Below are 72,089 nucleotides of genomic sequence, written 5' to 3'. Positions count from 1 at the left end.
AAGATTTTAGCCTGCTACAGAGAAGGCTAATCTTATTTAGTCAACAAAACTTCAGTGTCTTACTTCAAAAATGGCAGCTATCATGTACCACCACTTGAGGGAGCAGGAAGGAAGGAGAGCCTTGCTGCAGGAGCGGGTTTACCGGGACCGGAATAATCCACTGGAGATGTTTACGTACGCTGAGGTTCAACGGTGATACCGCTTCCATCCGCCTACAATCCTCTTCATCGGAGACATGACAGCTCCAGCCATCAACCATCAAATGAGAAGGAACAATGCCCTGCCAGCCCTTCTTCAGGTTTTGATTGTGCTGAGGTTTTACGCCTGTGGAACCTTTCAGCAGATTATCGGCAACACCATCCACGTCTCCAAGTCCAACGTGTGCCGATTGTGAGGGATGTCACTTTGGCACTTATCCTGCACATAGGGTGATCTGTCCAGCAACCTATTGAGGGACACTACGAGTTCCTACCAAGCCAGTCTTTTGTCAGCTAGGGCCGATGCTCCTTTGAAACACTCAAGAGCACCCCATGTCGCTTCTATGCCTCCAAAAGGAGAGCTTTCTCCGCTTTGGAGAAGGTAGGAATCTTTTTCCGGGAGCGCTTCTGCTCTGGTGTGGTACACTCAGCCATGGTTGTAGCAGACGACCAAACCAGAAGTAAACAAAACTCTCATTCATTGGAGGCGTTTTGTGGCAACAACACTCGCAGGGCCGCTTATGCCCATGGAAATTGTCGCCTAATGTTAGATGGCTAATCTACAAGTTTAGCCATCTATGTGAAGTTAGACAGCTAATGTTGGGCGAGTAACCTTTCGGCCCAGTCACACGACGATAGCTGAACAAGGGTAAAAAGTCACAAATCATTGACAAAAGGTGAACAAATGAAGACATTAAAGGAGGACATTAAAGAAGAAGAGAAGCTGTGGATACATCAGCAGGGAGAGCAGCTTCAGTAGCTGGAGGAGGCAGATCTCACCAAGTTTGGTTTCACTGCCGTCCCTGTGAAGAGTGAAAATGATGATGAAAAACCAGAGTCATCACAGCTTCATCAAAGCTGAAGTGATGAGAGCAAAGAGGCTGAGCCTGTAGCCAGCAGCTCATCTGTACACAGAACACTGACAGCAGAAGCTGATGGAGAGGACAATGGAGGACCACAACCAGCCAGCAACTCAGGTCCAAAGAGTCATCTACAACCACATACCAGTGGCAGGAGTTCAGACAGTTCTGGAACTGAGACTGATGATGGTTATGACTGGAAACAGACCAGAGAACGTCAGCCGCGTTTTACCTGTCAAAAAACCCCCCATCAATATTGAAATATTAAAACACAGAAATAGAAGACAATTCAGACAGGAAATAAACAATTTGACTGTTCTGAATGTGGTCAAAGATTTGGAGAAAAGAGCTCCCTGAAAAGACACATGATAATTCATAGAGTAAAAGACAGAAACAGAAGGGCACATTGAACAAACACATTAGAATTCAGGCAGGACAAAAAGCATTTGTCTGTTCTGAGTGTGGTCGAAGATATGTACGAAAGAGCCACCTGAAACAGACACATGATGATTCATACAGGATGGGGAAAGATCTCGAAATACCAAGACCTGAAAAATGACCTACGAACAACATGGTCATTGAAAGACATCGATATCATCCCAGTTGTGGCGGGAGCAACAGGCCTGATGAAGAAGTACCTGAAGAAATATCTTGAGGCAATCCCCGGCCACCCAAGTGCACATGAGGTGCAGTTGTCTGCAATTAAGGGAACGATCACCATCTTGAAGAGAGCCCTCGGATACAATGCCAGATCTGGTTAGGATAACTATAGAGCCTAGGGTGCCACTTTAGAGGTTTGGGGCCCATTGCATTCTACTAAAAAGACATCAAAGATAAATGAAAAACCAAAGACAAAAACTGGAACAGAAGGACACTCGGCTGGATAATCCACCAGATCAGCATAGTTCTGATCCTGGACTCCAGCAACAACAGCATCAATGGGCCAGAAGAAACAAACAAAACTACGCCACAGTAAATTGGACCATTGAAGAGAAGAAAAAGATCTTTCACTGCTTCACTTACTCAATGCATGAGAAGTGGGGCAGAAAGAAAAAGGCAGTATTTGAAGAGCACATAAAAGAAGCGGATCTACCACCACAAAAGAAAGAAGCCACCACAACTACAAAACTGGAATCGATCGCCTCACAAATTGCAAAATATCTGACAGCAGAGGAAATAAAAAAAATAAAGGAAGAAGCCCAAAAGGAAGCGATAAAAGATTATCAGTTGATGGATAAAGGGAAGCAACTCCAGTTTGAAAGGAGTCAGTGGAAGAGGGAGGAAGAGTGGATACTGCTGTGGGCAAAGGAATATGCCAAAATGAATACCCCAAAAACCAGACAAAGAGATCTAGAGAATGGCAAAAAAATATTCCACCACCACTGCCCAAGTAAGAAAGACATCCCATGTAAGACTCTCACACCCAAAAATCCAACTTTATCAAACAAAAACATTTCTTGGAGGATGAAATAAAAGCAATGCAACAGAAGGTTGGGCAAATGATCAGAGACGGCATCTGCCCTCTGACGCAATCCATTGCACCACCAAAAAATGATTGCCCTCAATAAAAGTACATCCCCGAAAAAACAAACCATCCACTGCCCCCAGAAAAAATGAACTATTCACTGCCTCCCGAAAAAACGAACCATTCACTGCCCTCCAAAAAAACATACAACTCACTGCCCCCCGAAAAAAACGAGCAACTCAGTGCCCCCCAAAAAAACGAGCAACTCACTGCCCCAGAAAAAACGAACCATTCACTGGCCCCCGAAAAAACTAACCATTCACTGCCCCCTGAAAAAACGAACAACTCAGTGCCCCCCGAAAAAACGAGCAACTCACTGCCCCCTGAAAAAACGAGCAACTCACTGCTCCCCGAAAAAATGAGCAGTTCACCAGCTCATCTACAAAACAATATACAGGTGCACACAGACCCAGAACAGCAGGAACTAGAAGAGGAATTGGCAAATAAGATTGAAGAAACAAGAAAAATGGACATGAAAGAGCGCCCAAAGCTGACTAAACTAAAGGAGAATACAAAATTCAAAAATATCCTGCAAAAAGTTAACATAGGACTGACCAAACTGCTCCCAAAAGGAACCACATTGACAGAGTTAAACTCCGTAAATTATGAAGCGGCATGGTACATACAAAGTAAATTAGCCCCACAAGATTTGGAGAGAAACGGAACCACAAATAAGAAAAAGAATACCATGCCACGATGGAAAAAGAAATTACAACAAAAAAATCAGCCACCTAAGAGCAGAGGATCTCCCAAATGGCCACATTTTTGGGAAACAAAAACCATAAAAAGAATCTTCTTAAAAAGTAAATCGCATTAAAAGAAAATACAATGTTGAAGACAAACAGCTAGGTGGAAGGCTGGCTGAACATCAAGCCTTAGTAAAAGCTTTGGCAGCACAAATTAGGAACAAAGACAAGAAAATACAAGCAAAACAGATAAACTATTTGCAAAAAACCCCAGATTAGTGTACAGGAAGCTGGCAAACGACACAATAGAAGTACAACAGCCACCTGAGAGAGAGGAAATTGAAAAATTCTGGAGACCACTCTTTGAAGATCCAAAACAACACCAAGAGGCTGAGTGGATTGAAAAATTAAAACAGAAAAACAAAGACAAACAACAAATGCCAGCAACTGTAATCACTGAAGAGGAAATCAGAAAGAAAATGAGTGAATACAGTAACTTCAAGGCACCTGGCATCGACAAAATCCCAAATTTTTGGCTGAAAAGATTGACAGCATTACACCAACATTATGCTGTGGTTTTCACAAAAATATTGAACGGAGAAGAGGACACACCAGACTGGATAATGACAGGGAACACAAGCCTAATTCCAAAGACCAAGGAAACACAGCTTCCCAACAAGTACAGACCCATCTGCTGCCTAACAACAACGTACAAATGGCTGACAGGAATCATAGTTGATGCCATTTATGAACATCTTGACACTGGTGGCTACCAGGAAAATGAACAGAAAGGATGTTCCAAAAGAAGATTAGGAGCTAAAGACCAGTTACTGACAGACAAAGTTATCCTGGAGGATTGCAAAAAAAGGAGCAGGAACCTCAGCATGGCTTGGATTGACTACAAAAAGGCATTTGACAGTGTGCCATACTCCTGGATCATGAGGTGTTTAGAACTCTACAACATCAATGAGGAAATAAGATCTTTCCTGAGAGCACAAATGAACAAGTGGAACACCACCATCACCCTCAATCACACAGAGGGACAAATAACAATCCCAGACATACGAGTTCAGAGAGGGATATTTCAGGGAGACAGCCTTTCACCTCTCTTATTCTGCTTAATCATGGACCCGCTCAGCAAAACCCTGAAGGAGCATGACATCGGATATAACTTAAGCAGAAACAGAAAAAAAAAACAAAAAAAAAACTTGTGAACCATCTGCTGTTCATGGACGATTTGAAAATCTATGCCAACACAAAAAAGGGACCCAGTCAGCTCGTGAGCTCGTGGAAACTGTCCATAAGTTCTCATAAGACATTGGTATGGAATTTGGACAGGATAAATGCTCAAAATGCACAATGACAAAAGGTAAAAAGACAAAAAACGAAAACATACAATTGGATGAAGGGAGCTACATTGAAGATCTGGCTGCAGACTCCACATACAAATACTTGGAAATTGAACAAAGTAATACAATTGAGCACAAGAAAATGAGAACAAAAACAACACAAGAATACCTAAACCGCTTAAAAAAGATCTGCAAAACACAGATGACACCAAAAAACAAGATCACAGCCATAAACCAGTTTGCAATACCAGTGGTGACCTATGGGTTTGGCATAGTGGACTGGCCACAATGTGAGCTTAATAAGTTGGACACAAAAACCAGGAAGATGCTCACCCTCCACAAAGTCACATACAGAAATCAGTGCATGGACAGAATATATCTCCCTCGCAGAGAAGGCGGTATGGGTCTCACTGAAATCAACCAGGCCTACAGAGCATTGATAATAAGTATTGGACAGTACTTAAAGAGCTCTGAAGAAGAAATCGTAAAAAGGTCGCACAACACCATGAGGCCTTAACCGAACGGACCTCAATCACTAAACTGGCAAAAAACTTTGACAGAGAACTTCTACAAGAGAGAAAAAGCAACAGTCTCATGCCTGCAACAAAACTTGCAAGACAGACCAGAGACCAATACAGCAAAGGAGAAGGAAAACATCGAGTGGAAAGATGGAAACAGCACAAAAGAGCCGGATGTTTCCAAGAAGAACTCGAAAAGGAATACATCGACAAAGTTGAATCAATGCAGTGGCTAAAAAATGGAAAACTTGGTTTTGATGGAGAAAGAATTCTGATTGGAGCACAAGATCAGGGACTTCTAACAAATGGCTTCAAAAAATGGCAGAGATCTCACAGAATGATAAATGCCAATTCTGTCATACAGCTGTTGAGAGTGTAACCCATCTAACTTCAGCATGCCAGATCCTCATGGCAGATGGGCATTATACATCCAGACACAACAAGATCTGTCAATATCTCCACTGGAAGGTCTGCAGGGAACTGGAGATGGAAGTCAAAGAACATGTCTGGGAGCACGAGCCAACACCGGTCTCATCCAACGGAAAAGTAACGGTCTTCTACGACAAAGAGATCCCAGCAGGAAGACACATTGAAGGAGGTGCAATCAAACCTGATATTGTCATCTGGAACAAGCAAGAGAAAACAGCCAAAATCATCGATGTGACAGTCCCCAATGACTACGGCCTGAATCGAGCGGAAAGGGGAAAGATCTCGAAATACCAAGACCTGAAAAATGACCTACGAACAATATGGTCATTGAAGGACATCGATATCATCCCAGTTGTGGTGGGAGCAACAGGCCTGATGAAGAAGAACCTGAAGAAATACCTGGAGGCAATCCCCAAGTGCACATGAGGTGCAGTTGTCTGCAATTAAGGGAACGATCACCATCTTTTAGAGAGCCCTCGGATACAATGCCAGATCTGGTTAGGATAACTATAGAGCAGAGGTGGGTAACGAGGGCCGAGACACTGCAGGTTTTCCTTGCAACCAGTCACCTCAGCAGGTGGGTTGCTGATGAGTGTCTCCCTTGAACATAAACACCTGGTTGTCAATGAAATCACCTGTTGAAACACCTGAACATTAATGAAATCACCTGCTGAGGTGATTGGTAGCAAGGAAAACCTGCAGTGCTTCGGCCCTTCATGGCACATGATTGCCCACCCCTGCTATAGAGCCTAGGGTGCAACTTTACACCCCAGGTTTGGGGCCCATTGCATTCTACTAAAAAGACATCAAAGATAAATGAAAAACCAAAGACAAAAACGATTTGTCTGTTCTGAATGTGGTCGAAGATTTAGACAAAAGAGCTCCCTGAAAAGACACATGATAATTCATACAGGACAAAAAGAGGAGAGATCTCCCAAATGGCAACATTTTTGGGAGGCCAAAACCATAAAAGCAATCTCCTAGTAAAAGTAATTCGCATTAAAAGAAAATGCAGCGTTGAAGATAAACAACTATGTGGGAGGCTGGCTGAACATCAAGCCTTAGTGAAAGCTTTGGTGGCACAGATTAGGAACAAAGACAAGAAAATACAAGCAAAGCAGATAAACAAGCAATTTCCAAAAAAAAAAAAAACCCCAGACTAGTGTACAGGCAGTTGGCAAACGACACAATGAAGGACAACAGCCACCTGAGAGAGAAGAAATTGAAGGGTGATTCTTTAACTACGGGAACTATTGGCCTTGTAAATGTAATTTCCACCACACCATTGCCTTATAATATAAAGCGCCTTGGGGCAACTGTTTGTTGTGATGTCACTGTTTATAACTACCCAAACAATCTTTCATACAAACTGTTTAAAGGGACATTACAGTGTTTTGGTGGAAATTACAGCAATAGTGTGGGACAACTACATTTTGTTTAAAAAAATCACAACAGTTGTATGACACTGAATACCCCAATTATGTTTTGATTATTTTACTGATATTTTATTCAGAGATATTTTAAAACACTTTCACAAAAATATTGAACGGCGAAAAGGACACACCAGACTGGCTAACGACTGGGAACACAAGCCTACTACCAAAGACCAAGGAAACACAGCTTCCCAACAAGTACAGACCCATCTGCTGCCTAACAACAACATACAAATGGCTGACAGGAATCATAGCTGATGTCATTTATGAACATCTTGACACTGGTGGCTACCTGGCAAATGAACAGAAAGTTTGTTCCAGGAAAAGTTTAGGAGCTAAAGACCACTTACCGATAGACAAAGCTATCATGGAGGACTGCAAAAAAAAGGAGGAGGAATCTCAGCATGGCTTGGATTGATAACAAAAAAAAATTTGACAGTGTACCACACTCCTGGATCACGAGGTGCTTAGAACTCAGCAACATCAATGAGGAAATAAGATCTTTCCTGAGGGCACAAATGAACAAGTGTAACACCACCATCACCCTAAACCACACAGAGGAACAAATAATAATCCCAGATGTACGAGTTCAGAGAGGGATATTCCAGGGAGACAGCCTCTCGCCACTTTTATTCTGCTTAATCATAGACCCACTCAGCAACATCCTGAAGGAGCAAGACATCGGGTATGACTTAAGTAGAGTCAGAGGAAGGAAAAATCCAAAACTTGTGAACCATCTGCTGTTCATGGATGATTTGAAAATCTATGCCAACACAAAAAAGGGACCCAGTCAGCTCGTAGAAACTGTACTTAAGTTCTCCAAAGACATTGGTATGGATTTTGGACTGGATAAATGCTCAAAATGCACAATCAAAAAAGATTAAAAGACAAAAACCCAAAACATACAGTTGGATGAAGGGAGCTACATTGAAGATCTGGCTGTAGACTCCACATACAAATATTTGGGAATTGAACAAAGCACTACAATCGAGCACAAGAAAATGAGAATGAAAGCAACACAAAAATACTTAAAACCGCTTAAAAAAGATCTGCAAAACAGAGTTGACACCAAACAACAAGATCACAGCCATAAACCAGTTTGCAATACCAGTGGTGACCTGTGGGTTTGGCATCGCAGACTGGCCACAGCGTGAGCTTAATAAGTTGGACACAAAAATGAGGAAGATGCTCACCCTTCACAAAGTCATGTACAGAAATCAGTGCATGGACAGAATATATCTCCCTCGCAGAGAAGGCGGTCTGGTTCCCACTGAAATCAACCAGGCCTACAGAGCATCGATAATAACTATTGGACAGTACTTAAAGAGCTCTGAAGAAGAAATCATGAAAAAGGTTGGACAACACCACGAGAATACCTTATCCGAACAGACCTCAGTCACCAAACTGGCAAAAACCTTGGCTGGAGACCTCTTAGAAGACAGAGGAAAGCAACAATCTGACACCTGCAACAAAATTTGCCAGACCAAGAAAATAATACAGCAAAAGAGAATGAAAACATCGAGTGGAAAGATGAAAACAGCACAAAAAGGTTGGACGATTCCAAGAAGAACTGGAAAAAGAATACATTGACAAAGTTGGATCAATGCAGTGGGTTAAAAATGGAGAATTGGTTTTGATGGAGAAAGAATTTTATTTGGAGCACAAGATCAGGGACTTCTAACAAATGGCTTCAAAAAAAATGGCAGGGATCTCACAAAATGACAAATGCCAATTCTGTCATACAGCTGTTAAGAGTGTAAACCATCTAACATCAGCATGCCAGATCCTTAGGGCAGACGGACATTATACATTCAGACACAACAAGATCTGTCAGTATCTCCACCAGTAAAGCATGCAAGGAAGTGGAGAATGAAGTAAAGGAAAACATCTGGGAGCATCAGCCAGCACCAGTCTCATCCAACGGAAAAGTAACCGTCTTCTACGACAAAGAGATCCCAGCAGGAAGACATATCGAAGGAGGTGCAATCAAAGCTGATATTGTTATCTGTAACAAGCAAGAGAAAACAGTCAAAATTATTGATGTGACAGTCCCCGATGACTATGGCCTGAATCAAGCTGCAAGGGGAAAGGTCACGAAATACCAAGACCTGAAAAATTACCTACGAATATCATGATCATTGAAAGACATCTATTTCATACCGGTTGCTATCGGGCAACAGGCCTTATGAAGAAGAACCTGAAGAAATACCTTGAGGCAATCCCCGGTCATCCAAGCGCACATGAGGTGCAGTTGTCTGCAATTAAGGGAACGATCACCATCTTGAAGCAAGCCCTCGTGTTGTGTGGGCCGCTGAAGAGGAGGTACTGCTGGCCCACCACCACCAGAGGGCGCCCTGCCTGGAGTGCGGGCTCCAGGCACCAGAGGGCGCCGCCGCCTTACGAGAGCAGTCAGGGTGACAGCTGTCACCCATTACTGGACACAGCTGACTCCACTCAGCACGGGGGTATATCATCAGGACGGCGTCTCCACCTCAGTGCCGAGATATCGCCTTAAGACTGAGGTAACGTTCTCTGCATTCATATTCTGAATAACCAGCTAAGACTTGTAAACCGTTTCAGGACTGCTGACTACACCTGTGTGTTGTTGCTCTCTCCCGCCAGCAGTACCGGATCCGACGAGCGGAGGCAGTGGCCACCTGGGAATTCGGGACTTGGCGGTTCCAGTATTTCCAGGGTTCGGTGGCAGAGGAGATCTGGGTGGTTCCGGTTCGACTGAGACGGACGTCTCCTACCTTCGAGCCTGCCCACACGACACCAGCGGATTCGACCCCAAATTGTTAATTGTTGTATTCGTTGTGCTCGTTTTACAACAGTAAAACTTGTTATTCACCTTCCTCCATTGTCCGTTCATTACGCCCCCTGTTGTGGGTCCGTGTACCTACACTTTCACAACACCTCGGATACAATGGAGGCAATGGTTAGGGTACAAGTATAGACCCCGGTTCTGGGGCCCACTGTATTCTATTAAAAACAAATCCAAGAGAAAAAAAAAGGTGGCTTTCAATGTGGCACAAGATTTGGACTAAAAGGTGGTGAAGTGTTAAATGGATTGCATTTATATAGCGCTTTTCGGTCTGCAACAGACGCTCAAAGCGCTTTAAAATTATGCCTAACATTCATCCATTCACACAAACACTGATGTCAGGGTACTGCAATGCAAGGTGCTCACTACACGCCAGGAGCAACTAGGGATTAAGGACTTCACCCAAGAGCCTTTAGTGATTTTCTGGTCAAGTTGGGAGTTGAACCAAGGATCCTCTGGTCTCAAGCCCAATGCTTATCCACGAGACCATCACCTTCCGTGTTTAGATATTCATGGTGTTTTACCTGTCAGCAAGGTGTTGCTGTCTTCGAGGTGTGAGATGGTGTCTGTGTCTGGAGTCCTGCTGCATGCTGGGATACTTTATGATTCTCTGAGTGTTGAAATTTTAAATTTGAGGGAAAATATGTCGTATTTTTTGGTAAAAACTGAAACTCATGCCAATTTTTTTCTTTCTTCACTTCTTGATGGATTTTGATGATCATGTTTTTGTTTCCTTCATCAAAGCACAGTTCACAGTTTTCAAAAATTTCATTTTTTTTTTCATTTTGAAAACAGTAAAATTCACCAAGACACTTTTTCTTTCAGTTTATGATTTTAATTCTGTTGGTTTTGTTTGATTATTCTAAAGGCTGTTCACAATTATTCCTTGTGGAAATATGAAATTATAAATTTTTTGGGATGAATTTATGCAAAATGTTTCTTTTGATTTTTATTTTGATTCAGATTGCTTAGATTCTTCTAAACACTGTTCTTCACAGAATTTAGAATTTGTGTTGTCATTAAATACTGTTTAGAAAACAGTAAAATTCACCTAAAATGCTTTTTGAATTCAGTGTATGATAAATTTAAATTCTTATGGTTTTGTTTGTTTCATTAAAGTTCTGTTCTTCATTGAAATTAGGCAAAATACCAACTTTTGGTACCATGAAAAACACCCAGAATTGGGCAGGTTTCCAAGTTGCATGAGAGAGATTTTTTTCTTTTTTTTTTACCAAAACAGAACAGCATTCAAGAAATTTTGTTTGGGGTATGTCATCATTTTTCTCACCTGCATAATGCAGGAAATAGTTGGGAGAATAATCAATCAATCAATTTTTTTTATATAGCGCCAAATCACAACAAACAGTTGCCCCAAGGCGCTTTATATTGTAAGGCAAGGCCATACAATAATTATGTAAAACCCCAACGGTCAAAACGACCCCCTGTGAGCAAGCACTTGGCTACAGTGGGAAGGAAAAACTCCTTTTTAACAGGAAGAAACCTCCAGCAGAACCAGGCTCAGGGAGGGGCAGTCTTCTGCTGGGACTGGTTGGGGCTGAGGGAGAGAACCAGGAAAAAGACATGCTGTGGAGGGGAGCAGAGATCGATCACTAATGATTAAATGCAGAGTGGTGCATACAGAGCAAAAAGAGAAAGAAACAGTGCATCATGGGAACCCCCCAGCAGTCTACGTCTATAGCAGCATAACTAAGGGATGGTTCAGGGTCACCTGATCCAGCCCTAACTATAAGCTTTAGCAAAAAGGAAAGTTTTAAGCCTAATCTTAAAAGTAGAGAGGGTGTCTGTCTCCCTGATCTGAATTGGGAGCTGGTTCCACAGGAGAGGAGCCTGAAAGCTGAAGGCTCTGCCTCCCATTCTACTCTTACAAACCCTAGGAACTACAAGTAAGCCTGCAGTCTGAGAGCGAAGCGCTCTATTGGGGTGATATGGTACTACGAGGTCCCTAAGATAAGATGGGACCTGATTATTCAAAACCTTATAAGTAAGAAGAAGAATTTTAAATTCTATTCTAGAATTAACAGGAAGCCAATGAAGAGAGGCCAATATGGGTGAGATATGCTCTGTCCTTCTAGTCCCCGTCAGTACTCTAGCTGCAGCATTTTGAATTAACTGAAGGCTTTTTAGGGAACTTTTAGGACAACCTGATAATAATGAATTACAATAGTCCAGCCTAGAGGAAATAAATGCATGAATTAGTTTTTCAGCATCACTGTGAGACAAGACCTTTCTGATTTTAGAGATATTGCGTAAATGCAAAAAAGCAGTCCTACATATTTGTTTAATATGCGCTTTGAATGACATATCCTGATCAAAAATGACTCCAAGATTTCTCACAGTATTACTAGAGGTCAGGGTAATGCCATCCAGAGTAAGGATCTGGTTAGACACCATGTTTCTAAGATTTGTGGGGCCAAGTACAATAACTTCAGTTTTATCTGAGTTTAAAAGCAGGAAATTAGAGGTCATCCATGTCTTTATGTCTGTAAGACAATCCTGCAGTTTAGCTAATTGGTGTGTGTCCTCTGGCTTCATGGATAGATAAAGCTGGGTATCATCTGCGTAACAATGAAAATTTAAGCAATACCGTCTAATAATACTGCCTAAGGGAAGCATGTATAAAGTGAATAAAATTGGTCCTAGCACAGAACCTTGTGGAACTCCATAATTAACTTTAGTCTGTGAAGAAGATTCCCCATTTACATGAACAAATTGTAATCTATTAGACAAATATGATTCAAACCACCGCAGCGCAGTGCCTTTAATACCTATGGCATGAATAAACCCGGGTGGGCTCTGGTTATTAACTAGAACCAGTTCATGATGTCAGCATGCTTTACCTGTAAGGTCAAACCATCAGTGGTAACAGAAGTTGATGGTGGAGGTGGAACGAGGAGTGTTTTAAAGGTGAACAACATTTTTCCTGAATCAGCGTTTCTGATTCTGTTATGAAGACAATTTGGCAGCAGAAATGCTGGAAGATCAACATGACAGAAGAGACGCACATGAACTGAGGACAACAGGGTGTCCAGATTTACAGCGCTGCAGTTCAGCTGCTCTGATCCAGGTTTCTGACAGCTTCAGTCAGCTGGATGTTGGCTCCTCCTCCTCTGCATGGACAGACACCCCAACCATAATGTGTCAGCTGTGTTCTGTGGTCATTCTGTAAAACACTCCTGCATTACGTTGATGGGGCTGTATGACATATTAAAATGTTATCAATCAAGCCGCTGTGGGGCTGCTCACCTTTGACCTTTGCATCATATTTGAAAAATCCAAAAAAGAAATTCATGGTGTTCAGGTTCGGCAGTGATCAGTTTCAACGGGAGAAAAGCAGCTGATCCTCTTTTTGATGATAAACTGTCCAGACAGGACTGGATGAGTGCTTCACATGGACTGAGAGCCACCTGGAAATACATATTTGGTTCACATTTAGATCCTAAGATTCACCCGTTTCTAATTTCATGCTAGAGAAATTTCACAGCACTCAAAGTCAGCCTGCCTCTATGACCTCACAAAGAGCATCATGTCAATCTCCAGGGTCAGTGTTTGGAGCCAGTAGTCAAAGTGGACACTTGCTCCAGCTTGTTGGTGACCCCATATTGACCTCTGAGGGTGTTGTACTTATCAGAAATGTGTTTCTCATGTCCAGAAACATGGAAATACATATTTGGTTCACATTTAGATCCTAAGATTCACCTGTTTCTAATTTCATGCTAGAGAAATTTCACATCCCAGAGGTCAACTAGCTGACCCCTGAGGTCAAACTGAGAACATCTCCACATCTTAAATTAAAGCTTATGTCATCAAGAACAAACCCTGAAAGCTTCATGTTTTACAAATGACATATTTAAAGTTTGTTACATTTTACAAATTCATTCATGAACATCAAGAAAATGATTTAAACTTGGATGATCTGTAAATTGTGTTGCCCGAGTCACGTTTCAGTTTGAAGTAAAAGAGAAGCAGTAAAATTATGAACCGTGCACCATTTTCTCTGAGACACAAACAGCAGTGGAACAACACAGACAGCTGGACTCAACATTGTTTGGGTTTTTAATTTGCGCCATAGATCTGTGACCCATTTACACGAATTAAATTGTACTGATTCAGATACAAATTATTTTAACACTTATTAAATATTGATAAAGATTGAAGTTAAATGGTTGAAAAAGGTTGTCAAATATTACCATGGACACCCTTTAGAGAGACAAATGTCCAGTTTTTGTTGTCCATGATATTTCAGTTCTCAGGTCAAAGTGGTTTTTACTACACAGCTGATGTACTTTTCTGATAAATATGAAGCTGTGTGTGTGAGGAAGAATTTAGTCCAGCAAACTGTCTGTCTCTGTCTCTGAGGCGTCCCTGTTTAACATTTGGTCCATAAATGTACTGGAACATAACTACATTTATATGAAAAATCCCTCAGATTAACAACAGCTTCTTCTCAACAGTAACAGTTGTTACTATGAAATAATTTTATTTGTCAGTGTGTTTGTTTCTTCAGGAAGTGTAACGTCAAAGTCGAATCTAACCAATCAGAACCTTTAACCCGTGGACCCGCCTTTTCACGCCACAATCTGTTCATTTGACATAATCGAGGGGAGGCTGTGAACACATGAAAACAAAACCTTTAAAATGGGTTAAAATAATTTCAGGAAACTTTTTTTCTTTAATTACATGATGTCTTTATTATTAAAATAAATAAAAAAACAGCACAAAGCAGAAAAAGTCAGCAAGACATTTAATACAACATTAAGGCAATGACCTAAAATCTGTAAAAATGATGAAGAAAATATCTTAAAAAGCATGAAAATGACTGAAATTAGAAAACAGTAAAACACTCAAAATATTTCAAAATGACTAAAATAATTTCAATGTTAAAAATCTAAAACTTAAAACTGATTAAAAAACTTTTTTTTTTAAAAAGTGATGGGCTCAAAATCAGAAATTTGTTTTCAAACATGGTGTTGTCTTTATTATTAAAATAAAAAAATAAACAGCACAAAGCAGAAAAAGAAAGATATTTAATACAACATTAAGGAAATGGCTCCCCCTCTAGCTGCCACCTTATCGTGGTGGGGGAGTTTGCGTACCCGGATGATCCTAGGAGCTATGTTGTCGGGGGCTTTGTGCTCCCTGTAGGTCTCCCAAGGCAAACAGGTCCTAGGTGACGGGTCAGACTAAGGGCAGTTGAGAACCTCATGACCAGTAAAAAAATCAAGGACCGAGACGTCGCCCGGTATGGCGGAGCCGGGGCCCCACCCTGGAGCCAGGCCTGGGGTTGGGGCTCACGCGCGAGAGCCTGGTGGTCGGGCCTTACCCCATGAGGCCCGGCCGGGCTCAGCCCGAAAGAGCGACGTGGGCCCGCCCTCCTGTGGGTTCACCACATGCAGAGGGGGTCATGTGGGTCGGGTGCAGAAAGGATTGGGTGGCGTTCGAGGGCGGGTGGCCTGGTGGCCCGGTCCATGCTCACAGCCCCTGGCTGTTGGGACGTGGAATGTCACCACGCCGGTGAACGAGGGGGTCGCGTCCCTACGCTTTTGGGTTGGGGACAGGTCTCTCACCGTTGTCTCGGCCTACGGGCCGAGCAGCAGTGCAGAGTACCCGACCTTCCTGGAGTCCCTGGGAGGGGTACTAGATAGCGCTGACTGGGGACTCCATTGTTCTCCTGGGGGATTTCAACGCCCATGTGGGCAGCGATAGTGAGACCTGGAGGGGGGTGATCGGGAAGCACGGCCTCCCCGATCTAAACCCGAGTGGTGTTCAGTTGTTGGACTTCTGTGCTAGTCACAGTTTGTCCATCACGAACACCATGGGTATCCATAAGTGCACGTGGCACCAGGACACCCTGAGCCGGAGGTCGATGATCGACTTTGTAGTCATCTGACCTGCGGCCACGTGTCTTGGACACTCGAGTGAAGAGAGGGGCAGAGCTGTCGACCGATCACCACCTGGTGGTGAGTTGGATCCACTGGGAGGGGAAGAAGCCGGTCAGACCTGGCAGGCCCAAACGTAACAATTGGGTCTGCTGGGAATGACTGGCGGAACCCTCTGTCAGCGAGGTCTTCAACCCCCATCTCCGGGAGAGCTTCTCCCAGATCCCGGGGGAGGTTGGAGACATGGAGTCCGAGTGGACCATGTTCTCCACCTCCATTGTCGATGCGGCCGCTCGTAGCTGTGGTCGCAAGGTCTCTGGTGCCTGTCGTGGCGGCAATCCCCGAACCCAGTGGTGGAAGTAAGGGATGCTGTCAAGCTGAAGAAGGAGTCCTACTTATCTTTGTTGGTAGGTTGGACCCCAGAGGCAGCTGACAGGTACCGGCAGGCCAAGCGTGCTGCAGCCCGTGCGGTCGCAGTGGCAAAAACTCGGGTCTGGGAGGAGTTCGGGGAGGCTATGGAGGAGGACTATCGGTCGGCCTCGAAGAGATTCTGGCAAACCATCCGACGCCTCAGGAGGCGGAAGCAGCTCTCCACCAGCACTGTTTACGCTCCGATTGTTCTGTCTGAGTTATTTTCATTAGTTACTTCATCCAAACCATCAACATGTCTATTAGACCCCATTCCTACCAGGCTGCTCAAGGAAGCCCTACCATTATTTAATGCTTCGATCTTAAATATGATCAATCTATCTTTATTAGTTGGCTATGTACCACAGGCTTTTAAGGTGGCAGTAATTAAACCATTACTTAAAAAGTCATCACCTGACCCAGCTATCTTAGCTAATTATAGGCCAATCTCCAACCTTCCTTTTCTCTCAAAAATTCTTGAAAGGGTGGTTGTAAAACAGCTAACTGATCATCTGCAGAGGAATGGTCTATTTGAAGAGTTTCAGTCAGGTTTTAGAATTCATCATAGTACAGAAACAGCATTAGTGAAGGTTACAAATGATCTTCTTATGGCCTCAGACAGTGGACTCATCTCTGTGCTTGTTCTGTTAGACCTCAGTGCTGCTTTTGATACTGTTGACCATAAAATTTTATTACAGAGATTAGAGCATGCCATAGGTATTAAAGGCACTGCGCTGCGGTGGTTTGAATCATATTTGTCTATAGATTACAATTTGTTCATGTAAATGGGGAATCTTCTTCACAGACTAAAGTTAATTATGGAGTTCCACAAGGTTCTGTGCTAGGACCAATTTTATTCACTTTATACATGCTTCCCTTAGGCAGTATTATTAGATGGTATTGCTTAAATTTTCATTGTTACGCAGATGATACCCAGCTTTATCTATCCATGAAGCCAGAGGACACACAACAATTAGCTAAACTGCAGGATTGTCTTACAGACATAAAGACATGGATGACCTCTAATTTCCTGCTTTTAAACTCAGATAAAACTGAAGTTATTGTACTTGGCCCCCACAAATCTTAGAAACATGGTGTCTAACCAGATCCTTACTCTGGATGGCATTACCCTGACCTCTAGTAATACTGTGAGAAATCTTGGAGTCATTTTTGATCAGGATATGTCATTCAATGCGCATATTAAACAAATATGTAGGACTGCTTTTTTGCATTTTTTGCGCAATATCTCTAAAATTAGAAAGGTCTTGTCTCAGAGTGATGCTGAAAAACTAATTCATGCATTTATTTCCTCTAGGCTGGACTATTGTAATTCATTATTATCAGGATGTCCTAAAAGTTCCCTGAAAAGCCTTCAGTTAATTCAAAATGCTGCAGCTAGAGTACTAACGGGGACTAGGAGAGAGCATATCTCACCTATATTGGCCTCTCTTCATTGGCTTCCTGTTAATTCTAGAATAGAATTTAATATTCTTCTTCTTACTTATAAGGTTTTGAATAATCAGGTCCCATCTTATCTTAGGGACCTCATAGTACCATATCACCCCAATAGAGCGCTTCGCTCTCAGACTGCAGGCTTACTTGTAGTTCCTAGGGTTTGTAAGAGTAGAAAGGGAGGCAGAGCCTTCAGCTTTCAGGCTCCTCTCCTGTGGAACCAGCTCCCAAATCAGATCAGGGAGACAGACACCCTCTCTACTTTTAAGATTAGGCTTAAAACTTTCCTTTTTGCTAAAGCTTATAGTTAGGGCTGGATCAGGTGACCCTGAACCATCCCTTAGTTATGCTGCTATAGACTGCTGGGGGGTTCCCATGATGCACTGAGTGTTTCTTTCTCTTTTTGCTCTGTATGCACCACTCTGTATTTAATCATTAGTGATTGATCTCTGCTCCCCTCCACAGCATGTCTTTTTCCTGGTTCTCTCCCTCAGCCCCAACAAGTCCCAGCAGAAGACTGCCCCTCCCTGAGCCTGGTTCTGCTGGAGGTTTTCCTTCCCACTGTCGCCAAGTGCTTGCTCACAGGGGGTTGTTTTGACCGTTGGGGGTGTTTACGTAATTATTGTATGGCCTTGCCTTGCAATGTAGAGTGCCTTGGGGCAACTGTTTGTTGTGATTTGGCGCTATATAAATAAAATTGATTGATTGATTTACGGTGCGGGTGGGGAGCTGTTGACCCTGACTGGGGATGTTGTCGGGCGGTGGAAGGAGTATTTCGAGGATCTACTCAATGCCATCGTCACGTCTTCCGAAGAGGAAGCAGAGACTGGGGACTCAGAGGCAGACTCATCCATTACCCAGGCCGAAGTCACCGAGGTGGTTAGAAAGCTCCTCTGTGGCAAGACTCCTGGGGTGGATGAAATCTGCAGGGTGGCTGGGCGCTCCCTTAGAGATAGGGTGAGGAGCTCGGTCACTCGGGAGGAGCTCAGAGTCGAGCCGCTGCTCCTCCACGTCGAAAGGAGTCAGTTGAGGTGGCTCGGGCATCTTTTCCGGATGCCCCCTGGATGCCTCGCTGGAGAGGAGTTCCGGGCACGTCTCATTGGGAGGAGGACCCGGGGAAGACCCAGGACACGCTGGAGGGACTACGTCTCTCAGCTGGCTTGGGAACGCCTTGGGGTTCCCCCGGAGGAGCTGGGGGAGGTGTGTGTGGATCGGGAGGTCTGGGTGGCTTTGCTTGAGCTGCTGCCCCCGCGACCCGACTCCGGATAAAGCGGAAAAAAATGGATGGATGGATGAAGGAAATGACCTAAAATCTGTAAAAATGATAAAGAAACTATATTTTAAAAAAAAAGCATGAAAATTATTTAAATTAGAAAATTTCAAAATTTTTCAAAATCACTAAAATAATTTCAATGTTAAAACTCTAAAACCTAATCAAAATTGATTTAAAAAAACAAATATTTTTTTTTTTAAAGTGATGGGATCAAAAACAGAAATTTGTTTAAAAACATTATTCAGTATCAATGTTCCAAACGTAAAACTTCTCACCCCCATTAAAGTGATGGAGAAATTATTAAATGCAACATTAGTTCATGAATCTTAATAAAATTGTGTCTTGTCAAAACCCAAAACTAAATGCACCTGATTCAACAAACACTGGACCAGAACAGAACCGGATGTTTAATGTCCAACTTGTTACATTGATTCTAACTCCTGTTAAAATATGTAGATTTTCAGAAATCCTGAATTCCAGCTTTCCATTGAATGCAGCATGAACTTTGAACGTTGTGCGTCCACCTTCATGTTTCCCAAGATCTCACAGAACAAACCCACTTTAATTTCCCTGCAATCCCACTTTCAGCCCAAAGTCAATTTAGTCACTTTTTTGTGTTAAAAGAAGTGTTGATCCCTTTAAGTATGAAGACAAGAAAAATGTTAATGACAAACCATCCAGTCATCACTCGCTTTTCCAAAAATGTGACCTGACTCACCTTTGCACGACCCGCTGTGCGCATGCTGCATGTGCACACCTTGTGACCAATCCTGTGAGGCCTGGTGTCCAAAACGCTCATCACATGCTGACCAGAATAACTGAAATGAGGACATTAACATGGATGAGCGGATGACCCGCGGAGACAGTGAGGACAAAACTCTGAAGAAAACAAGGTCCATCTGGTTTCCCCAAAGTTCTGTTCAGAGAACTTCCAGTATTCATCAATAACTGGTCCTTAGCTCCTAATCTTCTTCTGGAACAACCTATCTGTTCATTTTCCAGGTAGCCACCAGTGTCAAGATGTTCATAAATGGTATCAGCTATGATTCCTGTCATCCATTTGTATGTCGTTGTTAGGCAGCAGATGGGTCTGTACTTGTTGGGAAGCTGTGATTCCTTGGTCTTTGGAAGTAGGCTTGTGTTCCCAGTCATTAGCCAGTCTGGTGTGTCCTCTTCTCCGTTCAATATTTTTGTGAAAGCCACAGCATAATGGTGGTGTAATGCTGTCAGTCTTTTCAACCAAAAATTTGGGATTTTGTCGATGCCAGGTGCCTTGAAGTTACTGTATTCACTCATTTTCTTTCTGATCTCCTCTTCAGTTATTACAGCTGCTGGCATTTTCTGTTTGTCAGTTTTATTTTTTCAATCCACTCAGCCTCTTGGTGGTGTTTTGGGTCTTCAAAGAGCGGTCTCCAGAATTTTTCAACTTCTGTCTCGGGTGGCTGTTGTACTTCTATTGTGTCAATTGCCAGCTTCCTGTACACTAGCCTGGGGTTTTTGCAAATTGTTTGTTTTGCTTGTATTTTCTTGTCTTTGTTCCTAATTTGTGCAGCAAAAGCTTTCACTAAGGATTGATGTTCAGCCAGCCTCCCACCCAGCTGTTTATCTTCAACAGTGTATTTTCTTTTAATGCGATTTACGTTTTAAAGAGATTCCTTTTATAGTTTTGGGCTCCCAAAAATGTTGCCATTTGGGAGATCTCTGCTCTTATGGCGGCTGATTTTTTGTTGCAATTTCTTTTTCCATTCTGGCACGGTATTCTTTTTCTTAATTGTGGTTCCTTTTCTCTCCAAATCATGTGGGGCTAATTTACTTTGTATGTACCATGCTGCTCCATAATTTACACAGTTTAAATATGTCAATGTGGTTCCTTCTGGAACCAGTCTAGCCCGTCCCAGGTTAATCCTTTTCCTCCCAGGCAAAGTTATAATTTTTATTTTTTATTTATTTATTCATTCATTCATTCATTCATTTATTTTAATACCTTTTACAAACTTCATGTCTTGACAGTAGCAAGGCTCCCATTTTGACTTAAATGGGAATTGGTCGGTAATTCATGCAGATACAGTTTGTCCACAGTCGGTTCTGTGAAGAATGATATGTGCACAACTTAATCATCAGTCTTATCAGACAGTTTCACCATGCAGCAAATTACAGAAGAGGTCAGAGGAAGAGGATTAACTTTCTGTAGGATAGTTCTGAACTTTTTATTCTCCTTTAATTTAGTCAGTTTTGGACATTCTCTTTCATGTCCATTTTCCTTGTTTCCTCAATCTTACTTGCCAATTCCTCTTCTAACTCCCACTGTTCTGGGTGTGGGTACATTTGTCTATTGTTTTGTGGATCCGCTGGTGAATGACTCTTTTTTTGGGGGGCAGTGATTGGCTCGTTTTGGGGTTGGAGCAGTGCCTGATTCCTTTTTTGTTGGTGTGTGTTTGACTGCTATTGTGTTGGGACAGTGTTTGACTCCTACTTCTTTGGTGTGAGAGACTGGCTTGGTCTGGTGTTTTTGTTGTCTTCATGTTTTCTGAGGACAGTCATTTCTTGGTGGTACAATGGGTTGTGTCAGAAGGCAGATGCCATCCCTGGCCATTTGCCTGACCTCGTGTTACATCACTTGTATTTATTTGTGTCTTGGGGTGGTGAGTCTCCCTCTTGGGGTGTGTTTGCTGAGGAGCGTCAATTGTAGGTTGTGCAATAGGTTGTGTAAGTGGGCATAAACCATACAGTTTTTGTTTTTTCATTTATCTTTGATGTTTTTTTTAATAGAATGCAATGGGCCCCAAACCTGGGGTCTAAAGTTGCATCCTAGGCTCTATAGTTATCCTAACCAGAGCTGGCATTGTATCCGAGGACTCTCTTCAAGATGGTGATCATTCCCTCTATTGCAGACAACTGCACCTCATCTGCACTTGGGTGACCGGGGATTGCCTCAAGGTATTTCTTCAGGTTCGTCTTCATTAGGCCTGTCGCTCCCACCACAACTGGGATGATATTGATGTCTTTCAATGACCATGTAGTTCGTAGGTCATTTTTCGGGTCTTGGTATTTCGAGATCTTCTTTCCGCTCGATTCAGGCCGTAGTCATTGGGGACTGTCACATCGATGATTTTGGCTTTTTTCTCTTGCTTGTTCCAGATGACAATATCAGGTTTGATTGCATCTCCTTCGATGTGTCTTCCTGCTGGGATCTCTTTGTCGTAGAAGATAGTTACTTTTCCGTTGGATGAGACTGGTGCTGGCTCGTGCTCCCAGACATGTTCTTTGACTTCCATCTCCAGTTCCTTGCATATCTTCCAGTGGAGATATTGACAGATCTTGTTGTGTCTGAATGTATAATGTCCGTCTGCCATGGGGATCTGGCATGCTGAAGTTAGATGATTTACACTCTCAACAGCTGTATGACAGAATCGGCATTTATCATTTTGTGAGATCTCTGCCATTTTTTTGAAGCCATTTGTTAGAAGTCCCTGATCTTGTGCTCCAATCAGAATTCTTTCTCCATCAAAACCAAGTTCTCCATTTTTTAGCCACTGCATTGATCCAACTTTTTCGATGTATTCCTTTTCGAGTTCTTGTTGGAATCGTCCAGCTCTTTTGTGCTGTTTCCATCTGTCCACTCGATGTTTTCCTTCTCTTTTGCTATATTGTTCTCTGGTCTGTCTTGCAAGTTTTGTTGCAGGCATGAGACTGTTGCTTTTTCTCTCTTGTAGAAGTTCTCCGCCAAAGTTTTTTGCCAGTTTAGTGATTGAGGTCCATTCGGTTAAGGCCTCGTGGTGTTGTGCGACCTTTTTTACGATTTCTTCTTCTTCGATTTCTTCCTGTATGAATTACCATGTGTTTTTTAAGGTAGCTCTTTAGTCCAAATCTTCGACCACATTCAGAACAGACAAATTGTTTTTGTCCTCTATGAATTATCACGTGTTGGTACAGACTGCACTTTCGTCCAAATCTTTTACCACATTCGGAACAACCAAATTGTTTTTGTCCTGTATGAATTATCATGTGTTTTATCAGGCTGCTCTTTTGTCCAAATCTTCGACCACATTCAGAACAGCCAAACTGTTTTTGTCCTGTATGAATTATCATGTGTTTTTTCAGGTCACCCTTTAGTCCAAATCTTCGACCACATTCAGAACAGACAAACTGTTTTTCTCCTGTATGAATTATCATGTGTCTGTTCAGAGTGCTCTTTAGTCCAAATCTTTGACCACACTCAGAACAGTCAAATGGTTTTTGACCTGTATGAATTATCATGTGTGTGTTCAAGTAGCTCTTTTGTCCAAATCTTTGACCACATTCAGAACAGTCAAATGCTTTTTGCCCTGTATGAATTATCATGTGTCTGTTCAGGTGGCTCTTTTGTCCAAATCTTTGACCACATTCAGAACAGTCAAATGGTTTTTGCCCTGTCGGAATTGTAATTTGTTTGTTCAGAGTGCCCTTCTGTTTCTGTCTTTTACCCCGGTCAGAACAGCTAAATGGTTTTCTGCTTGCTTGCCTCCCCTGTTGCTCATCTGAGGTGTTCATGTGACCAGATGCTTTTCCATATTTAGAGCCTTTAACTTGTTTTTCATCAATGCTGCAATTGCTTGGACTAAAAATATTGGTATTTTTTTGACAGTTAAAACCTGACTGATGTTCTCTGGTCTGTTTCCAGTCATCACTGTCATCAGTCTCATTTCCAGAACTGTCTGAACTCCTGCCACTGGTATCTGGTTGTAAATGTCTGTTTGAACCCGAGTTGCTGGCTGGTTGTGGTCCTCCATTGTCCTCTCCATCAGCTTCTGCTGTCAGTGTTCTGTGTACAGATGAGCCGCTGGCTACAGGCTCAGCCTCTGTTCTCTCATCACTTTGGCTTTGAAGAAGCTGTGATGACTCTGGTTCTTCATCATCATTTTCACTCTTCACAGGGACGGCAGTGAAACCGAACTTGGTGAGACCTGCCTCCTGCAACTGCTGAAGCTGCTCTCCCTGCTGACTTATCCACAGCTTCTCTTCTTCTTTAATGTCCTCCTGGTCAACACTCAGATTCCATTCCTGGTGGTCAGGGAGAGTTTCTTCTTTAATCACCAATGACGGCTGCATGTCTGTAAAGAAACAAATTAACAATAAATGTGAGAACAACACTCATTAAAATAAAGTATCAAAGTGGTAAGTTTGACCTGATGACAGTAGGTTATTGCACTGATGAAACTAAAGTGGAAATGTACATCAGGAGGATTTGTTTTATATTTCACACATACTAAAGTATATATTATGAGGAGGTGATGGTCCAGTGGTTAAGCATCGTCTTCAGACCAGAGACTTTGTTCAAAACCCAGCCAGATTGGAAAATCACTAAGGGCCCTTAGGCAAGGTCCTTAATCCCCTTGTTGCTCCTGGTGTGTAGTGAGCGCCTTGCATAGCAGCACCCTGACATCAGTGTGTGTGTCTGTGCAAACGTGAGGCATAACTGTAAAGCACTTTGAGCTTCTGATGCAGATGGAAAAGTGCTATATGAATGCAGTCAATTTACCACTTACATTTATAAGTATACAAAATATTTGTTTACTGCAGGCATCCATTTCAAAATGAGCAAATATTTGCACAAAAACAAAGTTTATCAGTTTGAACATTAAATATCTTGTCTTTGTGGTGTATTCAACTGAATATAGATTGAAGAGGATTTGCAAATCATTATATTCTGTTTTTAATTTACATTTTACACAACGTCCCAACTTCATTGGAATTGGGGTTGTAGACAAACACACAGCTTCGCTTTAAATGCGCAGTCAGTCTATTGCAGATCATCAGTATGGACCCTCTGTCTCTTAAAATGCTTAATTTTACTCTGTTTGTCACATTGGAAAGCGGTAGCTTTAGATGCTAATTTGATTAGCGTTTATACCACTGATCTCTATATAACACTGGATCACTCATTGGCCAATATTTCTGAAGCAAACCGGCCGCCATATTACCACTCTGATGTCTCGCTCCTGAACGCTCTTTTCTATTGATCTTTAATAAGGCGCACGCAACATTATTCTTTGTAATTTTGTTAAAAAATGCCTTCACGTGCAGTTATAAACTGTTCAAATCGCCAGATCAAAGGCTGTGGACGAACATTTCACCTGTAAGTATGATTGAAATGGCAGACTTCTCCCCAGACAATGGAACAACGGCGCAGCGCCATTATAGTGTATTACAGCACCGTTATATTGTTCTCTGCTCTCAGGTAGTTTTCTAAAATCCAGCCAGGCTGTTTGCGCTGAAGTGCCCGCTCATCCCTCCCCCACCGGCAGAGAGCAGAGCAGAGAGAGAGAGAGAGCACAGTGGAAAAAAAAAAACAACTCTGTCAAAGTTTTCCAATAAAAAGAGCTCCTTCTGCTTGCATAGCTCCAGAAATTCAACCATCCATCCATTTTCTTCCGCTTTATCCGGAGTCGGGTCGCGGGGGCAGCAGTTCAAGCAAAGCCGCCCAGACCTCCCGATCCACACACACTTCCCTCAGCTCCTCTGGGGGAACCCCGAGGTGTTCCCAAGCCAGCTGTCCCTCCAGCGTGTCCTGGGTCTTCCCCGGGGCCTCCTCCCAATGGGACGTGTCCAGAACACCTCTCCAGCGAGGTGTCCAGGAGGTATCCGGAAAACATGCCCAAGCCACCTCAGCTGGCTCCTTTCGACGTGGAGGAGCAGCGGCTCGACTCCGAGCTCCTCACCCTATCTCTAAGGGAGCGCCCAGCCACCTTGTGGAGGAAACTCATCTCGGCCGCTTGTACTCACTATCTCATTCTTTTGGTCATGAGCCAAATCTCACGACAATAGGCGAGGGTCGGAACGTACCGTAACAATCGGTAAATCGAGGGCTTTGCCCCCCTACTCAGCTCTCTCTTCACCACGAAGGTCCGATACAGCAACCGCATCACTGCAGACGCTGCACCGATCTGTCTGTCGATGTCATGTTCCTTGCTTAATTTTACTCTGTTTGTCATGTTGAAAAGCGGTAGCTTTAAGCGCTAATTTGATTAGCGTTTATACCACTGATCTCTATTTAACACTGGATCGCTCATTGGCCAATATTTCTGAAGCAAACGTCCGCCATATTACCACTCTGATGTCTCGCTCCTGAACGCTCTTTTCTATTGATCTTTAATAAGGCGCACGCAACTTTATTCTTTGTAATTTTGTTAAAAAATGCCTTCACATGCAGTTATAAACTGTTCAAATCGCCAGATCAAAGGCTGTGGACGAACATTTCACCTGTAAGTATGATTGAAATGGCAGGCTTCTCCCCAGACAATGGAACAACGGCGCCGCGCCATTATAGTGTTATTACAGCCGCTTCATCTCGGCCACTTGTACTCACTATCTCATTCTTTCGGTCATGAGCCAAATCTCACTACAATAGGCGAGGGTCGGAACGTAACGATCGGTAAATCGAGGGCTTTGCCCCCCCTACTCAGCTCTCTCTTCACCACGACGGTCCGATACAGTGACCGCATCACTGGAGACGCTGCACCGATCCGTCGGTCGATGTCATGTTCCATCCGTCCCTCACTCGTGAACAAGACCCCGAGATACTTAAACTCCTCCACTTGAGGCAAGGACACTTCACCGACCTGAAGAGGGGAAAGCACCTTTTTCCGGTCAAGAACCATGGCCTCGGATTTGGAGGTGCTGATTTTCATCCCGGACACTTCACACACTCGGCTGCAAACCTCCCCAGTGCACGCTGAAGGTCCTGATCTGACGAAGCCAAAAGAGCTCATCCACATCAACCACATTGTCCGCAAACAGCAGAGATGAAATTCTGTGGTTCCCAAACCGGACCCCCTCTACACCTTGGCTGCGCCTAGAAATTTATTTATAGGCTTTATTTTACAGTTGAAAGCCTTCATTTTTCCAAAGTTTGCTCAAATACGGTGTGAAAGTGAAGAGTCTCTTGTTCCCTGCTTTTGATACTGTTGACCATAAAATTTTATTACAGAGATTAGAGCATGCCATAGGTATTAAAGGCACTGCGCTGGTTTGAATCATATTTGTCTAATAGATTACAATTTGTTCATGTAAATGGGGAATCTTCTTCACAGACTAAAGTTAATTATGGAGTTCCACAAGGTTCTGTGCTAGGACCAATTTTATTCACTTTATACATGCTTCCCTTAGGCAGTATTATTAGACGGTATTGCTTAAATTTTCATTGTTACGCAGATGATACCCAGCTTTATCTATCCATGAAGCCAGAGGACACACACCAATTAGCTAAACTGCAGGATTGTCTTACAGACATAAAGACATGGATGACCTCTAATTTCCTGCTTTTAAACTCAGATAAAACTGAAGTTATTGTACTTGGCCCCACAAATCTTAGAAACATGGTGTCTAACCAGATCCTTACTCTGGATGGCATTACCCTGACCTCTAGTAATACTGTGAGAAATCTTGGAGTCATTTTTGATCAGGATATGTCATTCAAAGCGCATATTAAACAAATATGTAGGACTGCTTTTTTGCATTTACGCAATATCTCTAAAATCAGAAAGGAAAAACTAATTCATGCATTTATTTCCTCTAGGCTGGACTATTGTAATTCATTATTATCAGGTTGTCCTGAAAGTTCCCTAAAAAGCCTTCAGTTAATTCAAAATGCTGCAGCTAGAGTACTGACGGGGACTAGAAGGAGAGAGCATATCTCACCCATATTGGCCTCTCTTCATTAGCTTCCTGTTAATTCTAGAATAGAATTTAAAATTCTTCTTCTTACTTATAAGGTTTTGAATAATCAGGTCCCATCTTATCTTAGGGACCTCATAGTACCATATCACCCCAATAGAGCGCTTCGCTCTCAGACTGCAGGCTTACTTGTAGTTCCTAGGGTTTGTAAGAGTAGAATGGGAGGCAGAGCCTTCAGCTTTCAGGCTCCTCTCCTGTGGAACCAGCTCCCAATTCAGATCAGGGAGACAGACACCCTCTCTACTTTTAAGATTAGGCTTAAAACTTTCCTTTTTGCTAAAGCTTATAGTTAGGGCTGGATCAGGTGACCCTGAACCATCCCTTAGTTATGCTGCTATAGACGTAGACTGCTGGGGGGTTCCCATGATGCACTGTTTCTTTCTCTTTTTGCTCTGTATGCACCACTCTGCATTTAATCATTAGTGATCGATCTCTGCTCCCCTCCACAGCATGTCTTTTTCCTGGTTCTCTCCCTCAGCCCCAACCAGTCCCAGCAGAAGACTGCCCCTCCCTGAGCCTGGTTCTGCTGGAGGTTTCTTCCTGTTAAAAGGGAGTTTTTCCTTCCCACTGTAGCCAAGTGCTTGCTCACAGGGGGTCGTTTTGACCGTTGGGGTTTTACATAATTATTGTATGGCCTTGCCTTCCAATATAAAGCGCCTTGGGGCAACTGTTTGTTGTGATTTGGCGCTATATAAAAATTCCCTCACAGAGAGAGAGAGAGAAGGAAAAAGTGTGAACAGCAGACGCTACACGCTGTAAAAAAGCAGTGAAGCAATTTTAATCAACGATCATCTTCACCACACAGCCTCAGTGAAACAGTAAAGTGTGAAAAACTGATTCAGAAAGTTTTTCTTCCAGGATTTCATCATTAAAAGAGCAGATTTACTCCTTTACTTCTTCCAGAATTACTTTTTTCATTTTCTTTTTATTATTGTTGTTTATGCACCAATGACACCAGATCAAATTACTTGTATGTATGTGAGAACTTACTTTGCAATAAATTTGATTCTGATTTGACAATCAAATCAGTCCAGATTTAGCTCTTGTTCAAACAAGACAATTGGGGCTTATATTGTTTTTTAAATAAGTATGCAATCCCACTCAAAAATGTTGGAAAAAAAAAGATAAACTGTCAACATGACAGAAAAACCCGGCCTGGACTCTTACTGAATTAAAGGTACAATGTGTCATTTTTAAATAAGAGAGCAAATGTTATGTCCATCAAACATTAATGTGTTTTTAAACTTTTCAATGTTATTTATTTTCTTAACTTAGACAGAAAAATACAAAAAAGAACTTTGATATTACAACATAAGTGTAATTTTTGGTCTATTATTCTTGCTTTCAATGCATCTAAAACCAGTTAAAATGACTTGCAACGCGCGCCGCCTTGTGCAGTAACTGCCAACAGCACCGCTATACTAAAACTTCTGGGGAGAACCCTGAATGGGAAGTAATGAACAATAATTTGAAGAGTTTTATACTTATTCCAGCATATAGGCAAACACAATAATAATAATAATAATAATAATAATAATAATAATAAGTGGCTTATTAACTCAACATGTCAATCAATCAATCAATTTTTTTTATATAGCCTCCCATTCTACTCTTACAAACCCTAGGAACTACAAGTAAGCCTGCAGTCTGAGAGCGAAGCGCTCTATTGGGGTGATATGGTACTACGAGGTCCCTAAGATAAGATGGGACCTGATTATTCAAAACCTTATAAGTAAGAAGAAGAATTTTAAATTCTATTCTAGAATTAACAGGAAGCCAATGAAGAGAGGCCAATATGGGTGAGATATGCTCTCTCCTTGTAGTCCCCGTCAGTACTCTAGCTGCAGCATTTTGAATTAACTGAAGGCTTTTTAGGGAACTTTTAGGACAACCTGATAATAATGAATTACAATAGTCCAGCCTAGAGGAAATAAATGCATGAATTAGTTTTTCAGCATCACTCTGAGACAAGACCTTTCTGATTTTAGAGATATTGCGTAAATGCAAAAAAGCAGTCCTACATATTTGTTTAATATGCGCTTTGAATGACATATCCTGATCAAAAATTACTCCAAGATTTCTCACAGTATTACTAGAGGTCAGGGTAATGCCATCCAGAGTAAGGATCTGGACACCATGTTTCTAAGATTTGTGGGGCCAAGTACAATAACTTCAGTTTTATCTGAGTTTAAAAGCAGGAAATTAGAGGTCATCCATGTCTTTATGTCTGTAAGACAATCCTGCAGTTTAGCTAATTGTTGTGTGTCCTCTGGCTTCATGGATAGATAAAGCTAGGTATCATCTGCGTAACAATGAAAATTTAAGCAATACCATCTAATAATACTGCCTAAGGGAAGCATGTATAAAGTGAATAAAATTGGTCCTAGCACAGAACCTTGTGGAACTCCATAATTAACTTTAGTCTGTGAAGAAGATTCCCCATTTACATGAACAAATTGTAATCTATTAGACAAATATGATTCAAACCACCGCAGCGCAGTGCCTTTAATACCTATGGCCACATGTTGAGTTTTGTGTTGGACGAACTGTTTTAAGACATTTATTAGGTCTACTTGTGCATAGTTTTGGAGCTTTAGGTGTTGTTGCTTCAAGTTTTATTACTTATATTAGGTTGAAGCTCATAGAGCTGTGTGTAATAAATGTTGTCATTGCAGGGAAAATTAACTCTCCTTTAGCTAATTAAGTGGTGTTTTATTCTTTTAGTGCAACTGTTTAAAAAAAATACACTATTCTGTATTATCCTTATCCATCATGACTTTTGTTATCCACCCACTTTTGTTCATGATATGGTAGCAGTACCAATACACACACACACACACACATATATATATATATATATATATATATATACATACATATATATACATATATATATATATATATATATATATATACATATACATACATATATATACATATATATATATATATATATATATATACATATATATATATATATATATATATATATATATATATATAAAGCTTGCTGATGATTCCACAAAACTTATTAAAGAATGACAATTTTTAGAATTGAGTATTTGTCTCAGTGAGATATGAGTAAGTGAGAATAGAAGGGAAGAAATTGTCAAAGTAATAAAAGAAAAAATAAATCAAATAGCTAACCATGGCAAGCAAGGATTAGGAGGGATCAATCTTACGTTATCCGAAAAACAAAAATAAGTAAAAGAGAATCAGCTCAGTTATTTGAAATTGTTGACGTTCAAATAAGCTGTCCATGTGCAGTCTGCATAAATTGGGAGTAGTAAGATGGCCGCCAGTTTGCTTCAGTGGATTATACGGAGTGTGTGGGCCAATGAGTGATCCAGTAATATATACAGATCAGTGGTTTATGTGGCTTATGGGCATACCCTAGTCTTCTGTTTTTTTTTTTTTATTGTTTTTTCTGGGGATGCTACAGCGCCACACCGGCCTGGCATATGTACTACAACATTTAAACAAAGCTTCGAGGCACAGAAATTGCCAAGCATGAAGGATTTCAAGTTTTTGGAGATGTACAATTATTTTATCAGCGGACACGTGAGGGATCACTGTTATCAACCTGTTGCTGCAGATGTTGATGTTTGTCTGAGATCTTTCTGCTGTCTGGTCCCGTCTCTGTGGGCTGAGTGCAGCAGCAGGATGTGCTCTGAAGTTGAGGAACTTTTTAAATGCTGTCCGTAAGACACTTGTGCACAGTCCGGCTGGTGTGCACATCCGTGCGTCAGGCTGCAGTTCACTTGTGTTACAGAGTAAGTAAATGCAGCAGTTCTGCGTGTGCGTCCATGGTTGAAAAAAACAACAAAAACAACAAGCCAAAAGGTTTATCTTTGACCTTCCCCCCTACCCCAAAAGCCACCCCAAGGAGGTGACTGCTTTAATTATATGCACCCGCACGTTGATTATATAAATCAGTGTGGATCACACAACTTCCCATTAATAAAATAAAAAAAAATACCATGAGATCCACAAACACAAAATCAGCCCATCCATAACAATTTGAGACCATATATACATATGTGTTTGTGTAATGTATGTATTCATACATTTATACATTTTAACAACCTGAAAGCCACCAGACCAACTACAATCGAACCATGGATTCTTGGACAGTTTGCCTCTGCGTTTCTTCGAGTTGGTTTTATTTATTCCGTGGCTTACAGGCAGTTTGACGTGGGTGAACCCAACCTTTCACTTTGTGTTCATCTGTCTGCAAAATCGCTTTTTTGCACGTTAAACTGTGTTTGATTTCAAAAGAATGAACTGAAAATCAGATTGTTAGTTTGCAGCCCTCATAATAACTTCAGTCACAGCTTATTGCCTAAATGGGGAGCTGCACAGAGAAAACAAACAAAAAAAAAGAGAGAAAAAAATACAGAAGGTGAGGTTTGTTTTTAACGTGATGAGTTTGAACACAGGATGAGCTCATGTGATCCATGTTCCACCTGTACTGGACACAATTCTGAGCCAAACCACATCTGATCCTTGAGACTAAATGCCGCAAAGTGAAAATCTTTCAAACGGATTATCATCCATCTGGATGTGATGTGTTTTTTTAATGCACAGCGCTGATCTGTCAGCGTGTGATGGATCACCGAGTGCACGATTTTAACTGACATCTTCAGATATTACGCAATCAGCGGCTGAATGAGTTTTCTGCCTACGATTGTGGCCCCGCCCGGCGCGTGACATCATCGCGATTCGTTCTAGCGATGGTATCGATTGATCAGCTTCATCAGTCCATCACAAAGCTAAACTGTCCTTCATTTATCATTATAAAGCACAGTTTGTCTTATTTATTTTTGCTGATATTTGGTGTTCAGTCTATAACAAGAACTCCAACACAAACTAACAGCTATCATTTGGATGTGGTGGAGTTGGTCTAAAATAAAGTTTAGCGGACAAACCTGCTCTGGATCAGCGAACTTCAGGCTTGAAAACAGCATCCAGCACGTTGACTAGTTTCTGCGATGTTTTTTGTTTGTACCAACTCAAATATCTCGGCATTAGCAACAGTTAGCCGCTGTTTCAACAACCTTCTCAGCTCTTCCACCTTTTCGCGCTAACTTCGCCTTTTCTTCTTCTTCCGGTTTACTGTCGACCTTTGTGCTTCTGGAGCTCTTCAAAAAAACATATTAGAGGATCACAGAGTGACGTTTGATCTGTTCGGAGATGTTTCCAGCGTCTCCAGATAACTAGCTTTAGCTTTCTTCTTCTTGTAATGAAATTCCGGCAGGCTATACGCTGGCGTGCGCAGTACCGCCATCGTCTGTTATGATTCCGTTATTGCACTATATTCTTGAGTAAGTGCCAGTCAGGCGGAGAAAACGAATAATAACACTCCTGATTTCTTAAGAATTTGCATAATACGAAAAAAGGACTTAAAGGAGAATGTGGTCAGTCCAAGATCAGCCAGTTTCACAAAAAGGCGCTGCCTTTCTCTGCTGTATTTGCTGCATGACAACAAGTAACATGTGAGTAACCGTTTCAAGGCCACCACACTCACACAATCCGTCAGCATGTTTACCCATCCTAAACAAGCACGCTGCAAGGCCACAGTGCCCCAGTCTTATTCTAGTAAATACAACCTCATCCCTATGAAAAGAAGCATGGAGCTGCCTACTGACCTGAACTGATGGCTGAAAAGAAAAATAAGGCGACCCCTGTGCCCCCGTCCCATTCTTCCTGCCACTGATTTTGGAGATACCTGCTTACATACGAGGTCTGTCAATAAAGTAACGGTCCTTTTTATTTTTTTCAAAAACTATATGGATTTCATTCATATGTTTTTACGTCAGACATGCTTGAACCCTCGTGCGCATGCGTGAGTTTTTCCACGCCCGTCGGTGACGTCATTCGCCTGTGAGCACGCCTTGGGAAGGAGTGGTCCCACCCCCTCGTCGGATTTTCATTGTGTGGAAATGGCGGAATGAAAAGGACTTTTTTCCATCAGAATTTTTTCAGAAGCTGTTAGATACTGGCACCTGGAAACCATTCGAAAAATTTATCTGGCTTTCGGTGAAAATTTTACAGGCTTCACAGAGAATAAGGTCTGTTAGTACAGCTTTAAGGACCCCTTTAAGGACGCTCGGTGCGGCACGCTCCGAGCTGCGACGACGCGGCACAAGCCACCGGACCATTTCTAAAGGGATGGCTCTGTGGATACGAGACCGTCGTGTGCACTTTCTCTGGTTATCACAAGAGCTGGACATCAGCCATTTTCCGGCAGATTTCACTTTTAACAAGAGATTTTGTCATGGAAAGCTGCGCGGAGGCTTCGCGCGTCACGACCGATTCGCTTCGGAAGCGAGACAAAGGAACACCTCCGTTTCGGCATGTCAGAGGACAAGTTTGGACATGTCCAAACATGTGTCCAGCTCTTGTGACAACCAGAGAAAGAGCACACGACGGTCTCATATCCACAGAGCCATCCGTTTAGAAATGGTCCGGTGGCTTGTGCCGCGTCGTTGCAGCTCGGAGCGTGGCGCGCCGAGCATCCTTAAAGGGGTCCTTAAAGCTGTATTAACAGACCTTATTCTCTGTGAAGCCTGTAAAATTTTCACCGAAAGCCAGATAAATTTTTCGAATGGTTTCCAGGTGCCAGTCTCTAACAGCTTCTGAAAAAATTCTGATGGAAAAAAAAGTCCTTTTCATTCCACCATTTCCAGACAATGAAAATCCGACGAGGGGGCGGGACCACTCCTTCCCAAGGCATGCTCACAGGCGAATGACATGACCGACAGGCGTGGAAAAACTCACGCATGCGCACGAGGGTTCAAGCACGTCTGACGTAAAAACATATGAATGAAATCCATATAGTTTTTTGAAAAAAAATATAAAAAGGACCGTTACTTTATTGACAGACCTCGTATACTATAACACTCATGCTTCCCCAGTGCAAGGTGAAGGTCAATAGTGCCTCTGCAGAGTGATTCTTTGGCCAATGCATCGGCTATTTCATTTCCTTCCTACAACATCAGAATGTCCAGGGACCCAAACAAATAGGACACTAGAATCCCTGTTCTCAATTTGTCTGAGACAGCACAAAATCTCAAACAGTAAGTTGGGGCACCCCTCAGATGTCCTGTGTCTAAGGGCCAACAACACAGCTGCAGAATCAAAGAGGATAATAGAGTGTGTGGGTCTATGCTCTTCTATCCATCATGAAGCCCCATAGGTCCTACTACCTTCACAATATGGCTAATAAATCCTGCTTTTCCCTGCTTCCTGCTGAACTTCCCACACTCATCCATGAGACATTTAGCTGCTAAGTTACTGCTGGACCCAGCGACCCTAACCCAATAATGCACCCCCAGTCTTTCCCTTCTTACCAATAGAGGGCCCTCTCCCATCTCCACAAGCAGAGCTGGAACAGGTGTAGTCCTGAAGGACCCACAACAGACTCTCAAGGCTTTGGCTTGGACATGGTCCAAATGGCACAACATTGTTTTGGAAGCACTCACAAAAACTACACACCTATAATCCAAAATGGGTGTAATCATGGCAGTATAAATTTGCAGTAAAGTGCATCTCTCTGCTCCCCATCCACTGCCTGACAGACTTCTCATGATGTTAATTACTCTCTCACATTTGTTTATTACTTTTCCTATATGTATTTTCCAAATCAGTTTTTCATCAAACCACAACCCTAAAAATTTGAAATCTTTAACCTTTTCAATTAATGAGCCGTACATACAGAGGTTCTCAGATGGAACTTTCCTTTTTAACACAAAAATCATAAATTTACTTTTTTCAACGGACAACTTAAGCCCCCACTTATTTGCCCACTGCACATCTTGGTCCAAGGCTTTCTGTGTTTGAGAAAACACAGTTAAAATTCCTCCCACTCCTCCAGATGGCGCCATCATCAGCAAAGAGAGCTTTACCAAACCTACTATCAACATTTTCATATAATATTAAATAAGACAGGACTTATAACCGCCCCTTGTGGAGTACCATTATCTATTTCTGCTGGCTCTGAAAACACACTTCCTATTCTTACCTGAATTGATCGACGACTTAGAACATTCTTAATCCAATAAAACAGCCTCCCACGGACCCCTACATCATGTAGTTTTAAAAGTAATCCTTCCCTTCACATACTATCATAAGCTTTTTCTATATCTAAGAATACAGCAAGTACAGCCTCCTTATTTATAATAGCTCTCCTAATGTCTCTTTCTAATACTGCCACTGAATCAATAGTTCTCCTCCCTCCTCTAAACCCATTCTGGTAATTAACAAAAATACCCACTAGTTTCAAGAAAATACACAAGTCTATTGGTTACCATCCTCTCTATCACCTTACACAAAACAGATGTCAATGCTATTGGCCTGTAAGATGAGGAAGATGACGGATCCTCTCTTGGTTTCAGTATCGGGACCACAATAGCATGCTTCCAAGCCTTTGGCAAAATTCCTTCCTCCCAGATATAATTAAACAATGCTAAAATTTCATGCTTCGTCCCTTCATCCAGATGCTGCAACAGCTTATAGCTAATCCCATCCTGCCCTGGAGTGGTGTTAGCACCAGTCTGAATAGCATCATCCAACTCTCTATAAGAAAAATAGAAAAATTATAGGGGCTATCCGTCTCAGACACTCCTGGTAATTTAAACCTGTTCTCCACCAGCAACACCTCCCTTAGCCTAAGCATGTCTTCTCCTAAGTACCTTGCGTTATGGACATCCTGAAAGGTCTTAACACACGTCTGCCTTCTCTTTACAATTAAGTGCTTCCTTATGCCCGTCACTAAGTACTGGCATGGCTGAGCTCACATATTTTCCAGACATCCGGTGAATCCTGCTCCACAATTGCTGAACAGGGGTGTCTGGACCAAAGGGTGCTACAAAACTGTCTCCAACATTTTTTCTTTTCTGCTTTCATTGTTTTCCTTGCCATTGCTCTACACCGCTTAAATTCAACATTTTCCTTTGTGGGGTATTTACACAGCCTAGCAAAAGCCTGTTTTCTTCTTTTCACTGCACTATCACACTCCTTATTTCTCCAGGGAACGATAACATGATTTCCAAAATTTTTCCTATGGAGGATTGTTTCCGATGCAACCTTCATAATCGTTAAGGTCTGAGGGCAGTGAATCATGATTTCCTTTAAATTCAAGCAGTTGTATTTTTAGTGGATGGTAATAGTCTGATATCCTTATATTACATATTTTTAACATCTGTTATAATGTCTGCAACATTTTGAGGGAAATTCATGACGTTGTAGTGTAGCCTTATGTCCACTTGAGGGCACTAAACAGTTGTGATTTTTGTTGTGAATAGTTGTACAGTTTTTTCCACTGTTAACACTCAGTTTTGAAAACAGGCACCTTTTTTCAAAATAGTCACACAATTATTCAAACACCAGACTCAATTTGCATCACTCCTAGATTTTTTTACAAAATGACCCACTTCAGTCAAAACACATACACACATTTTAAAAGCATACACATATTTATAAAAATGCTGTTTTTTCATCTCAGTCTTCAAATTATCAGACAATATTTCAGTCATTTACACACAACGGTGATCAATATAAAACATTTATAGAAACCCCTATATTAGGAAAAAGCATGTTCGAGACTTTTTTCAGTTTTATGTAAGAGATCACTTAGATGATCTCTTACATAAAACTGGGGGGTCGTTTTGACCGTTGGGGTTTTACATAATTATTGTATGGCCTTGCCTTACAATATAAAGCGCCTTGGGGCAACTGTTTGTTGTGATTTGGCGCTATATAAAAAAAAAAAATTGATTGACTGATTGACTGATGACAAGAAGATATTGACAAACCCACAGCATTCTTTCTGATTACTTTGAGATATAGTACACAAGTACTATAAACGTACCAAGTACTGCACAATACTGATGCTGCACACTGAAAATATTTATATCTTACCAAACTCAGTTACAGTAACACATCAATCAACAATGAAAATTGGAACAAAATAGTAGTTTTTATTACTACTGTAAACTGTAGGTGAGAATCTGTAGACAAAAAAAAAATAAAAAAAAAAATTACAGCACAAAGTACTTACACTTACAGCAACTCTGAAGAAAAACTAAAGCAACAACAACAATAATGTAAAAGCACCTGAGTGCTGTATTTTCAGTTAAGCACATGTGAGCTTCCACACCTGGCGGATGTGATGATACAGTTTGTTCATTAGTGTGGTCATTGGCAAGCCGGGGCTTTCTAATGAGAAAGAAGTAACATCACAATCCTTATCTGTATCTAAGGTGTGAAAATGCATGTGAAGCTGAGTCTGTGCTTATTGGACAGGGGTTTTACTTCTTGAGTGTAAAGATCTGTTAATTGTGTGAAATCTTTCATTTTAGGTTGTTAACTACTGTAAAAATTAATAATCATAATAAGAAAACATTGAATTATTATTTATTAAATTGCACTAACTTCTGCATAATTCATGCTTAAATCACGCTTGTGCACAAGCATTGTGCTCTATGCCCACTTCAGTGCTCCGTACAGAGGAGACGATATGCTTCACCCCAAAACTCTTAATTTTTTGTTGGAGTCGGTCAGATTTCAGATCCTGATTTGTGAGCAGTGCCGTCTGTGGAGCAGGACGCTATTTTAAAACCGTTATAACTGCCAGTGTGAATGCGCACTTGGAAATGTGTCCACAGGAGGACGTCGTGCCCCATCAGTGTGTGATGGTACCAGCCAGGTCCTCTCTGATGGTGTGGAGTTTTGGACAATATATTTCAGCCTGCAGAAAACCCATTTTAATACAGGGAATGTCCCTGCAAGGATAACAGCCACCCGGGACATTCCCTGTTTATTCCTCTGCCGTCGAGGAAGAGGTGCCACACTATAAGGACAAAGACAAATAGGCTAAGGAACAGCTTTTTCCCCCAGAGCTGTAGCCTCCATCATCCCTAGAGTCCCTTTACACAGAGAGCAGCAACAGGACAAGCCAGAAAAAAAAAAAACTGTCACATGACTCATGGTGCCAAATTTGCATTCGCTGCTAAGCTATCTACATTGCTATATTGAGTTTATTTATTCATTGAAAATGCCATATTGTTGTGCATCCGGATGCACAAATAGACATAAGAAGGGGTTCAACATTCATTTCACCCCGAATGCAGATAATACCAATTCTCAGTTCATGATTACTTTCAGTACCTGATGCATGTGCGGAGTTCTTCACATTGTTTATTATTGATTTGCTGTATTGCATTTAGTAATTGCATTCATTGCTGAACAAATAAATTAAATGTAATGTTGAAACATGAAGCCTGACAAGAACTCTCTTACCAAATTTAATACTGCAAAACAAATTTGACAGCTTAACTATTATTATATTTATTTTGATAGTACATGTACCGGGATGTGTTGCTGTATGTGGTTAACTGATAAAAAATGTTGAAAAGGTTAATTTACTGTGTGCATCAACCAATAATTGCCTGTGTGTTTATGTATGTCTTAATGTATTATGTTTGTATGTGTTTATTGCCTCTGTAAACTTGTTAAATTTACATTTTAAAGAAAAAACAAAGGTGTATTTTAAAGCTCCTCCTATACAGTTAATCAAAGTGGTTAAATCATTTTAAGTTACAAGCCCTACTTTGTGACATGTAGTATGTTCAAATTCCCTCCAGGCATCATGACAGAACAAAAATTATTATTGCTACTATCATGGATAATTACATGTATTCACAATCTTCTCACTTCTTATTTGTTGCTCATTTTTCAAACAAACCTTGTGGTTCAGTAACACATGGAGCCATCCCAGGGTGGCAGCTGGAGGCAGAAAGAGGTCAACCAAGGATTACACAGGGGTCAACATTTAAAAATACTCCAATCAGATTGAAGAATAAACCACATTATTTGACTGATCACAATAATTTGCATCACTTTTTAACAAATTTGGAACAACTTTAACTTTTGACCCCTGTGTGTACTGAAGTTGACCTGTTTTTAACCCATAACATTCAGTCATAAATAGTCTAAATTATACGCTTATAGAATCTTTATGATCAGAGAATTTATACTCCTTAACCCTTTAACGCCCATCGTCGCATATATGCTACAATCTCTGACTCAAATATGCAACTTACCTGTATGCCCGTTGTCGCAAATTTGCAACATACCATCATTATTATTATAACATTATAACATAAAGTCATTACCAGAATACCCAATATTACTATCTAGTTTTTGTGCAAAAGTGAAATGAATAATCTCAACATTATTTACCATCTACTTAAAGGCAAAAACACACACAAAACATTTTTTTATATACGGCTATTTAAATTCGGGTGTTAAGGGGTTAAACAGGACAGAAAACCTCCTCGGCTCGTTGACCAAATTTGGTGTTTTCAGACAAACTGGTGTTTTTTTCATGAAAATCCTGTGAAAGCCTATATTTTTGGTGAAATGCTGCCCTCGTGTGTCCGATCAAGGTACTTACAATTAGGAAGGCAGAAGTCGAAACAGAAAGCGTAAATAAAACATGTTTGATTTTCCAAACACTTATGTCGATAGATTTTTGTCAAGTTTACACATTTTCCTTTCTACATACATAAACAGAAGCCTGTTACTTTGTAGGGAAAAAGTGTTTTTTATTTATGAATTTTATTTATGTTATTAATTATTTGTCACTGTTATTGATGTTATTTTAATGTGTGTTCGTCTGTGTGTGGGTTTGTTTGATCAACAATTAAACCTTTAAGTTCTGTTATACGGCTGTTGTCAATCTATAATCTAAATCATGTTCTCACATAAAAAAGTAAGTCCCTTTGCCTGTTCTGTTGTTTGCACACGGGATCACTACAGAAAACCTGAGGCCTAGGGCACCAGAATGGCTAGAGCTGGCTGTGACCTAATTTGAAAGAAATCTGTCAAAGCGACGGAGAACTTTAATCCCTTTATCAATTTCTTTCAATGACCATGTTCCCCCCCCCCCCCCCCCCCCCCCCAGTCTGCATATATAGTAATGGTACATGCCACACTGAGAGAACCATTTATATACCTGAATACACATGTATGCAATTTGTTCTTGCAAGACAGGCAGTATGTAGTGCATGAGTGAATGTGGTGTGCGTGTGTGACCCCTATCCGCCCTTCCCGATCAGCCTGCAACATCCTACTCAAAGCCAACAGAAAACTTCTATCAGGAAGGACCAACTCACATAACAACATGAAGACACATACGAGTGAAAGACAAGTGGCGACAACAACAACCGTGAAGTTTTGAAAAGTGAAACACCAAGGAGACGGGGCCCCAACCGTACAACACAGCAGAACAAACAACCACACACAAACAAGCAGTGACAGCAACAGTCTTGTCTAGTTAATGAGCATTCATACCCTAATCTCAGACATCAGTCTTGATCCCTTTGAGAACACCCAAAACCAAATTGTGGTGACGGCCACAAACACATAACCATCCACACACAGAGAACCAGATCACAGCTACATATCCGATCACTACTGTGGCTGGTGTGTTGGGCCAAGACACAAGTACAGAACCTTAGCATATGACGTGAACCACTCAGGCACGTCAGGAGCCATACAGCCGGCCGCACGCAACAGACGGAAATGTGTCAAGGATGCAGGGCCCCAGGAGAGGCAAGAAGAAAAGGAACAGCGGAAGGGCAGAGGGGGTAGGAAGGGCACCAAAAGAGCCACCGGGGCAGCCCGATGAACCACCAGGGGAATGGCCAAGGTGGCGCCAGAACACACCCACACCCCCAAACCAGGAGAGGGACACAGAGCGCTGGCGTAGGCCCACAAAAGGCAGCGCTCCAGGACCACACCACCCATCCCAAAAGGGAGGAACGAGCGGCGGCAGGAACGAGGGGCCAAGGAGCCAGCACGACCAAACCTAAAGCCCGGGCAGGGACCACAGAGCCTGAACAGGGTGGGATCTGGCCCCCGGACAAGGGGCGGCACCAAAACCCCTAGCCAGGAAGCAAATGAGACTCCCCCATCGCCTGAGACTCCCCCAACACAGCCAGCAGGACCCCCGAAGATCCCACCCCAGCCCCCCATCCAACCCGCCCCCAGGCCCCACCCCAAACACCAAAGCCCAAGATCAGGAGACTACCCAAGTGAGAGCAAGACATCACCCCACCTGACGGCGATCATGGCCCCCATCCCCCCAGCAGCCGTTCACTCCTCCAGTATCATCACACGTGCTCCAAAGAAACCCCTCCCCCACCAAAGGGCCGTGGCACCCTGGGGCATGGCAAAACCGGACAGACGGACCATCCCCCACCCCAGTGTCCCAGACATCCCCAGCCATCTGGGGCCAACCCCACATGCCCCATCCACCCTACCTTACAAACCCACCCTTGTTATTATAATTAATACCCCTTGCTGTGTGCAACCCCCTAAAGCCCCTTTCACACCGGGCCCACTTCAAGTTGCGTCGTGCGGCGTCATGACAACGGCACGTGGATGCAACCTAGTGCCGAGACGATGTAGCTCAACTCCACAACACCGTGATGGACGCAAAAGACGAAGCGAATTGGACGCCAAAAATTTCATTTTTTCTGCGCCAAGCACAGGACGCAGAAAGGAAGTGGTTTCACGGCAAGTCAGGGCAAAGCGACGGTACTCAATGTGACTTGAAGCCACACCCTCACAACACAACGTTACCCGATGCCAATTTATGATTCCTGCTGTGTTTCATTGTTCCTGAAGTATAAATCACGCAGCATTGTTTTTATACCATGTACACAATTCAGTAAAACTACACGCCAAAGAGTTGGAGTTCCTCACTCTTAAATTCTCTCACAACTGTTTAAAGTCCATAAAAGACCTGCTTACAGACTGATTTCCAGAAACAGGACATGTCCGCATCCAGTAAAAAGTCCGGACATCTCCAGTCCACTCACGGACGATTCATTTGCGCGTGCACATGTGAACAATTAAAAGAAAAATAAACTGGCTGCCTGCAGGCAGTTCCTCGCTCTCCCCTCAAACTCTTTCATAATTGTGTTAAATAAAGGACAAAAAGGACATAAGTCCTGCTCACAGACTGACTGCCAGACACAGGACATCAAGACAGACTGTGCCAGAGTGCACAGTCTGACTGCAGCCAGACTGTGCACTCTGATTTCTCTGTGCAGGCAGACTGCCTGCAGATTCTCCTCTGCGTCCTCACCTCCTCTCTGCCCCCTGCTGCGCGCACCTGACGCAGACATTCTTGCGTCATCATGATGCCACAGGAAGCAACTCGAAGCAGGCCAGGTGTGAAAGGGGCTTAAGTGAGCAATGATAAAGTGTTGCATTAAAAGCAGGGCAGGAACGGTATGTGGCAAGTGGACACACGGTGCAGCGGCACAGGAAAAACACCTCCGTGTTGATAACCATGGCGGCTTTTGATGGCTTTCAGTGGAGTGAGTATCAGAAATTGTTTAACAGCTGGACATGTTCCAACTTGTCCTTAAAGCTTCCAACAGAGGTGTTTTTCCTGTGGCGGAGCGTCGCGGCGGCTGCGAGCCGACGCTGCAATCCGCCCGCACGTCTTTCATTAAAAAAATCTCCTTTAACAGTGGAATATCCAGATAAAATGCTGAAACCGACTTCTTCTGAAACTTCTCTGTTCTCTCATGACGCCCTGGATCAATAGAGCCTGAAATGTGGAGGTTTTCAGCTTGAAACAGGCTGACGACGGCGCCTGGGAGCGCTGCACGACGTCTCGCTCCGTGGGAAGTCCTTAAAGCGACAGTATCACCTCAAAATAATTTTTCGAACCATGTCCACTTCGATGTGTCTCACAGGTTTAGAAAAAATTTTGATCAAACAAAGCGACAGTCTCTCAGCTACTTATCAGACAAAGGAATTCCGACGAGGGGCTGGACGACTCCTCCCACAAGGAGTGCTCACAGGCGAATGACGTCACCGACAGGCGTGGAAAAACTCACGCATGCACACGAGGGTTCAAGCATGTCTGACGTAAAAACATATGAATGAAATCCATATAGTTTTTGAAAAAAATAAAAAGGACCTATACTTTATTGACAGCCCTCGTATATGAAGCCTAAAATGTGCTACTTAAACCCCAATATAATGTGCGTGCATGTACTGATCTAGTGAAGTACATTAAAAGGGTGTGACATATGAAGCCCAACCCCAAGCAGCCGGTGGAAAGGAGAGGCGCGGTGCAGGGAGTGGGCCGCACACACTGGCCCCACCAGACCCCGTGGCCTACCCCCAGATCCAAGGGAGGCACCAGGGCCACCACGAGACAAGGAGGAGGCAGCAGTCCCGTAAGAGCACCAGAAGCCCAGGGGATGAACAAACCAATGGGGGGGATAGGGGGCAAGGCAGCTGAGAAGGATAAGCCACCCCACCGGGCAGGGAAGGTCCAAGATGAGACCCAAGAGCAGCAGGGCAACCGAGGAGCCAGAGGGAGATTGGGGGGGGGGGCAACAAATCCAGAGGGGACAAATCCCCCACATGAAAAGCAGCCAAGCAGTGCGGCGTCGGGGCTCCCCATGCAGGCCAACCCGCCACCCAGCACCCCCCAGGCATGGAGGCGCAGCCACGCTCCGCAAGGGTGGAGCTAGAAGGGAGCACAAGCCAGCCCCCGAACCCCAACCCCCCGAAGCCCGCAGAGCGACCAGGCAGCACCGGAGAGCAACATCCCCCCAGACCAACCCCAGATCCCCAAGAAAACACAGAATACCCGAGTGGCCACCCACTTTAAAGACATAAGCTCCCACCTCCACCAAATCCCCCCCCCCGGAATAAGGCTCTTAAATGCAACCATTTAAAAATGCATAACGTCATTCTCTGACAACAGGAGTACCACAATGAACAGCAACCTGGATCTGCAGCACAAGAGATAAGAGTTAGTAGGTCAACAATAAGAGAGTGACATTCCCTAACAGGCAAAAATGAGACCTCCAAATTCCAATACAAATTTAATGAGTTGATAAATAAGGACCATGTTTCATTAAATTGTGGTAATTGGTTTCGTAATGAAGCGGATATTTTTTCCATTGATATAGATTAGAAAAGGGGGTTCGACCAGTGGTGACCATGTTACTCATTGGTCATTTTTAAGGTCTTGGTATTTTGTTTGTGTCTTTTTTTCATTCATCTTGAATTTCCTTTTAATAGAATGCAATGGGCCCCAGACCCGAGGTCTATAGTTGCACCTTAAACATTAATGGCATTGTAGTCTAGGGCTCGCTTCAAGAAGGTGACCTATCCTCTCCTCAAATACTGCCTTTGTTCTACCGCCACACTTCTCATGCCTTGAGTAAGCGAAGCAGTGAAAAATCTTTTTCTTCTCCCTAATGGACCAATTTACAATGATGTAGTTTCATTTGTTTCTTTTGGCCCTTTCATGCTGTTGTTGCTGGGGTCCAGGATAACAACTATGCTAATCTGGTGGATTATCCAGCTAAATGCTGCCACAGGAGAGATGTCTCCCCACAGCAGTGGGAGCAGTTGCAACATTGCTCACCTCACACACCCTGGTGTCTTGGCGCTATGTGGAGTTTTTAGCCGGGGATTGTTTTCTTTGAAACTTCCTCATACCGAGATCTCTCCTGGCAAATGTGTCTGTTCAGGTAGCTTTTTCGCCCAAATCTTCGACCACACTCAGAACAGACAAATGGTTTTTGCCTTGTATGAATTATCATGTGTGTGTTCAGAGTGCTCTTTTGTCCAAATCTTCGACCACATTCAGAACAGCCAAATGCTTTTTGTCCTGTATGAATTATCATGTGTTCATTTAGGTGGCTCTTTCGTCCAAATCTTTGATCACACTCAGAACAGACAAATGCTTTTTGCCCTGTATGAATAATCATGTGTTGGTTTAGGTGGTTCTTTCGTCCAAATCTTTTACCACACTCAGAACAGACAAATGCTTTTTGCCCCGTATGAATTAGCATGTGAGTGTTCAGGTTGCCCTTTTGTCCAAATCGTTGCCCACATTCAGAACAGACAAATGGTTTTTGGCCTGTATGAATTATTATGTGCTTGTTCAGGTTGCTTTTTAGTCCAAATCTTTGACCACACTCAGAACAGACAAATGCCTTTTGTCCTGTATGAATGATCATGTGTGTCTTCAGGTGGCTTTTTTGTCCAAATCTTTGACCACACTCAGAACAGACAAATGGTTTTTGTCCTGTATGAATTATCATATGTGTTTTCAGGGTGCCCTTTTGTCCAAATCTTTGACCACATTCAGAACAGCCAAATGGTTTTTGTCCTGTATGAATTATCATATGTGTTTTCAGGGTGCCCTTTTGTCCAAATCTTTGACTACACTCAGAACAGCCAAATGGTTTTTGTCCTGTCTGAATTCTAATGTGGGTGCCCTTCTGTTTCTGTCTTTTACTCTGATCAGAACAGCTAGATGGTTTTCCGCTTGCTTGCCTCCCCTTTTGTTGCTCTAAGTTGTTCATGTGACTAGATGCTTTTCCATATTTAGAGCCTTTAAATTGTTTCTCATCAGTGTTGCCTGAATGAACAATACTGGTATTTTTCTTATAGTTAAAACTTGACTGAAGTTTTCTGGTCTGTTTCCAGTCATAACTGTCATCAGTCTCAGTTCCAGAACTGTCTGAACGCCTGCCACTGGTATCTGGTTGTAAATGACTGTTTGGACCTGAGTTGCTGGCTGGCTGTGGTCCTCCATCGACCTCTCCATCAGCTTCTGCTGTCAGTGTTCTGTGTACAGATGAGCTGCTGGCTACAGGCTCAGCCTCTGTGCTCTCATCACTTCGGCTTTGATGAAGCTGGGATGACTCTGGTTTTTCATTATCATTTTCACTCTTCACAGGGATGGCAGTGATATCAAACTTGGTGAGATCTGCCTCCTCCAGCTGCTGAAGCTGCTCTCCCTGCTGACTTATCCACAGCACCTCTTCTTCTTTAATGTTCTCCTGGTCAACACTCAGATTCCTTTCCTGGTGTTTAGGGGGAGTTTCTTTTTTAATCACCAAAAACAGCTGCATGTCTGTAAAGAAATTACCAAGAAATGTTAGAAAACACATCACTGATGGAACTGATAAAGTGGAAATGTACATCAGGATTTGTTTTAAATTTCACAAATTTTAATTAACGTCTTTTACTATTGTCCTGCTTTATTTTCTGGATTGCCACAAAATACTACTGTTCAAGTTTTGATGAAAACCAGGAGGTTCTGGCTTCCCTTCACTGACTCCATGTGACTCAAAGAGCAGATTTCAAGATTTTGTTACTGACATATAAGGCTCTCAACAGTCATGAACTCAACTACCGTGCTGAATTTGTTCAGTCTTATGTGCTTCCTCGTCCACTGTGGTCCTTGGACACAGACTTGCTCTGTGTCTCAAGGGTTAAAAAGAAGTCAGCAGGCTTCAGAACCTTTTCTTGCCGTGATCGTATCTTGTGGCACAGGCTTCCTGTTGGCATTTGAAATGTGACTTTGACTATTTTTAAAACCTATTTTCTGTTGCCTGTAATTAGTTTTATGATTTTTAATCTTCTTTACCTAATTAGCTTTGCTTGTTGTACTTAATTCTATTGTGTTTTTAATTGTTCTTATTTTGGAATATGGGGATCTTTGTTTAATGTGCGTCTGCAACTATGTTCAACACGTTGTTGATTTTTTTCTTAATTTAATAAGAGTGGTTGGAAATTTATTTGAAGGTATTGTCCTTATGGCAGCATGGTGGCTTAGTGGTTAGCACTGTTGCCTTACAACAAGATCATGGGATCTATTCCCACCTGTAGCCTTTCTGTGTGGATTTTGCATGTTCTCCCTGTGCTTGTGTAGGTTCTCTCTGGGTGAGCTGGCTTCCTCTCACAGCCAAAGACATGCAGGTTCTGTAAAAACTTTAATTTTTGATAGCTTTAAATTGCCCTCGGTGTGTGTGCGGGTGTGAATATGTTTGTTTGTCTATATGTGACCCTGCAATAGACTGGCGTCCTTTCCAGGGTGTACCCCGCCTCACACCCCATGACTGCTGGAATAGGCTCCCGCCGCCCGTGACTCTTAATTGGAGTAATTATTGGAGTTATTATTTCCACTTTCTGAGGAAGCTGAAATGAGCCACTCTCCCTACTAGCATCCTCAGGACCTTCAACAGAGGTGTGGCTGAAAGTATTCTGACATACTGTATATCAACATGGTTCTCCAGTTGCAGTATATCAGACAAAAAAGCCCTGCAGAGGATAGTTAGGGGAGCTGAGAGGGTCATCGGAGTTTCCCACCCCTCTGTCCAGGAACTCTTCTTGAGCCGGTGGAGGAACAGGGCACTGACCATTGTCAAGAACCCCTCACACCCTCTCCACAACCACCTTGAACTGCAACCATCAGGCAAACACTTCTGTAGCATTAAAATCAGGACTGCCAGACTGTTCAACAGCTTCCTTCCCCAAGCTGTCAGACTGTTAAACAACTGACCGAAATTTTGTCACCACTGCACTTAAGACTTTAAGACTGCTACTTGGACACTTTAACAGGCAATTCCATTTTCATTTCATTTCTTTTTCAGTCTGACGTCTCAGGGATATGTGTCTGTATGTATGAGTATGTGAGGGGTTGGGGTGGCATGAGTGGAGAGACTGGTGTGATAGATGTGTGACTTTATAAATGTGTGTTTTTATTACATTTTTTTTTTCTTTGGATCCTTACGAGAAACTCTTTTTCATTTTGCCTGCACTACAACTGTATGTACAGCTAAATGAAAGGAAAAGTTCATTTGATTTTTGATTTATTACTTAAACAGCACCCAAACAAGATGTCGAAATTCATGGTGATATTACAACTCATTAAAAAATATATAAGCCAACTAATTTAATTCATATTTTGCAGAGGTGGGATGAAGTCACTGTCAAGTCATTCTCAAGTCATCAATCTGCAAGTCCCAAGTCAGCTTGCAAACAATTGGTAGTAATTATCTTGAGACCTGAATAAACCTTGGCAGCACGGTGGATTAGTGGTTAGCACTGTTGCCTCACAGCGAGAAGGTCATGGGTTCAATTCCCACCTGTGGCCTTTCTGTGTGGAGGATTGCATGTTCTCCCTGTGTTTGCGTGGGTTTCCTCCGGGTGCTCTGGTTTCCTCCCACATCCAAAGACATGCGGGTTAGGTGGATTGGAATCTTTAAATTGTCCATAGGTGTGCGAGTGGGTGTGAATGTGTTTGTTTGTCTGTTTGTGGCCCTGCAACAGACTGGCAGCCTGTATTGGGTGTACCCCACGTGCTCTGTGACTGCTGGGATAGGCTCCAGCCCCCCGCGATCCTTGATTGGACTAAGCAGTTGAAGATAAGTGTGTGTGTGTGTGAATAAACCTTCACTTTTAAACCTGTTTTCAATGTATTTTTACCACATCCTTTTTATAACATTTATTCAATGTTAAAATGTTCCCTTTTTGATATCTTAATGACCATAACATTTTTTGTTAACACTAGGGCTGGAACGATTTCTCAAATAATTTGATTACTAAAATGCTTTGAGGCAAAATGCTCTGCCTTGAGGCTTCATTTAATTCATGACTATGTGAACGATACATGCACAGCAGGCTTACTTTTGCTTTTGATGTCATAAAGCGCATGCAAAGTGCAAAATGGAAACGGATGGAGATGAAAATGGTGAGCGGCAGGGAGTACAAAACATCAGAAACTGTCGAAAGTGTGGGACTATTATCAATTAAACCAAAAGAAAAACACAGTACAATGTGTGTACTGCCACACGGAATTAGCTTTCCATAACAGCACCAATGCAGACTCTTAGGCATGGTAGGTTGAGATAAATATAAGGCTTTATCAGGCATAGGGTTCAGTACATAGGAAGTCAGACATACTGGCAGAGGTAGCAGACATGGTGCAGGCTGAGCCTTGGTCCATAAACCAGGCAGCGTTCGTACACACGATGTCAAGTAATAAAGCAGGCAAAACAAAGGCAGAGTAAAAAACAGGCTGAGTTCAGGGTAATGGTGAGGCAGAGGTCAGAGTACAAAAGCAAAGTCAAAAAACACTTAAGAGCAAACAGGACGTGAACAAGAGGCGAGAAAGTGAACTAATGCCTGGTTTACATGGCAAGATAATTAGGCCGATATCGGACTCGATCTTCCCCTTCCGACAATTTTAAGGACGCCCCGACAATTGCTAGTTATGCTCCAAAATGATGACTTTCAATAATTTACTCATTGTACAGGTGGAAAATATTGAAAACCAATCAATCAATCAATCAATTTTATTTATATAGCGCCAAATCACAACAAACAGTTGCCCCAAGGCGCTTTATATTGTAAGGCAAGGCCATACAATATAAATGGATCCATCCATGGATCCAACGCCGGAGATCGTTTGGTTTTATCTCCACTTTCAGTTCAGTGATCATGAATATTTTGTTTTCACACTCATGCACTCTTGTTGCGCAGGCTTTTCAGTGATGGGAAAGGTGTAGATCATTCGTCCACCTTTTCCTGACTTTTTGAGTTTTTCTCCTTCGTTCAGCTGTCCGCCTGTCGTTGTGTGACCAGGCCTTTATGACTGGACTAAAACTAAAACTGCATTGCTTTTACTTTGAAGCCTGTTTTTTTTTCTTGTGAATAATTAATCCAATCAATGTGCATCGCTCCTCAAAAATATCCACTCATGCCAAAAAGAGAGAGGTGGATTTGATGAAGTTTAATAAATCCAGGTACAAGTCCTCTCTCATTGATGAGCATCTTTCAGCTGTGCTTCACATTTGATACACTTGTTAAAGATAATCAGAGACTAAATTTCTCTCATTGAATAAGAAATAAAGAACTGAAAAACACAAAAACATAAAACGTGGTGGAAAATACAATTGCTGTCATGCATAGAACGAGTGAACTGGGACACTTTTCTCTTTTTTCTGCACAGTTAAGTGACAATGATATTGTGACTCGTCTTTAATTATTGGTTGACAATGACAATTGATGTGATGTCTTCAGAAAGCTAAGAACCTCCTTGTTCCAACAGTAAGTTTCAGTTGCTCACTGGGAACTCGTCAAGTAAGCCCAACCCGACTGATCAAAAACACATCGTGTTGGTTGTTACTCTCATCGATTTAAGACAGAAATGCACTTCCAAACAATTATAACACATACATACATACATATATATATGTACATAAAATACACATTGCTGAGAATAGCAGAATAAAACATAAAAACTTATTTTCATTGTTGTCCTCAAGATAAAGAGAGAGAGAGGAAAAAAAAACACACCGGTGTTATCTCTTATCAGCCATCCTGCCACCACAAAGTTGAATGGCTGCATGAGATGAAAGCATGCACAGTATGTGGAATCAATGTATCTTCTACTCCATACATAATGCCTGTGACCTTACGATGGTTATTTTTCTTATCAAGCCTCCTGCTCTTCATGTCGACTTGTATCTCTGTATGTGCAGTTGAAACATCAGCAGTTTCCTTCAGCATAAAAGAAGTCTTCTGTTTCTAACTGGTTATCACAGTGCTGCATTTTGAAGCTCAGTGTTTCAACAACAAAGTGAACAAAGTTTGATAAATGATGCTTTTTATGTTCACAGGTCTGCATCACTGTAATTTAGAATCTTTCAGTGAAACCATGATGTGCTCAGAGTTCAGCAGTTTGGAGTCATGATGTTGATTCATGAGCTTCAGACTTTATGAATTTTGTGCATAGTTCCATTTTCGTGTGTATAAAATGAGGAAAACTGTAATCGATAGTATCGATTGATCCGCTTCATCAGTCCATCACCAAGCTGAACTGTCCTTCATTTATCAAAATAAAGCAGTTTGTCTTATCTTTGCTGATATTTGGTGTTCAGTCTATAATAAGAACTCCAACACAAACTAACAGCTATCATTTGGATGTGGTGGAGTTTGATTTGATTTAAAAATTCCACACAAATCATAAACAAAAACATGATTAAACATATGGAATTTCAAGGATAACACAAAAAAGTCACACGACATAGCTATTTCCACTGTAGTACTTGCTTAAAACAAAGTTGGTCTGAAAGAAAGTTTAGTGGACAAACCTGCTCTGGATCAGCGAACTTCAGGCTTGAAAACGGCATCCAGCACGTTGACTAGTTTATTCTCTTCTTCAAATCCATTCGTTTCTTCTTGCTGCTCTGTGATGTTTTTTGTTTCTACCAACTCAAATATCTCGGCATTAGCAGCAGTTAGCCGCTGTTTCAACAACCTTCTCAGCTCTTCCACCTTTTCGCGCTAACTTCGCCTTTTCTTCTTCTTCCGGTTTACTGTCGACCTTTGTGCTTCTGAAGCTCTTCAAAAAAACATTCGAGGATCACAGAGTGAAGTTTGATCTGTTCATAGATTTTCCAGCGTCTCCAGCTAACTAGCTTTAGCCTCGAACGACAACAGGAAACAACTCTTCTTCGTTATAGTCTAATGGCGGTTGACAAACCAATTTACATGTGAATTACCGCTACCTACTGGACTAGATTATGGAGAAGTTGTCGTTCCATATAATTAAAAGGAAGTGGCCTCGATGTGTTTGTGTATCCGGAGCATCAACTGAAATCCATGAGGATTCAAGTCGTGCAAACAGCAAGGTGATTGGAACAGTGTTTTTTGAAAAATCTGTAATTTTTGAAGCCAACAAGCCTGTTTATGTCAGACTTCCACAATAAGAGTCTGTATTTCAGACCTGCCAGAGTTCATCAGTCTGCCCTTCTTCAAACATCTCAGGCAGCAAATTCAAATCTGGACCTTTTCTGTGTGCATGTGACCCCAAACCCAGAATTAACATGTTCACACTCTGGACAAAATAACAAAATTGTGTCTCAACAGTGTGAAAAAAAGACAGAAATTTGATCAAATGTGAACACTGTCACAGTGCAAATATATAAAACTTCAGTTATACATAATTTCTTTTCATGGAATATTATCCTGGTTAAGCAGCTTCAGAAAAGGTTGATGACAAAAACTCATTTTAGAAAATTTAACACAACTGAAAAAGGATTAAACCTTCAATAGACTTCCATAAAAGCCAAGAAATTGTCAATCATCATCTTCTTCTTTTGGCTGCTCCTGTTAGGGGTCGCCACAGCAGATCAATCATTTCCATCTCACCCTGTCCTCTGAATCCTCCTCTGTCACACCAACCACCTGCATGTCCTCCTCAGCACATCCATAAACCTCCTCTTTGGCTTCCCTCTTGTCCTGCCTGGTGGCTCCATCATCAGCATCCTTCTCCCTATATACCCTGGGTCCCTCCTCTGCACATGTCCAAACCATCTCAATCTTGCCTCTCTGTCTCCAAATTGTACCACCTGAGCTGTCCCTCTGACATGTTCTTTCCTAATCCTGTCCATTCTCTTCACTCCCAAAAAGAATCTCAACATCTTCATCTCTACCACCTCCAGCTTGGCCTCCTGTCTTTTTGTGAGTGCCACAGTAGCATAACTGTAAACAGATTTTTCCCAAAAGTCAGCTGCCCTCTGTATATAGTACAAATGACCACATCTACAACCTGTAATTCCCCACGGGTCAACATATTTGTCACGGCTGCAACATACGTGCGTAAATAGTTAAAGTAGCTGACAAACCGTTCTTGCTGCTATTGTTTCTGAATGAAAACATTGCTCTTCGTTCCACACATGGGCGAGTCACGTTCAGCTCGTCTGAGGTTTAGTTATTGAGCCGTTCAGAGATCGTCAACGTTCGTGCAAGACGTCGGACTTGGGAGGTTGAACGAAGTTGGATGATAATCAAACAGAAGTACGGTACGGGAACTACGCAAACAACGAGGAACCGTCAAGACAGAAAGCAAAACGGACGAATTGAGGTTGTCGTCAGGATTTGTTCACATTTTTCAACAGTTTGAAAATTCTGACGATGCACCGGCTACAGAAACAAAGCTGGGCGATGGGTAAACGCTGTTTCTGAAAGTCAGTGTAAGTCCAGATTTCTTGTTTCGTTTTGGCTTTGGTGTCTTTCGTTAGTGTTGTGTGACCAGGGCTCTCGACTGCCAACCCCCCAGCATGGGTTCCCATGATGCACTGAGTGTTTGTTTCTCTTTTTGCTCTGTATGCACCACTCTGCATTTAATCATTAGTGATTGATCTCTGCTCCCCTCCACAGCATGTCTTTTTCCTGGTTCTCTCCCTCAGCCCCAACCAGTCCCAGCAGAAGACTGCCCCTCCCTGAGCCTGGTTCTGCTGGAGGTTTCTTCCTGTTAAAAGGGAGTTTTTCCTTCCCACTGTCGCCAAGTGCTTGCTCACAGGAGGTCGTTTTGACTGTTGGGTTTTTCCGTAATTATTGTATGGCCTTGCCTTACAATATAAAGCGCCTTGGGGCAACTGTTTGTTGTGATTTGGCGCTATATAAATAAAATTGATTTGATTTGATAACTGAGTGAATTTGTTGTTTGGAGACGACAGCAGACAAAATCATCACCATGAATTCCATTTCTGGCCATCGTTTCTGGAGCCAGGTAGAGGTCAACCAAGGACTACACAGGGGTCAACATTTAAAAACATTCCAATAAGACTGAAGCATTTACCACATTATTTGACTGATCAGATTAATTTGCATCACTTTTTAACAAATTTGGCGCAACTTTAAATTTTGACCCCTGTTTGACCTGAAGTTGACCTTGGTCACCTTTTCTGCTGTTTTTAACCCAAACCTCCAGAACATTCAGTCATAAATGGTCTAAACTATACATTTATAGAATCTTTATGATCAGAGAATTTATTCTCCCTAAACAGGACAGAATACCTCCTTGGCTTGTCGACTGTTTCATCAACATAAAGACCAACTTTGCTGCTTTCAGACAAACTGATGGTTTTGTCATGAAAATCCTGTTAATGCCCTTATTTTTGGTGAAATACTGCACTCGTTTGTCTGATAAATGTATTTACAATTATAATGCAGAGGTTGAAAGAGAAAGTCTTCAAAACACTTCTGTAGATAGATTTTTGAGCAGTTTACATATTTTCCTCTTTACGTATACAGGTGCTGGTCATATAATTAGAATATCATGAAAAAGTTGATTTAGTTCAGTAATTCCATTCAAACAGTGAAACTTGTATATTATATTCATTCATTACACACAGACTGATATCTTCCAGTGAAGTTAGGACATTGTGTAAAATGTAAATAATACCATGATTTGCAAATCTCCTTCAATCTATATTCAATTGAATACACCACAAAGACAAGATATTTAATGTCCAAACTGATAAACTTTGTTGTTTTTAAATGGATGCCTGCAACACATTTCAGAAAAGTTGGGACGGGGCAACAAAAGACTGGGAAAGTTGCTGAATGTTAAAGAACACCTAATTGGAAACACGAGTGTCATGATTGGTTATAAAAGGAGCATCCCCAAAAGGCTCAGCCATTCACAAGCAAAGATGGGGTGAGGATCACCACTTTGTGAACACCTGCATGAAAAAATAGTCCAACAGCTTAATGCCGCGTTCACACCGCACGCCACGTGACACCACAAATTTGCATCCCTTGCCTGGCGATGGACGCACCACCATCGCCCGGTGTGTCGCTCTGTTTGAGCCACGTTCACACCAGATGCCACGCAATGCCACAAATTCGCATCCCTCGTCTGGTGATGTACGCGCCACCATCGCCTGGTGTTTCACTCTGGTTGAGCCGCATTCACACCAGATGCCACGCGACGCCACAAATTCATCATTTGCTGCAGGAGTTGCGTCTGGATGACGGCCGCTTTCAGCGGTACTTCCACCTCTCCAGGACCCAGCTTCAGGACCTCCTATCCTATTCGCGCACGCACATGTGAACAATTAAAAAAAAAACAACTGGCTGTGCTGCTCGCTCTCCCCTCCAACTCTGTCATAATTGTGTTATAAACCAGTCACCATTTGTTTTATTATTCATCTATGGAGTTAATAAATAAAATTATCTTCATGGACGATTTGTTCACGCGCAGGTGAGCAAAAACAAAACGGCTGCTGCCGCTTCTGCTCGCTTTCCCCTCAAACTCGGTGAAATAAAGGGCAGAAGGGACATAAGTCCTGCTCACAGGCTGGCTGCCAGAGACGGGATATGTCCACATCAAGTATAAACTCCAGACATCTCCACGTCACTACATATCCAGTCCCCGATTGGTCATCGTGACGCCATAAGACGAAAAAGTTCAGATTTTCAACTTTGGGAGGAGGGCAACACAATATTGCGCCCACAAACGTGGCAGTCGCTCAAAATTGCTTCATTTGCGTTGCTTCATTCACGTCCATCGTGTCGCATTGCGTGGCTTGAACTTTTGTGGTGCTACAACGCGTCCTTCCATAGGGATTACATGGCAACCTGTCACCGCCGTCGCTCGCGTGTTGTCCGGTGTGAACGCGACATGAGAACAATGTTTCTCAACATTCACTTGCAAGGAATTTAGGGATTACATCATCTACAGTTCATAATATAATCAGAAGATTCAGAGAATCTGGAGAACTTTCTACACGTAAGCGACAAGGCCAAAAACCAACACTGAATGCCCGTGACCTTTGATCCCTCAGGCAGCACTGCATTAAAAACCATGACACAGAGCAGCCAGCCGGTCTGCTCTGTGTCAGCCTGATCCCGTCAGATCTCAGAAGCTAAGCAGAGCAGGATCTGGTTAGTACTTGGATGGCAGACCTCTTTGGAACACCAGCGGCTATGTGTGTGTTTCTCCAGGTGAAACTGGAGTTGCGTCAGGAAGGGCATCCAGTGTAAAAATTGTGCCAATTACCAATGTGGATCTGGCTGTATCCGCTGTGGCGACCCCGAACAAAATCCGGGAGCAGCCGAAAGAACAACAACATTGTATAAAGGATCTTACTGCGTGGGCTCAGGAACACTTCAGAAAACCACTGTCAGTTAACACAGTTTGTCGCTACATCTACAAGTGCAAGTTAAAACTCTACCATGCAAAGCGACAGCCATACATCAACAACATCCAGAAGCGCCGCCGTCTTCTTTGGGCCCGAGCTCATTTGAAATGGACAGACACAAAGTGGAAAAGTGTGCTGTGGTCTGATGAGTCGACATTTCAAATTGTTTTTGGAAATCACGGACGTCGTGTCCTCCAGACAAAAAAGGAAAAAGACCATCCAGATTGTTACCAGTGCGAAGTTCAAAAGCCAGCTGTGATGGCATGGGGGTGTGTTAGTATGCATGGCATGGACAACTTACACATCTCTGATGGCACCATCAGTGCTGAAAGGTACATTCAGGTTTTGGAGCAACGCATGCTGCCATCTAAGCAATGTCTTTTTCAGGGATGTCCCTGCTTATTTCAGCAGGACAATGCCAAGTCACATTCTGCATGTGTTACAACAGCGTGTCTTTGTAGTAGGCCTGCCTGCAGTCCAGACCTGTCGCCCATTGAAAATGTGTGGCACATTATCAAATCAAATCAATTTTATTTATATAGCGCCAAATCACAACAACAGTTGCCCCAAGGCACTTTATATTGCAAGGCAAAAGCCATACAATAATTACAGAAAAACCCCAAAGGTCAAAACGACCCCCTGTGAGCAATCACTTGGCGACAGTGGGAAGGAAAAACTCCCTTTTAACAGGAAAAAACCTCCAGCAGAACCAGGCTCAGGGAGGGGCAGTCTTCTGCTGGGACTGGTTGGGGCTGAGGGGAGAGAATCAGGAAAAAGACATGCTGTGGAAGAGAGCAGAGATCAATCACTAATGATTAAATGCAGAGTGGTGCATACAGAGCAAAAAGAGCAAAAAGAAACACTCATCATGGGAACCCCCCAGCAGTCTAAGTTTATAGCAGCATAACTAAGGGATGGTTCAGGGTGTCTGTCTCCCTGATCTGAATTGGGTGCAAAATATGACAACAGAGACCCCGGACTGTTGAACAACTGAAGTCATACATCATGCAAGAATGGGAAAGAATTTCACCTACAAAGCTTCAACAATTAGTGTCCTCGGTTCCCAAATGCTTATTGAGTGTTGTTAGAAGGAAAGATGATGTAACACAGTGATAAACATACTACTGTCCCAGTTTTTTTGAAATGTGTTGCAGGCATCCATTTCAAAATGAGCAAATATTTGAACAAAAACAATAAAGTTTATCAGTTTGAACATTAAATATCTTGTCTTTGTGATGTATTCACTTGAATATAGACTGAAGAGGATTTGCAAATCATTGTGTTCTGTTTTTAATTTACATTTTTCACAATGTCCCAACTTCACTGGAATTGGGGTTGTATTTCAAATGTTTATTTCTTTTAATTTTGATGATTATAGTTCACAACTAATGAAAATTCCAAATTCAGTATCTCAGAAAATTAGAATATTACTTAAGACCAATACAAATAAAAGGTTTTCTAGAAATGTTGGCCAACTGAAAAGTATGAACATGAAAAGTATGAGCATGTACAGCACTCAATACATAGTTGGGGCTCCTTTTGCCTGAATTACTGCAGCAATGCGGCATGGCATGGAGTCAATCAGTCTGTGGCACTACTCAGGTGGTATGAGAGCCCAGGTTCCTCTGATAGTGGCCTTCAGCTCTTCTGCATTGTTGGATGTGGTGTGTCGCAACTTCCTCTTCACAATACCTCATAGATTTTCTATGGGGTTAAGGTCAGGCGAGTTTGCTGGCCAATTAAGAAGAGGGATACCATGGTCCTTAATCCAGGTACTGGTAGCTTTGACACTGTGTGCAGGTGCCAAGTCCTGTTGGAAAATGAAATCTGCATCTCCATAAAGTTGGTCAGCAGCAGGAAGCATGAAGTGCTCTACAACTTCCTTGTAGACGGCTGCGTTGATCTTGTGCCTCAGAAATCACAGTGGACCAACACCAGCAAATGACATGGCACCCCAAACCATCACTGACTGTGGAAACTTTACACTGGACCTCAAGCAACGTGGATTCTGTGCCTCTCCTCTCTTCCTCCAGACTCTGGGACCTTGATTTCCAAAGGAAACGCAAAATTTACTTTCATCAGAGAACATAACTTTGGACCACTCAGCAGCAGTCCAGTCGTTTTTGTCTTTAGCCCAGACAAGATGTCAAGTCAGCAGTCTTCTCCATGACTGTGTAGCCTACAGAACTAGACTGAGACCAGTTAAAGGCCTTTGCAGGTGTTTTGAGTTAATTAGCTAATTAGAGTTTGACATCAGGTATCTATTATTGAATAATAATATTGAACCTTTTCACAATACTCTAATTTTCTGAGATACTGAATTTGGGATTTTCATTAGTTGTCAGTTATAATCATCAAAATTAAAATAAATAAACATTTGAAATATATCAGTCTGTGTATAATGCATGAATATAATACACAAATCTCACTTTTTGAATGGAATTACTGAAATAAATCAACTTTTTCATGATATTCTAATTGTATGACCAGCACCTGTAATTTAAACAGCACTTTACAATTCCTCGTTCAAGTCGCTTGTATTTTCTGTTGTTTCCGGAGGATTCTGGCTTCTCTTGCTATGTTGGATGGGAGGTTGGCAGAACATCAAGCCTTAGTGAAAGCCTTGGCTGCACAAATCTGGAACAAAGACAAGAAAATAAATACAAAACAAGATAAACAAGCAGTTTGCAGAAAACCCAAGGCTAGTGTACAGGAACATGGCAAAGGACAAAATAGAAGTACAACACCCATGGTCATTGAAAGAAATAGATACAATACCAGTTGTAGTGACACAACGGGGTTTATGAAAAAGAACTTGAAAAAATACCTCGAGTCAATCCCTGGTCACCCAGTTGCCCACAAGGCGCAGTTATCATCAATTAAGGGAACGGTCACCATCTTGAAGAGAGCCCTTGGATACAATGCCAGCGATGTTTAGGGTGCAACTATAGACCCCGGGTCTGGGGCCTGATGCGTTCTATTAAAAAGAAATCAACAAAAAATGTGTGTCAGAAGATTTTGTAAGATATGGACTTTTTGGGGGGGAGACTGAAATTCACCCAAAATGTTTTTTTTCCTTCTTCACTTATTCATTTTCCCCCTTTTGCTCAATAATACACTCCACAATTCTTTTTCACAAAATTTGGAGTTTTATCGTAATCACAATCATAGTTGTTGGAAAAATAATAAAATTCTGCTAAAACCATTCTTTTCTTCCAGTTTCTGATACATTTTAATTCTGATGGTTTTGTTTGATTCATTAAAGCTCTGTTCTTGAATGCAGAATTTTGAAATTAGAATTTGCAGAAATGAAATGTAATGTGATGAAACTATGATATTCACAAAAAACTGAGCATGTTCCTGATTTTCATGTTTTCTGATAGAAAAAAAAGACTGCATTCAAGAAAATTTACAGATTGTCTTTTTTTTTTTTTGTAAAAGAACCTCAACTTCCAGCAAAAATATTTCCAGCAAATTTCTGTCCCCTGATACAGTTGACACACTGCTGTCAACATTTCAGCTTTCATTAAAAAGTCTATTTATACAATAGTGTAAACACTAAAATGACTTACACAATTTACAGCCATTGGGAAAGAATTTTATTTGGGGTATGTCAATTGTTTTTCTGGCCTGCATAGTGCGGGGAAATAGTTGGGAGAATAAACCCAGGTGAGCTCTGGATATTAACTTGAACCAGTTCATGATGTCTGCTGCTGTACCTGTAAGGTCAGAGGTCAAACCATCAGCGGTGACCAAAGTTGTAGCTTCCCTCATGGGTCTCCTTCTTGCATGGTCATTCAATTTTTGAGAACTGCCTCCTCTAGAGGTGGGACGAAGTCACTGTCAAGTCATTCTCAAGTCATGAATCGGCAAGTCTCAAGTCAGCTTGCAAATAATTGGTGGTCAGAATGACTTGAGACTTGCCGATTCATGACTTGAGAATGACTTGCTGGTGACTTTGTCCCACCTCTGCTAATACCACCATCACACAAAGCCGGAATCATGCAGAGTGGTGTCGGAATTATCAAGTGGCACACATCCAAAAAGTGTCAGATTTTACTTCCAAAACATTCTGACAGCCATCTGCGGAAGTCAACACAGTTGGTCAAAATTGGCCAGCGGCCCCGAGTGTGATGCACATGTTCAAAACTCTCAGGGCACAGTCGAGATTTGACACCTGTATCTAACAGCGGTCCATGTGCAGTCTGAGGACCATCTAACCGCAATTTACATATTCCAATGGCCCAAACAGGATCCAAAATGATTTGAGTGCATACAAGGAAACCTCGAGATGGATCTGGCACTGCAAAGCCTGCTGGTATGACCTGCATGTGCCACGTAAATAATGTGTCCACCTCCCCCCACTTCCACCCCAGAGAGTAAAGGAACTGTTGAAATGTATGTGGCACGCTTCATCGTGATAATAATTATGAATTATTACCATGTACAGTGAATGTGAACAGCAGCTATTAAACTGAAAGCACCATGCGCTACTGTACGAACGCTGCTGCAAATCTGAACAGACTGCTATATCCACCTTATATAGTACAGATATTTGTCCATTCTGTCCCATGAGTGACTTAAATAATGTAAACTATTGTCTACATCATAACACGGGTAGCTGTCTCTCTGTGGTGCACAGGAACACGTCATTGCACGGGTCAAGCTCGGAGATGAATGGATCTCACATTGTAATAAATGATCACCATCTAACTCTGTAGGCAATATGACATGGAACTTGTGGCAGGCCCTTACACCATTAATAAACATGAAACTCACCTCCAACAGTAGTCCAGGAGTGTTTCACAGACTTGGATGTGAAGCCAGGACAGCAGCTTGTAGTTAAAATCTTCTCACTCAAAATAAAAAAATTAATCCAATGTGATAATCCAACCATCATGGTGTCCAGAGTTGCAATGTGCTCCTTAAGTGAGCAAAAAAGAAATTAAAGTTCGCTGGAAAGGCTCCATTTGATGTATGGAACACCATGGCACAATGCCAGAAATGCACACACACAGCGGAGTGATAATTGCAGTCCCACATGCACACGTGCACCACACACTTGCACACACATGAGGAACACAGTGCTCCAGTCCAGTGTTTGTCATCCAGGCGTTTGATCATGCAGTCTGCAGTGCCTTTTATAGCCATGTGACAGCAGTCTGCATCATCTACCTGCTGTCTATATGCACTTTGGATGCCATTGTGCAGGTGTGAATGAGGCAGTCTGTCTGCGTTCTGACAGAGCTGGCCACACCTCTTTTCCTCCTGACTGCATCGGATTATGGCAATATTTGCCGTGCCGGGCGTTTTTCCAGCAAATTCTTGCTATGTGTGATGGGGGCTTAACACTTGGAAAACACATCAGATCTCAAGGGGGGAAAAATCCTGCTGGTTATCTTTCCTGATGTGTTCTGGGTAATGTGTTGAAAGAATGCCACATCTTTTGATGGAAATGAAAACTGTGAACCTACAGAGGGCTGACACCTAGAAAATCAACGTGAAGAAATTATGCAGCATGTTTATGCAGTTTGCCAAAATTTTATTGCAGGAACTGAAAATAGTACTGAATACATAGTTTGTGTGGCTCCCATGTGCTTGTATTCCTGCCAGACAACATCAGGGCTCAGAAAGAGATGACGGATGGTGTCCTGGGGTATATCCTCTCAGATCTGGACCAGGGCATCACTTAATTTCTGGACAGTCTGAGGTGCAGCCTGGTGGTGTCAGATGGGCCGAAACATAATGTCCCAGCGGTGTTCTGTTGGATTGAGATCAGGCGAGTGTTGGGCCAGTCAGTGATATCAATACCTTTATCCTACAGCAGTGATTCTCAACCGGGGTGCCGCGGCACCCTAAGGTGCCGTGATCGATCGTCAGGGGTGCCGTGGGTATTTTTCATATTCGTGATTATTTTTCATATTCGCGATTACCGTGAATTATTTATTTTATCCACAAAGCATAAAACGACTCAGAATCTGATGTCAAACGTGCTGCAGCCTCGCTCTCGTCTTAAGACGGGACAATAACAAGGAGGCTGATGGCCGATTAAAACAGTGCCGTCTTCTTCAAAAGCCGTCTAAAATGTGGAGCTGTCGGTGTGTGTGTCTGTGCCTGTGTGTGCGCACGCGGAGTTAACAGGCTGCAGACTGCGAGGGAGGGGGTGGGTGAGGGAGATTCCTGAATGCAGGTTCAGTGCGCAGCGAGCGCGGAGCACAGAGAGGATTTTAACCAGAGTGAACGTTAACAAAACGGAAACGTGAAGCTGCCTTTACTTCTCTCTGAACTTTCTCTAAAGGTATGATTCTGCCGTTACTGTCCTGTTCACACCATGTGCGCGTCGTATGCTGAATTTATGAGATCATGAGATGAAATAAACGGTCAAATATCTTTAAAAACATATTTAAAAAATGAGACTATATGAATGAACTGAGCCACAAAAAAAAAACAATGTTCAGACGCACAGATCACAAAAAGCAGGTGAGAACTCTGAACTTTAACAGCTGTTATTTTCCAAAGGTATTTAAATGTTCAGTCTTGAGCTTAATGCAGTGTTTAAGCACAAAACGTGACTGATGAGGAGAAACAATTTCAGAAATGCAACAGAAACAACCACAATTCAGAAAAAGTTGGGACTGTATGTAAAATGAAGATAAAAATAAAAATGTTGCACCATTCCCAGTTTCTCCACTCACAGAAGCCAAACGTTCTTCCAGAGTTGTGTAATTATACTACAATAGTAGAATATAAAGAAGGGGAAAAAAGAAAAAAAAAATAGACAATATATTCGTCAATCGCAATTATTTGTCTGACAATCGTCTCCAGAAATTCCTAATCGTGACAGCCCTACTTGAGATCAGAGCGCAAAATGCTTGAGAATTTTCGAAATGCTGTGTTTTCTGTATCGATTTTCTAATAATAATAATAATAATAATGATATTTGGGTTTTGCGCAAAACCAGAGGTAATAGCATTATAATATTATTTTGGTTGGTGGTGTGCCGCAGGATTTTGTAAATATAAAAAGGGTGCCGCGGCTCAAAAAAGGTTGAAAATCACTGTCCTACAGGAACTGCCTGCATACTCTCACCACATGAGATTGGGCATTGTTGTGCACCAGGAAGAACCCAGGACCCACTGCACCAGCATAGGGTCAGACAATAAGTTCAAGGATTTCATCCTGATACATAACAGTCAGGGTGCTGTTGTTTAGCCTGTGTCCCCTTCTTAGGAGATGCCTCCCCAGACCATCACCTACCCACCAAACCGGTCATACTGAGTGATGTTGCAGGCAGCATAACATTCTCCACGGCTTCTCCAGACCCTTTCACATCTGTCACATGTGCTCAGGTTAAACCTGCTCTCATCTGTGAAAAGCACAGTGATGGCCCAACCAATTCTGGTGTGCTATGGCAAATGCCAATCGAGAGCCACGGTGCCGGTCAGTGAGTACAGGTTCCACTACAGGATGTCAGGACCTCAGGCCCCATCTTGAAGTCTGTTTCTGATTGTTTGGTCAGAGACATTCACACCAGTAACCTGCTGGAGGTCATTTTGTAGGTTTCTGGCAGTGTTCATCCTGTTCCTCCTGCACAAAGGAGCAGATCCCGGTCCTGGTGATGGGTTAAGGACCTTCTGGGGCCCTGTCCCGCTGTCCTACAGTAACTTTGTCTCATGGAATCTCCTCCATGCTCTTGAGATTGTACTGGGAGACACAGCAAACCTCCTGGCAAAGGCACATATTGATGTTTATATAACGGCTGAGTGGATCACTGTCATTTGACTGGTGCTTTGTATGTCACATGACATGGATTATTTGTCACATTTGTGTTGCATTGCATTTAGAGTGTGATTTGGTTCCACTGAAATTCTATTAGTCTTGTCAAGAAACAGGTGGAATATGCCAGAAAGCATAAACAAATAATGAATGTTTATGCATTCTTTTAATGGAACGAACATTTAAGTCGGTGAAACCTGGACAAACCAAACCACGATATGTTCCCGCTTTGACCTCATGAAATATTCGTACCATTGAACTCATAAACATTCATTATTTGCATAATGTATTGGGTCCAGGGACAGCACCATGTTACCAGTGGTGACAGTGACCCGAACCAAATGCAAAATTAGTGAAAAATCAGTCAGAAAATACAAGCGGGAAAAATGTCAGTGACCTCCACCTGTCAAACCATTACTGCATTTATTAATAAGAAAACAGAACTATGACCATAGAGTTATCATCATTATTATTTATGCTGGAATCCTTAATGTACTGTTTTGTATATTGTGAATATTCAAGGAAATGTTATATGTATAGGAGAAATTTGTTTTAGTTAACTATTGTGTCCACCTGAGGGCAGTGAGTCACCATGGTTTCCTTTAAATTCAAACAGTTGTATTTTTGTGGATGGCAATCGACATATTTATATTACATTTTCAAAATATGTTCTAATGATTTTAGTTTCAATTCCTCAGAATTCGATTGGTGAAACATTTTTTGTTGTAAATAGTTTGTTTTTCATTTGTTTACATGCAATTTTTTCAACACCACATTGAATTTGTAGAACTCCTAGATTGATTACAAAATGACACTTCAGTCAAAACATATACACATATTGGTAAAAAAAAAAAAAAAAATGCTGTTTGTTTTCATTTCACTAACAGTCTTCAAATAATCAGACACTATTTCAGTCAGTTACACAGGACTGATCAACAAAAACACATTTGTAAAAACCCCTCATTTTGGAAATACCATGTGCCACACTTGTTTTGCCAGACATTATAATTTACAACCCCTGGCAAAAATTATGGAATCACCGGCCTCAGAGGATGTTCATTCAGTTGTTTAATTTTGTTGAAAAAAAGCAGATCACAGACATGACACAAAACTAAAGTCATTTCAAATGGCAACTTTCTGGCTTTAAGAAACACTATAAGAAATCAGGAAAAAAAAAAATTGTGGCAGTCAGTAACGGTTACTTTTTTAGACCAAGCAGAGGGAAAAAAATATGGACTCACTCAATTCTGAGGAATAAATTATGGAATCACCCTGTAAATTTTCATCCCCAAAACTAACACCTGCATCAAATCAGATCTGCTCGTTAGTCTGCATCTAAAATAGGAGTGATCACACCTTGGAGAGCTGTTGCACCAAGTGGACTGACATGAATCATGGCTCCAACACGAGAGATGTCAATTGAAACAAAGGAGAGGATTATCAAACTCTTAAAAGAGGGTAAATCATCACGCAATGTTGCAAAAGATGTTGGTTGTTCACAGTCAGCTGTGTCTAAACTCTGGACCAAATACAAACAACATACTGGTAGACCAAGGAAGACATCAAAGCGTCAAGACAGAAAACTTAAAGCAATATATCTCAAAAATCGAAAATGCACAACAAAACAAATGAGGAACGAATGGGAGGAAACTGGAGTCAACGTCTGTGACCGAACTGTAAGAAACCGCCTAAAGGAAATGGGATTTACATACAGAAAAGCTAAATGAAAGCCATCATTAACACCTAAACAGAAAAAAACCCAGGTTACAATGGGCTAAGGAAAAGCAATTATGGACTGTGGATGACTGGATGAAAGTCATATTCAGTGATGAATCTCGAATCTGCATTGGGCAAGGTGATGATGCTGGAACTTTTGTTTGGTGCCTTTCCAATGAGATTCATAAAGATGTCTGCCTGAAGAGAACATGTAAATTTCCACAGTCATTGATGATATGGGGCTGCATGTCAGGTAAAGGCACTGGGGAGATGGCTATCATTACATCATCAATAAATGCACAAGTTTACATTGATATTTTGGACACTTTTCTTATCCCATCAATTGAAAGGATGTTTGGGGATGATGAAATCATTTTTCAAGATGATAATGCATCTTGCCATAGAGCAAAAACTGTGAAAACATTCCTTGCAAAAAGACACATAGGGTCAATGTCATGGCCTGCAAATAGTCCAGATCTTAATCCAATTGAAAATCTTTGGTGGAAGTTGAAGAAAATGGTCCATGACAAGATTCCAACCTGCAAAGCTGATCTGGCAACAGCAATCAGAGAAAGTTGGAGCCAGATTGATGAAGAGTACTGTTTGTCACTCATTAAGTCCATGCCTCAGAGACTGCAAGCTGTTATAAAAGCCAGAGGTGGTGCAACAAAATACTAGTGATGTGTTGGAGCTTTCTTTTGTTTTTCATGATTCCATAATTTTTTCCTCAGAATTGAGTGATTCCATATTTTTTTCCATCTGCTTGGACTAAAAAAGTAACCGTTACTGACTGCCACAATTTTTTTTTCCTGATTTCTGATTTCTTAAAGCCAGAAAGTTGCCATTTGAAATGACTTTAGTTTTGTGTCATGTCTGTGATCTGCTTTTTTTCTACAAAATTAAACAACTGAATGAACATCCTCCGAGGCTGGTGATTCCATAATTTTTGCCAGGGGTTGTAGATGACAAAAAGATATTAACAAACCCAAACTTACCAAGTACTGCACAACACTGACACTGCAGACTAAAAATATTTATTTCTTACCAAACTCAGTTACAGTAACATATCAATCAACAATGAAAATCAGAACAACATAGTAGTTTTTTCTTACTACTGTAAAGTGTAGAGAAAAATTACTGCATGAACTACATACACCTACATAACTCTGAAGAAAAATTAAAGCAACAATACTGTAAATAGCACCAACATAACAGAGTGCTGTATTTTCAATTAAGCACATGAGCTTCCACAACTGGTGGATGTGATGATAAAATTTGTTCATTAGTGTGTCATTGGCATGCTGGGGCTTTGTAATGAGAAGGAAGCAATGTCACAATTCTTATCTGTGTCTAAGGTGTGAAAATGCCTGTAGAGTTTTGCAAATCACTGTGTGTAATGTTTTACAAAAAGTGTGAAGCTGAGTCTGTACTTATTGGACAGGTGTTTTACTTCTCGAGTGTAAAGATCTGTTAATTGTGTGAAAATTTAAATTTTAGTGTGTAAACAACTGTAAAAAACACTGTAATAACAATCAATCATAAAACACTGAATTATTTTTTTTTTAAACTGCACTAACTTCTGCTTAAATCACACTTGCGCATGAGTGTCGTGTTTGCCGCCCGGTTCAGTGCTCTGTACAGAGGAGACAACACACTTCACCTCAAACCTCTTAAGGCCCTTTCACACTGGTGCAAATGCAAAGCTGTGTATTATGGCATATCATCTACGCCGAATTGATGTAACAAATCCATCCCTGTGTCCAGGCAGTCTGTTAAAAACAGTGTCATGGATTCCCACATCCATGTTCACAGCTTCAGTAAACCAGCATCCACACAAACAGCGTGCCACCACACTATGGGTTTCAAAATCAGACACTCTGAAAAAGTTAAGTTTTGGGGTGAAGTGCGTCGTCTCCTGCCTCTAAATCCACTGTAAATCCGAGCCATCACTTTCAAATGAAAACTCAGAAGTTTCATTATCAGATGGAGCAGGTTTGTTTCCCTCTGTCTGTCAGTCATCAGGATGTTTCTGCTCATTCTAAAATGTACGTCACACGCTGAAAAATGCCGAGAGAGATGTTTTCCGGAAATGCACCTGGGAACGCTCAGAGTGAGAGGAATAAAATACATCAGCGATCAGTAATTATTAGGGCATGTGTGTGGAGAGACTTACAATCATGAGTACTTTTATGTTTTCTTGCTAACTGGACATTATAAACGTGAGACATGTCCTTCAAAAAGGACAAAAAAAAAAAAAAAAAAAAAAACCTCTTTGGCTCGTGGACTGTTTCATCAACATAAAGACCAAATTTGGTGCTTTCAGACAAACTGATGGTTTCTTCATGAAAATCCTGTGAACACCTCAAGCAGACCAGATTCAAAGGGGCGACCCTCTGCTTGGGCCATACTACCGACACAATTTACAAAACGTATCAACAAGAAATTTTGCTATTGTACCAGTTGGGAGGGTTGCAGAAGTAGACACCACACCCATCTCTGGATGGAGCCGCACCTCAAACAGAGAGAAATAAAATAACAATCAGTCATCGGAAAGACAACAAATACAGTATAATTTGTCAGCATTAAGTAACAAGAAAAACAGAAGAAATACTAAGGTGATCACCAGCCACTAGCCCTAAGCTTCACTAAAAGACCCAGACTTCAGATACAGTTAAGGCCGCGGCTCGGTCAATTACCAAATAAAATGAATTTAAAACGGCAAAAAGCATAGTAACATACTATACTAGTATGCTAGCCATACGAAAGGGAAAATAAGTGCGTCTTAAGTCTGGACTTGAAAGTCTCTCCAGAATCTGACTGTTTTATTGATGCACTGAGATCATTCCACAGAACAGGGGCATGATAAGAGAAAGCTCTGTGACCGTTGGGTCAATAAAGTAAATTTGTGAGCATATACGCCCAACCACAACCGACCAAAAAGTGCGCTTGTAAGTTCACTTCCGGTTTCAACACAGGAGGGAAAAAAGGCGCATATTTTCTTGCCGGCTGCGGGATGGTTCGCAGCCTGCGGAGGAGCTGTGATCTAAAGTGGTTCTGTTTGGCTCATCAGGGGAACAGTGTCAAACTAACACCATCTTACAGCCAACAAGCAGCATTTTGTTCAAAAACTGTTTCATCGGTGTTAACAGACTTCTGTTCAAAATGCTTATGAAGTTTGTCTGTTTTCATCCACTGCGGTATTTCTGCAGTAATTAAAGACAGCACCATTAAATGTCAAACATACGCCGCAATAGAGCCTTAAAAGTGGTGTAAAAAAAAAAGTTTATATGCACAAAACATGTCAAATACATGATCATGGTTGGGCAAATAAGATAAGATATTATATTTATCTGCCCAACGGTTGTGCATATAACGTTCAATGTATGACTTATCTGCCCAAACGGTTGGGTGAATAAGGTAAGACATTATATTTATTTGCCAATGGTTGGGCGTATAGCCTTTGCCTTGTCATAATCCTTGCAGGGTCTCTAATCATTGCTCCGTGGCCTGCTGTAAAGTCCTAATGCTACCCTCCTTGTAGAGCTCTAGCTATGTTCGCAGAGAACATAGTGGCGCCTTCCCCAGTAGGGTGGAGGCCATCCAGCATCAGAAAGCCACGGCGGCCCCAGAACAAAGTCCAGTTATCAATAAAATTAAAGCCTTGCTGTCTACAAAATTGCACCAGCCACCTATTTAACAATGTCCACCTGCTAATTGTCTCATCATTAACCTGGGAGGGGAGGGAACCAGAAACTATTGATTGATACCGACACATCTTTCTGGCAAAGTCACAAGTCCTCCCTATGTCCATTTTTGTAACCTCGGAGTGCTGCATCCTGACATCATTGGCACCAACTTGAATAACTATGTGACTGTATCTAGTGTCATGTTCCTTTGTCTGTCTACCCTTTTGCAGCGTCAGCACCATAAGATGGGAGTCCACGTCGGGAGCTCTGGTCCCAGGAATACATTTAACATCAGCCGGCATCTGTAACCTGAGTTTGTGGGTGAGAGAATCCCCTATCACTAAAGCCCGGCGTTTCAGCCTGGAGATAGGAGTGGACGTCACACGTGGCTCAAAGAATTCACAACAAGCAGATCCATGGGAAAAAAAAACAGTTCACAGAGGCGAGTGTGATCGGGGTACTGCAACTGGACACCAAGCCCTACGTGACTTCCTCCGCCTAACCACAGTCCGAAAGCCATACTCCACAGCTGGCGTTTCTAGGTTGATGTTAATGGGCACGCTAGCCGGCCTAACACTAACCTAGTCTGGAGTGTCAGTAACATCTATCTCCACTGAGCTAAGAAGCTGTTCAAGCTTACGGGCATGGCTCACTAAAAGAGCCACCCTATCTGCTAGCATCATGCAGCATTAATGTGAAGTGTAAAGTAGTGTACTTTGTGCACCAGAAAATGCAAGAGTATAGCTAAACTAGCATGAGCTAACCACTAATGAAAATGCTAACCAGTTCTAAGATTCACACAGGAGTTAAAATAATGAGCTAAAATACAGAGCAGTTACACTGAAAAGCTAACAAAAGTATTAGACTGGTAAAACCAATAATAAAAGAAACGGGGGGGGGGGGGGTATCATGAATGAATTATCATGTGTCTATTCAGGTTGCTCTTTCGCCCAAATCTTTGACCACACTCAGAACAGACAAATGCCTTTTGTCCTGTATGAATTATCATGTGTCTGTACAGGTTGCTCTTTCGCCCAAATCTTTGACCACACTCAGAACAGACAAATGCCTTTTGTCCTGTATGAATTATCATGTGGTTGCTCAGGATGCTCTTTCGCCCAAATCTTCGACCACACTCAGAACAGACAAATGCCTTTTGTCCTGTATGAATTATCATGTGTGTTTGCAGGTGACTCTTTCGCCCAAATCTTTCACCACACTCAGAACAGACAAATAATTTGTGTCCTGTATGAATTATTGTGTGTCTGTTCAGCTCTCTCTTTCGCCCAAATCTTTGACCACATGCAGAACAGACAAATGCCTTTTGTCCTGTATGAACTATCATGTGGTCGCCCAGGGTGCTCTTTCGCCCAAATCTTTGACCACACTCAGAACAGACAAATGCTTTTTGTCCTGTATGAATTATCATGTGTGTTTTCAGGTGCTTCTTTAGCCCAAATCTTTGCTCACACTCAGAGCAGACAAATGCCTTTTGTCCTGTATGAATTATCATGTGGTCGCTCAGGGCACTTTTTCGCCCAAATCTTCGACCACACGCAGAACAGACAAATAATTTCTGTCCTCTATGAATTATCATGTGTCTGTTCAGGTTGCTCTTTAGTCCAAATCTTTGACCACACGCAGAACAGACAAATGCCTTTTGTCCTGTATGAATTATCATGTGGTCGCTCAGGGTGCTCTTTTGTCCAAATCTTCGACCACACTCAGGACAGACAAATAATTTGTGTCCTCTATGAATTATCATGTGTCTGTTCAGGTTGCTCTTTCGCCCAAATCTTTTACCACACTCACAACAGACAAATGCTTTTTGTCCTGTCTGAATTCTAATGTGGCCCTTCTGTTTCTGTCTTTTATTCTGATCAGAACAGCTAAATGTTTTTCCACTTGCTTGTCTCTTTTTTTGCTCTGAGTTGTTCATGTGACCAGATGCTTTTCCATATTTAGAGCAATTAAATTGTTTCTCATCAGTGTTGCCTGAATGAACAATATTGGTATTTTTTTGAAGGTTAAAATTTGACTGAAGTTTTCTGGTCTGTTTCCAGTCAGAACTGTCATCAGTCTCAGTTCCAGAACTGTCTGAACTCCTGCCACTGGTATCTGGTTGTAAATGACTGTTTGGACCCAAGTTGCTGGCTGGTTGTGGTCCTCCATCGTCCTCTCCATCAGCTTCTGCTGTCAGTGTTCTGTGTACAGATGAGCTACTGGCTACAGGCTCAGCCTCTGTGCTCTCATCACTTTGGCTTTGATGAAGCTGTGATGACTCTGGTTTTTCATCATCATTTTCACTCTTCACAGGGACGGCAGTGAAACCAAACTTGGTGAGATCTGCCTCCTCCAGCTGCTGAAGCTGCTCTCCCTGCTGACTTATCCACAGCTCCTCTTCTTCTTTAATGTCCTGCTGGTCAACACTCAGATTCCATTCCTGGTGTTCAGGGACAGTTTCTTCTTTAATCACCAACAACGACTGCATGTCTGCAAAGAAGCAATTAATT

At 42.0% G+C, this 72,089-nt stretch overlaps 4 long non-coding RNA genes across 4 annotated transcripts; 2 read left to right on the top strand and 2 right to left on the bottom strand.

Annotated features, from left to right (window-relative positions):
• Positions 1 to 23,258: 23,258 nt before the first annotated feature.
• LOC117530382 lies at positions 23,259 to 46,169 on the bottom strand. The gene is made up of 3 exons (XR_004566348.1): positions 45,913 to 46,169; positions 43,155 to 43,158; positions 23,259 to 23,307 (listed from the first exon to the last, which is right to left on the bottom strand). It is a non-coding gene; the product is annotated as an uncharacterized LOC117530382 (long non-coding RNA).
• Positions 46,170 to 46,451: 282 nt separating this feature from the next.
• Positions 46,452 to 51,752, bottom strand: LOC117530384. Its single transcript, XR_004566350.1, has 2 exons — positions 51,560 to 51,752; positions 46,452 to 46,533 (listed from the first exon to the last, which is right to left on the bottom strand). It is a non-coding gene; the product is annotated as an uncharacterized LOC117530384 (long non-coding RNA).
• LOC117530385 lies at positions 48,090 to 59,402 on the top strand. Its single transcript, XR_004566351.1, has 3 exons — positions 48,090 to 48,101; positions 55,213 to 55,214; positions 59,283 to 59,402. It is a non-coding gene; the product is annotated as an uncharacterized LOC117530385 (long non-coding RNA).
• Positions 59,403 to 70,493: 11,091 nt separating this feature from the next.
• Positions 70,494 to 71,283, top strand: LOC117530381. The gene is made up of 3 exons (XR_004566347.1): positions 70,494 to 70,513; positions 70,934 to 71,017; positions 71,186 to 71,283. It is a non-coding gene; the product is annotated as an uncharacterized LOC117530381 (long non-coding RNA).
• Positions 71,284 to 72,089: the final 806 nt, after the last annotated feature.

The sequence above is a fragment of the Thalassophryne amazonica genome, chromosome 18 (assembly GCF_902500255.1).
Source record: "Thalassophryne amazonica chromosome 18, fThaAma1.1, whole genome shotgun sequence".
NCBI lineage: Eukaryota > Metazoa > Chordata > Actinopteri > Batrachoidiformes > Batrachoididae > Thalassophryne > Thalassophryne amazonica.
The sequence above is the reverse complement of the archived record's forward strand: the minus strand, read 5'-3'. Positions and strand labels throughout refer to the sequence as shown.